The sequence below is a fragment of the Musca autumnalis genome, unplaced genomic scaffold (genome assembly GCF_047663935.1).
Source record: "Musca autumnalis isolate F117 unplaced genomic scaffold, ASM4766393v1 scaffold_1, whole genome shotgun sequence".
Taxonomy (NCBI): domain Eukaryota; kingdom Metazoa; phylum Arthropoda; class Insecta; order Diptera; family Muscidae; genus Musca; species Musca autumnalis.
In genome coordinates this window covers 270,742,424-270,814,512 of record NW_027411644.1, presented here as the reverse complement: position 1 = coordinate 270,814,512, position 72,089 = coordinate 270,742,424, and the positions used below count along the sequence as shown (strand labels likewise).

The following is a 72,089-nucleotide window of genomic DNA, read 5'->3' as shown; positions in this document are numbered from 1 at the left end:
ATATATTCCGATAATTTGTGAGCATGATAACTCTTGAAGGGAGTAACCGATTTCGTCCGTACTTTGCACATTGTGAAATTTTTACCAGACTTAAGTCCAATATGGACTTAATCGTTCCACTCTTTCGGGTATCTCCCACACAATATTTCGAAAAAGTTCAGTTTAGGACCTGCTCTCGAATCACTTTTATTTTTGTTGTAACAACTTGTATTCACTGTCCCCTTACGACGGTATAAGTTTCATCAAGGGCAAGTCCATACTTACAGAGAAAATAGCCTGGAAGTTGCAAGTAGTGGTTGGAACGCAAGATAACTCTCCAATGGATCTGCCGATTCGGTCCTAAATTTGGCCTTCGTAATATTTTGTCCGAACTTAGTTTAAGTTCGAAGAAAAGCCATATCGGTCCACTCCGTTCGTTGTGGTCCTGTTTAAAGCGATATTATGTTTTCCGTGGACATGTTCATGCTTCCTGGCATACTGGTCCAAAAGTTATACGATGACCCACTGAAATGAATAGTGGGCGCGATATCTATCGAAAAGATATGACTCCCAAAATAAGATCCACTGCCATATTGGACTATGTCGGTCCATTCCTTTAAGTACCTCCTCCGCAACACTTTTGAACCTAAATCCTAATCGACATTTTTGTCGGCAAGCTCAAATGTCCAAAAAGCGCCACACAATTCTGAAAAGACCCTAAATACATTCGATCTCTCCGTAGATGAAAGTTTAACTTCACATAGGCTGAGAGTATATCTCTGTCTGCAAAGCCGACAATTTTATTTTTGTGGTTCATCATTTCAGTAAAATCAAATATTTTTAAAAAAATCTATAGATGATGGACTAGATCTTTATGTTCTAATAGGCTTACTTACTACTTACTTAGCTGGCCCATTACAGAACATTTGTTCCATAGACCGAACTAAGAAAAGATCCTTGTCTAAAACCTCTTTTGGTACTGAACTTTTCGGAGAGGTTCTTTCCAATTTAGTATCAATTAAAGTTATCTTACAAAGCCGAATGAGTTTTGTGAGGATACCAAATTCAGACATTGCATGAAATACCTTTGATCGGAGGGGACTGTCGAATGCTGACAAAAAGGTGATATGTGTCGATCTGCATCTTGGTGGACTTGCCAGGTCGAAAGCCGCATTGGTATGGTTCATTTATTTCGTTGACCATGAGCTTTAGTCGTTCGCACAATATCCCTGACACTATCTTGTAGGCAATAGAGAGAAGACTTATGCCCCTATAGTTGGAGCATAGAGTCTTATCTCCTTTCTTATGGACGGGACACAGAATGCTCAGGTTCCAATCGTCGGGTATGCGTTCTTCCTGCCAGATGGAGCTAACTAGCTGATGCATACACCTTATCAGCGTGTCGACTCCGGGTTTAAACAGCTCGGCTGGTACGGCATCAGCTCCTGCTGCCTTATTATTCTTCAGCCGGTTTATTGCTGCCATTACCTCATCTTGGCCAGGTGGTATACATTCAATACCATTATCTGGGATTGAATCTGTGGTATCTTCGTCGACTTCGCTAATATTGGATACCAAAAGTTGGGAAAATGATCTTTACATATCCTTAGCACACTATCTGTATCAGTTACCAGATTACCTTGCTGGTCTCTGCAGGAGGATGTGCCAGTTCCAATGCCATCAGTTTGATGTTTCACTCTTTGGTAGAATTTTCGGACTTCATTCTGTCTCCTGTACATCTCGATTTGTTCACACTCCCGCTTTTCCATCTCTCTCTTTTTCCTGCGGAAAAGATGTTTCTCCTCTGTCCTTTTCTCCCGATACCTCTCTCGTGCGCTACGCGTTGCTACTGATTGTAAAAACGCCACTAATGCTTGTAGCAGATTACAAAAAAAATGTGTGATAAGCCTTTTTGCATATTTAGCATACCTTTCAAAACATTGCATAAAATTAACATTGGTATTAAATCTCCCTCTCTCTTGGAGGAATATACATATGTAATAAGTTCTCTTTGGTTTTGTTTATGTCTCTTTTGACATTACTTACACTCTTTTCTACCCTTGTGAATGTTAGCTACAGAGCCAACACAGATGTTATACAAATCTGTTATATTACATGATCAGGCTGTTATACTGTTGGTTCCTGTCTAAGGCTGCAGCACAACGAGTTTTTTTTTCTCCTGTATGCAAATGTATGCATAAATAATAATACTCAAATGCCAAAAACTAGTTTTAGCAGTAGGAAAAAAAACAAAGCGACAAAACCAAAGAAGAATAAAACAATTTTTGTCACTAAGGGGGTAATAGGAATAATTCATTTTTTCTACGCTCTCTTCTTTTCGAACCACCAAACAATCAACTTGTAACAAAATATTGCTTCAATAAAGTTTGACAGTGATTTTTGTAAATTGTGCTTTGTCAGAAATAAGACATACACTTTAAAAGTTGAAGACATTTTTATAGTCATGTAAAATATGGTGTAAAAGTTAAATTATTAAACCAAATTTCTGAAAATAATGAACAAGAACTAAAATACCAACAAAACTTAATTTATTTAACTATATGTCCGAAAGTAATGAACTTAAAAAAAAAATAAGCAAAAAAGTCGACTTGACCTTATCCAATATAATAGTTAACCATTGGCTAACTGGTGATACATGTGATTTTGTCCAGTATGGAGACATCCTATTATGGAGTTTGCTTCCATGGCTGACATCCAGCTTAAACCCCTGAATTTATCAATGAACGAATTAAGAATGTGGAGGAGCAATGTAACTAGCCATTATGACGTCAGAAAAAAATGGTTCCTATTGAATGATGCATTGCAGTCTGTTGAATCAAAACCTCATGTTGGAAGAATTGTCATAAGTATTAAATTTTGATATAAATATATTACAAGCAAATTTTTACCTTGCAAAAAAAAAAAAAAAAGAAAAATCTATTCAAAGTTCTAATTCAAAGTTAAATTAATTAATTATACTAAAAAAAATTCGAATCAAAAAAAAAAAAACAAAAAAAAATTAAAAAAACCTAACCTAGAATTGGTACTGAAACATAAAGAAAACTTAACCTATTGATTGTTGCAGAATTGAAATCAATGCAAATTGTTAAATCTATTTTTGAATAATTGAGCCTACAATTGTTATTTAAATTAAAAAAAATTCAACAATAATTTTTTGACGTACTTTTTATAATTTTTTTTATCAAATAAGTTGCATGTCTGAATTTATATCAGTAAATTCTTTACATTGCACGACTGAAGTCGTGAATATAATTTGAGATCTAATGTAAAGGATTTACGATCATGTAATTGCCCATTGAATATAATTTTTTGTTACCCCATAAAGTCAAGAAATTCTTCAGGTACCGCATAAATTGAGCTCAGTTCATCGGCCATCCAGAAGGTAAAGTAACCTAACCTAAAACTATAACCTTATGTAAGTAAAGCTACAGCATGCAATTTGCCTATATACAAATTACATTTTACATACAATAATTTTATGTTTGTTAAAACATTCGAAAAATTTCATTAAAATTATTTGTTAAGAACTTTTGTCTAGTTTAAGACTCTCAAAAGAGAATTCGTTTCCTCAATAATGATATTGTTAATAAAAGAATTGTGAAAATTAAAGGAAAAATGGAGTAGGTAATTTTTTTATTTGGAATTGTTGGTAAGATGACATAACGGATTAGTAAGCGATTTAAGGCAAGGGAAGTAATCAAATAAATATGTTTGGGCAATGATTACTTATGGTAGCATACGGGTGGGAAACAATTGAAAGTGCCCTTACGAATTCCATCTTTCGTATATTTACGTTTGTAATTCTTGATCTTAAAAGTCAATAGTTAATTTCGAATAGAGTCAAGTCTTGGAGTGGCTAAGAATCTCTTCTCTTTGTACAGTGCAATAGTTATGAGTTTGGTAAAAGAACCTCCCCCAATCCGGCGAGCTCAGCCTTTCAAAGCCTTCCAAGCATTCCAAATCATAACGACAAAATATCATTATAAGCCTATACTAAACACATTGTAACAAAAAGAGAATGGCGCCCAACGAGATTGGCAAGTTAAAATAATTTGTTAAGATCGTATTTTTTTTTTCTTCACCGAAACACGAGTCCTCGTAAAATTTGTTAAGAATTCGACGTAGCAAGTTCGTGTTTAACCTTCTATTGATACCTCTGTCATGGCATATGTTTCTTAAATTATAAGAACAGATAGTTGACATAGGTCTTTTCCAAATTTCAGCACAACATAATGTCGTTGGAAGAATGAGTCTAGGATATTAATTTTTCAAAAATTGTTTCTTTTTATAGCAATTCTTACTCGATGTTTTTTTTATACCAAGTAGTTTCAATAGTCTTATGTTCAGTTTATGTCAGTCAATTTTATACTGGATAAGGAATCTAGAAATAATAGCGACATAGATTGGACATAATTTAACAAGGAGGGAACTTTTAGGTCAAATGAATGCAAACCTAGTCTTACTATCCGTCTAAGTTATTTCAAAATCAACAATTCCAAATAAATGAACATAAATTTCGTCAGCGACATAACGAAAAATTAGTCCCATATAGTGACAAGCACATAATAGATTCTTCTTAAGACTCAAGTTGAGTAATGCCCAGAAAACGAAAAGTGGTTAGCTTATCTGACAGTGAAGATCCATCTAATAGAAATATTGCTTTGGATTATACGTTTGATGAAGATACGGAAGTTCAGCCACATACTAGACCACGTTTCAATATAAGTCCTATGCGGACTAGATCAAGAGCCTTATTAGTACGTCGAACTAACATTAATGATTTAGACATGGCAGAATCACATAATCAAGCAAGTACTTCTCAACAATCGCTAAATGCACCACCGACGAACGGGGTTACAGAGATAACATCCCGTTTAGAAAGTGTTTTTCTAAATGAATTTTCTTCTTTAAGGCAACTTTTAACAGAAAACTTAAGTGCTACTAGTAGTCGATCTGGAGTTAACGATAATCCAAATAGTCTTAGTAGGGAAACTACATCCAACAATGATCGTTCCTTCAACGATAACTTGAACAATACTCGTTCAGAAACACGTTCCTCCGATTTCTCTGTAAAAATTGATAAATGGAATATTTTATATGAGGGCACAGAAGATGTCTCTGATTTCCTATTTAAAGTAGACACTTTAGCTAAACGTAACAAGTGTTCAGATGAAACACTTATAGGCGGTTTTCATATTTTATTAAAAGGTAAAGCCGAAACATGGTTTTGGGCCTATTTGAGACAATCTCCAAATACATCATTAAGCGAACTGAAGAGAGCCATGAAAAAACAATTTGGAAGGACAGAAAATGAATGTGACAAAATAGTCAAAATAATAGAGAGGCGTCAATTGCCAAAAGAATCATTTGACGACTTTTTTACAGATATAGTGGCTATGAATTCTCGTCTGACTCAACCTATGAGTGAGATGAAAATGATTGATCTTATCAAAAACAATGTTAAAGAGTCAATAGGAGCTTTGCTCTTTATGGACGATTCTATCGATTTAGATAGTTTAAGAGACGCCGGTAGAAAGGCGGAGAGGTATGTTATAAGGCAGCACCAACATAGAAATCGTAGGTTTGTTTCAGAATTAGATGACGATATTGGACAAGACAATAAGATTGAAAATGATTATGAAGTGGAAGCATTCCATTTACATAAGACTTCCAATTCTGTCAAGAAAGATATAGATACATCCAGGTTTAAATGCTGGAATTGTGACCAGATTGGTCATTCCTACTATGAGTGTCCATCTAATGTAAGAACACTGTTCTGTTACCGGTGTGGAGAGAAAAATGTTAATACTCTACAATGCCCCAAACGACACCAGGGAAACAAAATTGCGAACGAGTAATTGAGGGTACCTCGTTCCCCATACAAAATCCCTCCAATTTAATAGATTTAAACAGAACAACATTTTCAGAAACAAACTCTTTTACAGACACAACAACAAGAACTTCACCTGTCGGCAACATTACTCCCAATCAAATAAATCCCAATCTATCATTACATGAAAGAAAGTTGAAGTATGAGGAAATCCGAAGTCAAATTTTTTCACAAAAACCCTTATCTAAAAAGATTGTTAAATGTCGTGAACGTTTTCGTAAGCGGAGAGCTTTTTCCAAATTAGTAGAAGCAACTTACATTGATGACAACAACGATTCAAGGCCATATGCAAAAATTTATCTAGGTGAGCTGGAAATGTTCGGGTTGCTTGATTCGGGGGCCTCCATAAGTGTGTTGGGAAAAGGTTGTCAAGATCTTTTAACAAAATTGAATCTTAAATTTACACCACTATTTAGCTCATTAAAGACGGCTGATGGGGTTTCACAACGGGTCATAGGGTTTGTCGAAATTCCTGTCACTTTCAAGAATGTGACCAGAAAAATCTTATTTTACTTATCTCCCACGTTACGTCAACAAGTTTACCTTGGCGTCAACTTCTGGAAACATTTTAAGATTGCTCCAGAAATATTTGTCTCTGAACTTTCTCTTGATAGCGAAGCGTTTATGACCTCCAGTGAAAATATGCATTGTTTGACTGATTTCCAATTGTACGATTTAAAACGAGTGGTAGACAAATTTCCATCATTTAAGAAGCTAGGTTTGGGTCGGACTTCTATAGAAGTACACAGTATTGATACTGGAGAGTCAGAGCCATTTAAAATTAAGCACTATCCACTTTCACCCCCAAGGCAAGAAGAAGCCTACAAAGAGCTTGACCGTATGTTGTCATTGGGAGTCATAGAGGAGAGCAACAGCCCCTACTGTAGTCCAATAGTTTTAGTCCGAAAACCTGGCAAAATACGACTTTGTCTCGATTCAAGAAAACTTAATTCATTAACAAAAAAAGATGCTTACCCCCTCCCACATATCAATGGACTTTTGAGTCGTCTGCAGGATACACATTATATATCAGGTATTGACCTTAAAGACGCTTACTGGCAAATACCTTTAGATGATGTATCCAAAGAGAAAACTGCCTTCGCAGTGCCTGGACGGCCATTGTATCAATATACAGTTATGCCGTTCGGACTCTGCAACGCGGCACAAAGAATGAGTCGATTAATGGATAAAGTTATCCCTAGTCGACTCAGAGAAAACGTATTCATCTATTTAGATGATTTACTAGTATGCACGTCGGACTTCAAAACTCATATTGATATGTTGGAGGAGGTAGCTAAATGTTTATCAAATGCCGGTTTGACAATTAACGTACAAAAAAGTCGATTTTGCCAGAAGGAAATTAAATATTTGGGCTATATTGTGGGACAAGGGTGTTTAAGGACCGATCCTGATAAGGTTGAGGCTGTTGCGAAGTTCCCCATTCCTAAGTCTCCACGACAGATTCGAAGATATGTTGGAATGACAGGCTGGTACAGGCAATTTATAGCCAATTATGCCGATTTAGCAGCCCCTTTGACAGATTGTCTGAAAAAGACAAAACAGTTTATTCTCACTGAGGAGGCTAAAGCCTCATTCGAACGTTTAAAACAGGCATTATCGTCGGCACCTGTCCTTGTGCAACCGAATTTCAGTAAAATGTTTACTATCCAATGTGATGCTTCGAGAGTAGCGGTAGGGGGTGTTTTGACCCAAATAGGTGAGGATGACAAAAAACATCCAATAGCTTATGTATCCCAAAAGTTAAATAAATCTCAAAAAAACTATACAGTTACCGAATTAGAATGTCTCGCTGCTATTGTCTGTTTGAAGAGATTTCGTCCATATGTAGAAGGACTACCGTTTAAAATTATTACGGATCACCATAGCCTACGCTGGCTGATGTCTCAAAAAGACTTGTCAGGTAGGTTAGGTAGATGGAGTTTATTGTTGCAAAGATTTGATTTTGAAATTGAATATCGTAAAGGTTCCGCAAATATCGTGCCTGATGCACTATCTAGATTGGACGTAGATGAAATTAATGCTACTGACGAATCCATACATACCGAAATCGATTTATCCTCACAACACTTTAAATCAAAAGAATATTTGAGTTTTATTTCTATGTTTGAATCGGATCCAGAAAAGTTTCCGGATACCACTATCTCCGACGGTTTCATTTATCAAAGAGTCAAGTTTAGAAAAGGGGTATTTGAGGATGAAGACTCACTATGGAGGTTATGGCTTCCATTCGGGTTGAGAGCTGGCTTGGTTGAGCATATACATAACACGGTGTCTTGTCACGGCGGTTTTAGCAAGACTTTGGAAAGAATTAGAGAAAAATATTTTTGGCCAAATATGGCAAAAGACATAAGGATTTTCATTTCAAAGTGTGAAATCTGCAAATCTGTCAAACCTTCAAATCAAATTTCAAGGCCACCTATGGGTAAACAACTGTTAACAGAACGCCCTTTCCAAAGAATATACATGGATTTATTAGGACCTTACCCAAGGACCAAAATGGGTAATTCCATGGTTTTCGTTGCAATTGATCATTTTACCAAATATATATTTTTAAAGCCATTGAAAAAAGCTAATAGCTCATCGATTATAAAATTCTTGGAAGAAAATATTTTCCATCAGTTCGGCGTACCACAATACATACACTCCGATAATGGTAGTCAATTTGTATCGGCCGAAATGTCAAATTTTCTGAAGGCATACGGGGTAAAACATATAAAGACAGCGTTGTATACCCCACAAGCAAATGCTTCTGAAAGAAGTAACCGTGAATTCATTATAAAATTAAGAATTTTGTTGAAAGATCATCAGGACAAGTGGGATATACACGTTTCAAAAATAGCTAGCATACTCCGTAGTGATTTTCATGAAGCAATAAAATGTTCACCCTACTTCGGAGTGTTTGGTTATAGTATGGTTTTGCATGGATCATCATATGCTATTATGGAAAAATTGAGTTGTGTTGCAGAAGGACAGTTCAACTGCAATACAAGTGATGCTAAACTGCAACTATTGCATGATAAAATCAAGGATAACCTTGTTGTGGCTCACGAAAAAGCAACACGAAGTTATAATACTCGTAGCAAAGATATTCAGTATATAGTTGGACAAGAAGTATATCGCAAGACGTTTCAACAGTCGGATTTTAAAAAGGGAATCAATTCCAAACTTTTACCGCCCTATTCTAAATGTCGTATTAGGAAAAAAGTTGGCTCGTCATGTTACGAACTAGAAACATTAAATGGGAAATATATAGGTCTTTACCATGCTAAAGACTTAAAGCCTTTTTAAAAGTTGCCCAGCTAACTGATCTCAGGGTGTGGCCGTGTCCCACGAAATCTAGTTTTTAATCTGTTTTCCTTATTTTCGTCCTCTGTATATAAGGACTACAAAGAAGGTTTGTAGCAGATTACAAAAAAAATGTGTGATAAGCCTTTTTGCATATTTAGCATACCTTTCAAAACATTGCATAAAATTAACATTGGTATTAAATCTCCCTCTCTCTTGGAGGAATATACATATGTAATAAGTTCTCTTTGGTTTTGTTTATGTCTCTTTTGACATTACTTACACTCTTTTCTACCCTTGTGAATGTTAGCTACAGAGCCAACACAGATGTTATACAAATCTGTTATATTACATGATCAGGCTGTTATACTGTTGGTTCCTGTCTAAGGCTGCAGCACAACGAGTTTTTTTTTCTCCTGTATGCAAATGTATGCATAAATAATAATACTCAAATGCCAAAAACTAGTTTTAGCAGTAGGAAAAAAAACAAAGCGACAAAACCAAAGAAGAATAAAACAATTTTTGTCACTAAGGGGGTAATAGGAATAATTCATTTTTTCTACGCTCTCTTCTTTTCGAACCACCAAACAATCAACTTGTAACAAAATATTGCTTCAATAAAGTTTGACAGTGATTTTTGTAAATTGTGCTTTGTCAGAAATAAGACATACACTTTAAAAGTTGAAGACATTTTTATAGTCATGTAAAATATGGTGTAAAAGTTAAATTATTAAACCAAATTTCTGAAAATAATGAACAAGAACTAAAATACCAACAAAACTTAATTTATTTAACTATATGTCCGAAAGTAATGAACTTAAAAAAAAAATAAGCAAAAAAGTCGACTTGACCTTATCCAATATAATAGTTAACCATTGGCTAACTGGTGATACATGTGATTTTGTCCAGTATGGAGACATCCTATTATGGAGTTTGCTTCCATGGCTGACATCCAGCTTAAACCCCTGAATTTATCAATGAACGAATTAAGAATGTGGAGGAGCAATGTAACTAGCCATTATGACGTCAGAAAAAAATGGTTCCTATTGAATGATGCATTGCAGTCTGTTGAATCAAAACCTCATGTTGGAAGAATTGTCATAAGTATTAAATTTTGATATAAATATATTACAAGCAAATTTTTACCTTGCAAAAAAAAAAAAAAAAGAAAAATCTATTCAAAGTTCTAATTCAAAGTTAAATTAATTAATTATACTAAAAAAATTCGAATCAAAAAAAAAAAAACAAAAAAAAATTAAAAAAACCTAACCTAGAATTGGTACTGAAACATAAAGAAAACTTAACCTATTGATTGTTGCAGAATTGAAATCAATGCAAATTGTTAAATCTATTTTTGAATAATTGAGCCTACAATTGTTATTTAAATTAAAAAAAATTCAACAATAATTTTTTGACGTACTTTTTATAATTTTTTTTATCAAATAAGTTGCATGTCTGAATTTATATCAGTAAATTCTTTACATTGCACGACTGAAGTCGTGAATATAATTTGAGATCTAATGTAAAGGATTTACGATCATGTAATTGCCCATTGAATATAATTTTTTGTTACCCCATAAAGTCAAGAAATTCTTCAGGTACCGCATAAATTGAGCTCAGTTCATCGGCCATCCAGAAGGTAAAGTAACCTAACCTAAAACTATAACCTTATGTAAGTAAAGCTACAGCATGCAATTTGCCTATATACAAATTACATTTTACATACAATAATTTTATGTTTGTTAAAACATTCGAAAAATTTCATTAAAATTATTTGTTAAGAACTTTTGTCTAGTTTAAGACTCTCAAAAGAGAATTCGTTTCCTCAATAATGATATTGTTAATAAAAGAATTGTGAAAATTAAAGGAAAAATGGAGTAGGTAATTTTTTTATTTGGAATTGTTGGTAAGATGACATAACGGATTAGTAAGCGATTTAAGGCAAGGGAAGTAATCAAATAAATATGTTTGGGCAATGATTACTTATGGTAGCATACGGGTGGGAAACAATTGAAAGTGCCCTTACGAATTCCATCTTTCGTATATTTACGTTTGTAATTCTTGATCTTAAAAGTCAATAGTTAATTTCGAATAGAGTCAAGTCTTGGAGTGGCTAAGAATCTCTTCTCTTTGTACAGTGCAATAGTTATGAGTTTGGTAAAAGAACCTCCCCCAATCCGGCGAGCTCAGCCTTTCAAAGCCTTCCAAGCATTCCAAATCATAACGACAAAATATCATTATAAGCCTATACTAAACACATTGTAACATGCTCTAAAAATAAAGTCGATAGATGAAGGACTAGATTTTGATGTCCTTGATAACCCCACAAAATTGTATGACAACCGGTTCATTAGTTTTCGAGCTAGAGTTGGCACCGATTTCAAAATGGCATTTCGAGAAAGTCACGTTTTTAGTTTCTGTGTTGCATGCAAAACCCAATAAAATGTTCCCTTCCAAAGCTCATATCTCAGGCAATGTTGTATCGATATTTTATGCCACTTCTATTTTTTCGATTTTGATATTTGCAATCAAAGGCAAAGGGCAATCTAGTTCGAATTTTGCTCGTCCGCTCCATGGTGTAAGAAAGAAGGTGATACAATAATAGCAACCTATGTCTTCATTTGCTGTCAAAACATATTTTCAATCAAAAATAAATAACAAATATTTCGCTTCTATAAAAAATATCTGTGTACAACATCTTTGTTTAGGCTTCGCGAATAATATTTTAACGTTTTCTTCTAACTTTTGTGGATATTTCGCACAAATAAATTTGACAGCAAATGAAGACTACAACCTAACGTCAACTATTGGATCACCTTGTTAAATTCGCCTTGGTCCGCTCCTTATATTCATCTTTTATAAGAAGTGACTTAAGCAAGAATGCCACGCTTCTTCTTATGTACCGAGGCCTTAATTCTTTATTACAACTTCTTTGTAAGAAATACCATTTCCATTTCTCCCTGCGATAGTGTTTGACATGTAAAGTCGTCCTATTTAAAGCTATTGAACAACAATGGATCATCACAAAACCGTTATTGGGTCAAACGTAAAGGAATGTCCACTATTTACATGCAAACCCAGTTATAAAGAAGTCTAATGCAGACTTTTTAACGCATCACAACACGGTACGTGAATGAGTCCACCATGGCAGATGTTTTTTTTGTGAGTGTTTTGTTCTTTACTAGGCTGTCAAAGTCACTGCATAATTATATGGTTGCACAAAAAGTCGGCTCTGCAACCAGTCAATAACAATTTAGAATATATAATTGTGCCTTCCAACCAGCTACATACATAGGCACTCGTATGTATATTTACATTTAGAAATGCAGAAAAAACCTGTAAATATTGTTGTATGCAGAGAGCATGGTTGGTTGGCTGGCTGTAGCCCCATTCATTCATTTACTCGTACCACCCTAGTTGTAGGAGCTACACTCCTCCCGCATATTTGTGTACCTCAACGAAAAACTTTCAGACTTCTGACAACCAGAACAAGACTGACAATGTTTCTGTTAAGTTTGCTACGGGACCACCACATAATGCAAACAATTCGATTTCAGTTAGCTTCTCACTGACCAGTGGTGCATAATTTATAGCACCATGGAACCCATCTATGAGCATTTCTTTGTCGTAGTACTTGTCGTCTCGTTGCTGCTGTTCTTGGCAGAATTGTATGTAAGTAAGTGTGTGTGTTTTTTATGGAAAGTTAAGAAGGAAAAGGCAAAAACAATGATCGTAAAATAAAGAAACAGTTTTGCCAATAGTTGCCACAACCATTGCCTTTGTGGCTGTCTCGGTCAAGTATACCGTTAGTTTTTAGTTTAACTGCACACAAAAAGTCGGTCAAGAGTGTCTCATTCCTGTTGCATATTGTTGCATCATATCCCGTTCTTCTTGAATAGTGGTACATTTTCAGTTAAATGTTGGTTATTGCAAACTGTTGATGTTGACGTTGTTCCTCTTCAGCAACAACTGTTCTTGGCAAAGGCAGCAAAGTTCAATCTGATGGGTAAAACGGCGTCAAACAAAGAGAATAGGTATAAATCAATAGATGCAGTAACCCAACAAAACAAAATGGTTCGAATTCCTTTTGTTGTTTCCGGGTTGGTATCCGAAAGCGAGCATTCTGAACGAATGTTATATGGAGATTTCAGAAGAAAACAAACTCCATAAAGAAATTATAATGTTTCGGGCGAAACTTTGTCCCGCATTATTATATTAAGAAAAGCCCACAGCAAAAAGGTGAAAAGAAAAATAAATACAGTCGAAATCGTTTATAACGTCGGTCAAGGGACCGACGAAAATCGGACGCTATAAGCGATAGTCGTTATAAACGATACTTACAAAAGAGGTGAAATTATATTATGTATAGTGACTTTTGGGTATAAATACGTTGTTTTATTTCTTTTTCATCTATATGCATACGAATAAATGACTTAAAAACAAAATAATAAAAAATAACTATATTAAATACATTCTTTAGCAGATATAATTACGCAAATATGGTATATTATCTTTAAAATAGTCTGTTACATATTTTAGTTTGGGCTTTTGAATTCCAACATAAGCTTTAAATTTAACTCAGATCGGAGTTTTGAAAGGGTCTTTTAAAACGCATTCTTTACTTGTAACTTCTTCTGAGTAAATACATATTCTGAAGTGTTTCTACAGCTATACATGCCTCTGGCACTGACGGCAATTGAAATTCTGGTTCTGTAGTATCCTCAATTTCTTCGTTAGAATTGCCTCCATCTTCCAATATTATGCCGTCATTGAAAACATTGTCATCAATGGGAACTTATTCATCAATATATTCTACGTGGTGGGAGAAATGAGAATTAAGAATCGTTTAATCGCGCATGATGAAAACAATTAGCAATGGCAGATGACGTTACAATTTTCCACCCTTCATCTAACAATAACTCGGCATCCAACACATTTGATTTTGTAATTTGATCCTTTTCTATTCTTGCAGGATAGTGGATATTTTCCGAGTCCGGCAATGTGATTTTAATACACCTTGGTCCACGGGTTGAAAACAAATGTGACATTGGGTGGCACCAATTTATGCTTTCTTGACTTGAGAGCGTCTCCATGTGGGTCGTAATTCAGTGGTGCAAACCCATCTTCGAACATGTTGCGCATATGTTTGGTATTTTGTTGTTGTTTGAGTTCGAAAAAATATACACACAACAAAATATTGAGAACAATTTTACTTCTTTGTATGGTTCGACGTTATTACCGATAGCAAAATTCAAATATTTCACAAAAAACCGACGTTACAACCGATATGACGTTATAAGCGACGACGTTATAAGCGATATTTATTTGTGTGGAATATAAAGGGCAGAAATTCGGGACTTTTGAATTTCGTCGTTATAAGCGATATGACGTTATAAACGACGACGTTATAAGCGATTTCGACTGTATTGTTAATAACAAGTAAAAAAGTATCAGTCGGCTTTGCCGACAGAGATATACCCTCAGCATGGGCAAATTGAAACACTTTTTTTCACAAAAAACTTATGTAGTTAGGGGGTTTAAAAATTTTGGTCGTATGAACCGACAAAAATGTCATTAGGATTAAAGTTCAAAATTTTTGCGGAAAAGGTACTTAAAGGAATGGACCGACATAGACCATGGGGGTGCCATAGGGTGTTTTTACACCCTTCGGGCTGTTTTCTCAAGAAGTATGGACTTGCGCCTGAAATAACTTTTACCATCGTAATTGAGGCAGTGAATGTAAGTTGCTTCAACAAAAATCAAAGTGATTCAATAGCAGGTCTTAAAGTGAACTTATCCAAAATTTTGTGTGGGAGGTACGGGATGGAGTGGACAAATATATAGTCCTGATCTATATCTGGTAGATATTGTAAAGTATGGACCAAATCGGTCACTCCCATCAAGAGTTATCGTGCGCACAATTTTTCCGAATATTTTTGAACTTTTGTGGGGTAGGTACCTGAAGGAGTGGACCGATATGGCTTATCTACCAACTTAAACTAAGTTTGGAAAGAATATTACGAAGGCCAAATTTTGGCCGGAATCGGCATTTCTGTTCGAGAATTATCTTGCGCTTCCACCCATAAACATGGTGTCATAGGGTTTGTTTTTCAACTTTCAGGCTATTTTTCAGGAAGTATGGACTTGCCCCTGAGGAAACTTGTACCTTCGTATAGGGGACAGTGAATACAAGATGTTACAACAAAAACCAAGGCGATTCGTGAGCAGGTCCTAAACTGAACTTTTCCGAAATTTTGTGTGGGAGGTACTCGAAGGAGTTTACCGATTGAGTCCATAATGGAACCTCATCTAAGGCTGGTAGAAATTTCATAACGTGCAAAGTAATGACCAAATCGGTAACTTCCTTCAAGAGTTATCGTACGCACAAATTTTCCGAACATTTTCGAACTTTTGTGGGGGAAGTACCGGAAGGAGTGGACCGATATAATCCATCTTTGAACTTGAACTAAGTTTGGACAAAATATTACGAAAGCCAAATTTTGGACCGAATCGGCAGATTCGTTCGAGGGTTATCTTGCGCTCCAACCATTACACACGGTGTCATAGGGCTTTTTGCAACTTTCAGGCTATTTCCTCAGGAAGTATGGACTTGCCCCTAATGAAACTTACAGCGTCGTATAGAGGACAGCGAATACAACTTGCGTAAACAAAAATCAAAGCGATTCGAGACCAGGCCCTAAACTGAACTTTTCCGAAATTTTGTGTGGGAGGTACCCGAAGAAGTGGACCGATTGAGCCCATATTGAAACCTCATCTAAGTTTGGTAGAAATTACACGATGTGCAAAGTATGGACCAAATCGGTTATTCCCTACAAGAGTTATCGTGCGCACAAGTTTTGCGACAATTTTTGAACATTTGTGGGGGAGGTACCTGAAGGAGTGGACCTATATGGCCCATCTTCGAACTTAAATCGAATCTGGACAAAATATTTCGATACCCAAAATTTGAACCGAATCGATTGATCCGTTCGAGAGTTATCGTGCGCACCAGCCACACACACAGACAGACGGACAGACAGACAGACGGACGGACATTGCTAGATCTACTCAAAATTGTCTGAAACGGATATCGTACAAACATACTTGGGGTCTAAAACCATTATTTCGATGAGGCACATTTTTGGTCGTATCAAAGTGTAAATACCCTCTTTAGCCTAAAGGCTGAGGGTATAAAAATGGACCCACCGAAAATGAAAATGCCCATTTTAATGAAGATAATTTAGATGAATAATACGAACAAAATTTAAACTTTGTAAAGTAAAGCGGTGTATACACTAGCCATCAATGTCATATGAGATGTCAAATTTCCTAACTGTGAATGTCGTACACATAGACTGACTTCCGTTTCGTCAGATGCTTGGCAAATGACTACAAATATCTGAAGTATTGTGTTTCATAACGCCGTAATACTTAACAAATGCTAAGCTATGTATTTCAAAACGTCACAAATGCGCAACAATGCATGAGTGTGCAACTGAAATATTTTGACGAAGTTTAAAAACTACAAAGAATTTAACGATACGGAAGTCAGCCATAGTGTGACCACTATGAAAAATTTCATCTATCAAAATTATGTGGCAACTCCTATGTACATTTTTCATTTAAGGAGCGCTTTATTTGATACGGCATTCTTGTATGTAAATATAAATTTATCAGCTGTACTTTTTCAATATATTTTCTTGTTTCCTCTTTTTTATTGCAGATATCATTAAAATAATAGTGGACATCATTAAAATAATATCAGCGGTTGTTAAAATATTTTTTCTCCAGCCAAAATGGTGATCTACTCAGATGTGTAATTCGGCAGGAAAGTCTCTGATCGTCACTCACTTGGAAGTGTCCGGAGATGATTCATTTGTCGAATTTTCCAAACAGCACACTACTTCCGATTCCTTGATAATATCAAACAGAAAATCGTTTGTTGATAGCTAGAGGGAGAAGACGTCAGCCCAGAGGGTTTGTTGGCAAACCCATCGCTAGGATCGGACGCTGTGGCCCAATTAGCCGCAAATCTTAAATTAAATCGATTACAGAAACTAATGCAAGAATGAACTACGATTCCCCCAAACCGTTTAGAACTTTTGGACCAGGAATAAGGATTAGAATTGGACAATGGGACGTTAGAACGCTTCGAGAAACATTAAGATTGGCTCAACTAGAAGACCAATTTCAAAAATTAAATCTAGTCATATTGGAAGTTAGTGATATACGATGGTGCGGAAAAGTTGAAACATGGAAATGTGATAGTGACAAAAAAGAGACGAGCAAACATGGTGTTGGCGCCTTAATATCGAAAGAAAGAAAGCAATCTCTAAAAGATTGGAAACCACAATTTGTTACAAAATGTTGTTACAAAAATAAGAAAGTGTCTACACATAATACAATGTTATGCCCCAACGGAAGATGCTGAACCCACTCTGAAAACGACTTTTACGACCAATTCACTGCAACAATACGAAATGTTCCAAACCGCGGTATCCCTCTTATGATGGGTTATTTTAACACCAAAATCGGCAGCGATAATATAGGAGATAGGTTGATACAACTCTGCCAAACTTTTGACATGGAGATTGGAGAATCCATATTTCCACATAAAGAAAACCATAAGTACACATGGACGTCTCCCAATGGTAGCACGAAGGTCACTAAAAAACCTTCTGGCCTGGACAACACGCAGTGTCAGTCGTCATTTGACTTTTTTTTGGAAAGTTTGACAGTTTTTGGCCTAAGCGTACTCAGAACAGTTTCACATACGACCATATGTTGAGTTGTTTACAGTGACTTGAAACCATCACTTTGCAAAAAAAAAATGGAATTTACTTGTGAACATTTTCGTCCGATAATTTTTCACAACTTTCGAGGTGGATAATCTCGGCAAGAGTGCATCGATCAAATTAAATCTTTGTATGTCGATAAAGGACCATCCTATAGCACTATGAAAAACTGGGGCCTAATTACGACGTTCGATTCGATCGAGTATTTGCCTGTGAATGAAAAAATCGAACTATGAAAACATGAGTTTTTCAATCAACATTAAGAAAGTAGATGGTGAAATATGTGTTTATTTTTAAACAAAGACTAAAAAACAAAATTAGTATTAATGAAAAACTGTAAGTATTTGTTGAAATCATTGAATAATACTTTTGATAATAATTTCGGAATAAAGTTGTGCTAGAAAAATGTACGAAATGATTTATTTTTGTAAAACTGTTTGATATTGTTGTAACAAATTGCTAACGCATCTAACTGTACGGTTGGTGGCGCGAGTAGGTTTTCACAGTTCGATTTTTTCATTCACGAGCAAATACTCGATCGAATCGAATGTCGTAATTAGGCTCCTGGTTTAATGAATTCAATCGTGGCCGACACAGTGCAATATACCGTGAGATAAAGGCATTTATTCCGCCAACTAACATTTGATATTGCTCGTGGATCCCCTGTCGATCGGTGCATGAAATTTCGAAAAAATATGATCGAGGCGCTTCAAAAGACGTTTATAAGATGGATCCAGGTGACGAATCATGGAACTATGCGTATAAATCCGAAATATAGCAGCAATCGCCAGAAGATGCTGTGAAAGCGTTCAAAAACCATGTTTTTGAGGTGTCTCAATTAAGCCACTGTAAACAATCCAACACATGGTCGTATGTCAAACTGTCCTGAGTACTCTTACTAGGCCTTTACACCAGACAGTTTGTCTTCAAATACAACTCTGATTTACTAACAAATACAGTCACAGACAGTCGGGTTAACAAATTTTTGACATTTTAGTGAAAAAGAAGTGAGTTGAGAACAAAAGAATATGTACAAAAACAAAATATGTGAACGGAGAACGAAAAGGAAACGATGATTTTCATTCATAATTTTACAACTATTTTTGCAGTTGTCTGGACGCCTACGTCACACAGGCAAGTTTTAGGTTTTTGAAAATCAATACATGAACTCAACTGTCCTGTCATGTGTAAACGCAGGGTTAGGCTAAAAACTATCAAACTTTCAAAAAAACACGCAGTGTCGTGTTGCCTAGGCCAGAAGGTTCTTTAGTGACCCTCGTACAAAAAAAAAAAAAAAACAAATCGAAGAAAATGGAGAGGATTCCTGAATGGCGTGCGCTCAAAAAGAAGCGCAGATATGGATACTGACCACGAGCTTGTGGTGACAAAAACTAATTAAAAGTAAAAACGAACTACCGAAAAGTCAATGGAAATAAAAACAAACGATTGCACATAGAACACCTAAAGGATATACATATGTATGTATATAAAAGAAATAGGGTAGCAGAACTGAACAGAAGAAAGCATCCCGTTCAACCCCAGCTAACAATATTTTCCGAGGGCTCTGATATCAGATTTTTTCTGAGATTTTCTGAATTTTTTTTAGAAATGTGGCCGATTTCTCTAATATTTTCCTAGAAATTGGACCGATTTTCTATAAGTTTATTTTAAGAATCTCTGCACATTTTCTAAAGAATCTTAAGAATCGTCATTCCGAATTCGTTCCGATTTCTAATGGATTTTCTAAGGGAATTTCTTTTCGGTTGATGTCGAAGAACAAAAGTACTGGTCATAAAATTCGCATATACAAATTTACAATTTTTTTAATATAAATGCAACATATAATAATTCAAGCTAGTGTTGATAGCTTCGACATACTTCTGCACATTGTTCTACTGTTAATCATAAAATGATAACAACAGGCAAAATCATTAGAAAGTTTGAAATTATAATATTCCATAAATAGTACATTAAAAGAAAATTGTCTCTGAGTGGGGGTTTTTCAGTACAGTACACGTGTTGTGTCAATATCAAAGGCGTCAGCGTCAGAATTGTTTCCGATTTTTTTCAGAAAATCTGAACTTTTCTCCGAATTTTTCCAGAATTTCCTTTCGAATTCGGACGGATTTTCTTAAGAAAATCTAAATTTTTCATCGAATTTTCCAGAATTTTCTTCCGAATTCGGACCGAATTCTGTCAGAAAATCTAAATTTTTATCCGAATTTTCCAAGAATTTACTTCCGAATACGGACCGAATTCGTCGCGAAACTCTAATATTTTTTAAGAATTTCCTTAGAAAATTCTTTCCGAATTCGGTGACCACGTCCATACAACTTTCGTACCGAATTCGGTACGAATTCGGCATCAGAATCGGATATTTTTTCAGAAATTCTGTACGAATTCGATACGAATTCGGAAAAAAATGTTAGCTGGGACCCCATATCATGGGAAGACACACACAAAACCCTAAAGAATATAGCCGATGAAGAAATCGAATTTAAGCAAAAAGAAAGATGTGTATAACAAACGAAACATGGCAACATATCAAGGAAAGAAAATCGCTCAAAGAAAAGAAAATACACAACCCGTCATTATCACCAACACAATATAAAAACGTTGTGAAGGCTGTCAAAATTTCAGCCAGGAGAGACAAAAGAAAATACTTCAAAAATCTTGCGGACGATGCAGAAATCGCAGCAGGCTCAAATAACATGAAGGGACCAAAGGTGCAATAATAAAATTGCCGAAAAATTATCTCATTAATTGCGACAATTGGAGGTATAACTCTCCTTAAAACTACCCAGCAAAATCTTAGATGCCAAGGATGCTATTGAATCATGGGTGCAAGTGATCTGGCATGTCATCTTTTTAGCATTTTCACTCATGAATTTTATATGAGCGTGACCACCATAAGATGACATTCATTTTCGGATCTTAAGATGACATTCATTGTCGGATCCTAAGCATATCATTTTGACCAATGCTTTGACATATCATTTTCACCTACCCTTTGGCACGACATTTTCATGTCGTGTTTGGAAAATGGAAAATTCTGTATTGAAATATGATTTTCATGACAAACCAAACTCTTTATTAATTCAAACTAATTCATGAAATAACTAGAACTAATTTATCAGCATAAAGTTTACACCCAAAATTTCAATTTTATCACCGCCGCTGCACCGCAACTTAGTTTACTTCGTCCACTCTCAGTCACTGATTTTGTTTCATCTTACAAAAGCTTTTCTATTATCTTCTCATCACCAGTTCAGATTTCGACAAGGACTCCAACGGCACTCCTTTAAGAATTTCTAGTTCGTGAACCTACATTTAATTTGTAATTTTTAATTTTATAACAAAAATTTTGGAAATGTATACTCTTTTGTTTTGATGTCGCTACTTGTAGGGATGTACAAATCGACTTGTTTGTTTGTAGTGATATGTACAAATGATTCAAATGCTGATGAAAATATCGGATCTTTCAGGACTTGCTTTGAACCAATGCAAAATATGCCATGAAATCACGTCTTCGCATAGAACCCCTTCCTTCAAATTTTGCTGGGATAATTATTAACGAGGACTTACTCAAGTTAACGAGTCGAGAACTTATGGCGCGAGGAGAGTATCGCAAGAATGACCCTACAGTGGAATCGCCAAGGAAGCAAGAAGCCAGGCCGACCGAAGATGACGTGGCGCAGAACAATCTTAAAAGAATTAGAAAACATGAATAAATCTTATGATGATATTAAAATGATATGTAATGACAGGATAATTGGAATAACCTTGTAGAAGCACTATGTTCCCAAGTAGTATAAATATTTATGTATATCATTTATTATTTATTTATTTATTTAGTGAATGCCTACACAACAAGAAATACATCTTATAATTACAGTGCAGGTTTATAAATACAAGAAAATCTATATATATATAAAATTCTTCGAGTCTGCCATGATGTTCGAAATTAAACTCCTCCGAAACGGCTGGACCGAATTCGATGAAATTTTGTATGTGGAGTTTTTAGGTCTGAGAATAGGTTTTTAGCTATTTTTTATGCTGGTCAGTGGAGTGACCAGGGTACCTCCCCCACAAATTTTTTTAAGAAAACGTGAAATCATAGATATTTTTGGATGTATTGTTTAAAAATTACTTTTGCAATACGGTGGTAATAACTGCCTTGATCCTGAATGGTCATCTCGGAAGTGGAATATTACAGATAATATTCTTAATGTTAGTAAGCGTGGCTTCGAATTCGCTATAAACACTGATAGATATCACAATTTGGAATACAGTAAAATCCCGATAATTTGAAATGACACTTAACCTAAATACCAAAACAATAGATTTTGAAATAAGCCAAAGTTCTGGAAAACGTCCAAGTACCACCTTTCAATGCAAAATCTCAAAGAATAACCGGAAGGTGTGGTCACAAGTGACCTCCCCCACAGAGGTTTTGACCAAAACGATACATTTCAGAGATTATTAGACGTATTGGTATACACAACATTGGCAATTGTTGTCTATATCTTTAGTTGGTGTTTTGGTAGTAGAAAACTTTATAATTTCAGAAAAGATTTATAAATTTAGTACGTGGACTAAAAAAACCCATGAACACTGACTTCAGTGCTCGGATTAACTCCATCAAAACCACGTCTTTAAGTACAGTAAAGTCTCGATAAATCCATCTTGCATTTAAAGGTAATGATTTATGAATCACTGAATATTTTATGTTTAGGAGAATAATATAAAAGCGTTTTTAATGAAACAACACTTTGTTAACATCTTAAACGTTCAAAATTCCCAAAATCGTTCTATGAGGGCTATATCAAATCGTAGGCCTATACCGACAATTCTCTGTCAAAATATTTTATACGTCGAAGGGACATTAAATACTAAACATAGTCATTTCGGTTAAATACTGTGGATATAACCTTGAAAATACTGAAAATTGGGAAGTACCGTTTTTTGGTAGCTATATGTAATACCTGGACCTGTACGAAGTATTCCATGCGGAAAGGTTTTGTACGCACAAAGAAGACGAAATACCAAAATGTAGCCATTTGGGTAGGATAATGAAACTAAAACCTCCAAAATATATATAATCGGGAGGTACTGTTCTAAGGTAGCTATATCAGAACGTGAAACTAAACCAATAATTCTAAGTAAAAATATGTTATGCCTCGAAGGGAGACTTAATACCGAATTATTATATCCATTTCGGTATACATTCACCAAATCGAAGTGCATCTGATATAACAAACACCGAAATAAATCATGAACTCCAGTACAACACTTCGGAATTGGCAGAGTTAGTTACTCGCAATGTTCCATTACTGAACGACGAACAAAAAATATTTTCGACCACATTATTGCAGCAGTTTCCGCAGGGAAACGCGAATTCTTTTTCTTGGATGCACCAGGCGGAACTGGCAAAACATTCCTTATTTCCCTTATACTCGCCGAAATACGCTCAAAAAATTCGATCGCATTGGTTGTTGCATCATCTGGAATTGCCGCAACATTACTAGATGGAGGAAGAACGGCTCATTCTATATTTAAAAATAATTAAATATATGCAACATTAAGAAACAGTCGACCATGGCCACAGTGTTAAGGCAGTGTCAAATTATCATCTGGGATGAATGTACCATGGCGCACAAACCCTCTCTGGAAGCGCTAAATAGAACATTGAAAGATATTAGGAACAATGACAAACAATTTGGTGGCGCTTTGTTACTCTCTCAGGCGACTTTAGGCAAACACTTCCTGTTATACCATGCTCAACTTATGCTGATGAGATCAACGCATGTTTAAAATCATCTTCACTGTGGCCTAACGTGGAAAAACTGTCATTAAAATGTAATATGCGCGTTAAAATGCTTCGAGATCCATCCGCTGAAATATTTTCCAAACAATTATTAGACATCGGCGATGGAAAAATATCTGTTAATGAAACTGGATGCATAAAACTATCTACCGGTTTCTGCACAATCGTAAATTCACAAGATGCTCTTATTCAGCACATTTTTTCCCGATTTACGTACGCAATTATTTAATTATGAATGGCTGGCTGAATGAGCGATTTTAGCGCCAAAAAATGTGGACGTGAACGAACTAAATCATAAGATACAAGAGTTGTTGCCAGGGAATATGGTGTCATACAATTCCATTGATACGATTTATGATACGACCGAAGCTGTGAACTACCCACCGGAGTTTTTGAATTCATTAGATTTACCAGGCATGTCACCGCATAATTTGAAACTGAAAATTGGATATCCGTTTATTTTACTCCGTAATTTGTATCCACCTCGACTGTGCAACGGCACGCGATTAGTAATTAAAAAACTTTTGCGAAATGTTGTAGAAGCGACAATTCTAAATGGAAAATTTCGAGGCAAACATATATTGTTACCACGCATCCCTATTATACCCACAGATGTCCAATTCAATTTAAACTACTTCAATTTCCAATACGATTGGCGTTTGCTATGACTATTAATAAGTCGCAAGGACAAACGATGTCTGTTTGTGGAATAGATTTGAGCACACCGTGTTTTTCACATGGACAATTATACGTGGCATGCCCCCGAGTAGGAAAACCATAAAGTTTGGCTAAAGATGGAGTAACAAAAAATGTCGTGCATGAATTGGCTTTAAAGGATTGATTGTTTTAGATAATTATCAAAATTAATATGTTTAATTTAATATATACATACATATCCAGGTAATTAGTCACAAAATGTTAAAAATGTTAACAAGACTTATGTTGGTTTGGTGTTTGTAAACTTAATTGTAGTTTAATAATGAAGATCACATAAAAATGCATTTTAAACAAGTTTAAATTTTTTTAAATCATTAAATTCTTTAAAATTAAAAGGACGAAAAATCCAAACTACGGGCCAGCAACGCGGACCGGGTCAGCTAGTATCCTATAAAACAATTAGTTCGTTAGAAAATAAAAAAAAAATAAAGAAACAAGATATGACGAAAAGTAAAAAAAATAACATTAATGAAGCCAAGGTTTGCACTGTTATAATTCGCGAAATATTGCAGTGTACCACGAAATATGACCATAGTTGGATCAAACGAAGTGTTTTCTCAAAAATGTTGCTGTAAAAGTTAATTTGCGCGGAAGCTGAGTAGTAGGAAGAAGGAAGCTGCGCGTAAATTAGTAAAAATAGGTAAAAACACGTTGAAGCAAACGAGTTTTTTACGTTGTTATTCGATTGGCGGTTAAACCGTTTAAACATGGTACAACAAGAAAGGTAATTTCATGCTAACGTATGATTTAAATTTTTTTTCAATTTTTGAATTTGAAGTACATTCATTGTCACTCTGAATTTGACACAGCATGTTTACATACATATGTATGTGTTTACATGTATACATAAGTATGTATGTGCAAATGTCAGTTTTTATACCCTACACCACTATGTGGGGAGGGTATTATAAGTTGGTTTTGGCCAAAAAGTTTGTAACGCATCGAAATAATGGTCGTAGACCCATACATATATATATCAAAATGAATGTCTCGACGAGCTGAGTCGATCTGGCTATGTGTGTCCGTCCGTCCGTCCGTCTGTCCGTCTGTCCATCTAAACCTTGTAATCACGCTACAGGTCGCAATTTTGATCGGATCGTCACGAAATTTTGCATGTTGATAGGGGTCCCGGAGGGGAAGAAGCCTATTGATTTTGGTGATGGTCGGATAATATTTAGGGGTCGGAAAGGGCAAAAAACTTAGGTGGATAAAATGACAACGTTTTTTTCCAAAGCGAATATCTCAGCTTCTATACGGGGTATACCAAAAGCAAAACCTGACAATGAAAGAAGAAAATATCACCTTTCTAATGATGTAAAGCAGGTGCTCGTAGGTAATCAAACAACGAAGATATAACAATAGTAGCAAATAAAACCCCAATTTTCATTTTTGCGATTTTAACTATATTGACGAATATCACAGCTTTGGTTGAAAACTTTCCAAAAGCAAAGTCTGACTATGAAAGTAGAAGATCCCGTCTTCACAGTGATGCAAACTAGGTCGGCGTAGGTAACCAAATAACGGAGATATCGCAATAGTCGGTAATACATCCCATTTTTCTATTTTTTTGGAAATCACGCTACAGGTCGCAATTTTAATCGGATCGTCACGAAAACTTAAGGGTTAATGGGGGCCTCACAGATGAAGAAGCCTATTGATTTTGGTGTTGGTCGGATAATAATTAGGGGTCGGAATGGGCAAACACTTATTTGGAGAAAAGTCAACATTTTATTTTAAAACCAATATCTCTGTTTCTTTAAGAGGTATATCAAAAGCAAAACCTGGCAAGGAAAGTAGAAAATATCACCTTTACAACGATGTAAAATAGGTTGTCGTAGGTGGTCAAATAGCAGAGATATGGCAATAGTCGATAATGCGTCATATTTTCCAATTTTTTTGTAATCACGGTTTTTTTGTAATCGGTCGCAATTTTCATCGGATCGTCACGAATTTTTTGGGAGTTGATGCGGGTCCCACAGAGGAAGAAGCCTATTTAGTTTGGTGATGGTCGGATAATATTCAGGAGTCGGAATAAGCGAAAAGCTTATGTGGAGAAATGTCAACGTTTTTTATGCGAATATCTCCGCTTCTGGTTGGAGTATTCCAAAAGGCAGAAGAAAAGATCTCGTTTATATTGATGCAAAGTATGTTGGCGTAAGTGAGCAAACCGAGATATTGCAAAATTCAGTAATATACCCAATATTTCCATTTTTTGTAATCACGCTACAAGTTGGAATTTTGATCGGATAGTGACAAAATTTTTGGGGGTAGATGGGGGCCCCACAGAGGAAGAAGCCTATTGATTTTGGTGATAGTCGGATAATATTTAGGGGTCGGAATGGGGAAAAACTCATTTGGAGACAAATTCAAAGTTTTTTTTTTTTTGTGAATATATCGGCTTCTAGTAGGGGTATACCAACGGCAAAGCCTGTCTATGGAAGAAGAAAATATTACCTTTACATTGGTGTAAAGCAGGTTGGCGAAGGTGGTCAAACAAGGGAGATACCACAATAGTCGGTAATTCATCCAATTCTTATTTATTCTTATTTTTGGTGGTAGTCGGATTATATTCCCTAAAAGAAATGCTTACCAGTGAAAAGCTTATGCACAGGGGTAGTGGTGTAGGGTATCACATGGTCGGCTCCGTCCCGACTATAGCCTTTGCTCACTTGTTTTAATTTTGATTTGATTTTTTAAATTGAAATGAAAAATTTTTGTTTACAAATTAGATTTTCCCGGTCGTAAAGTGGAAAAGATATTAAAATGGCTGATATTAATATACTCCCCACTGTTCCCTATGTTGGTGGAACTACATATCTATGTCCCAAATATTGAAGAAATAACTCATTGCTGATGGCCATGGTGTTTACCAACCAGCCTGGAATGATTTGGACAAACATCAATCTGTTCTGCGTATTTTGGCCGCGTTATTTGACGACCCAAACTACAAAAATCTGTCGTCCGCCAGGAATTAGAAATCACAAGACATTTGGTAAAATCAGTGAGGAATGCATGCCCTTTGCAGCTATTTCGTTCTTGTCAACGAGAATTTCGGAGTAGAAACCTAAGCTTTGGATGACGTCAAGGAACTCTTATACAAAGCGGTTAAGCTTTGTTTCAATAGTGTGTGACTAAACCGTATCTAACAGATTTATAAAAGTGAAACATCATTTGTTATTTTTAAGATATTTTTATTAATAAAAAGTAACTAAAAATACCAAGATCTAAATAACACAAAACTAATGATGTCGTAATCATAAAGAAACATCTAAATTATGTAACAGCAGATGCGATTGTTGCAATATTGATCACATGCAATTGTTGCTAGTGGAGGTGTTGGCGCAGGCCAATTGTCAATATGTCTTGATAATTTTGTTGTTGTAGCAAGCAATATTCTATTCAGTTATCTGATTCTGGTTCCTGCGTGTCCTGACTTAATTCTGCAACCTGAAATGCAACCACTCGTGTTTGCCATTGCAGCTGGCATTCTTCTGCGGAGATGAATGTGGTATCCGAATACGACATTCAAACTGTAACTTTGTGGTGTATGTACAACTGCATCAGCGTGTGTGCTATTCAAGCCTTTCTGATAGGCTCCCTGATCTAGAGGTTCTCGCTTATACCTTTGAACCTCTCTCTCCAGATCATGAAGACTTTTCCTGACATTCCTGGGTGGGGATCGTGGGTGGGGATCCCAAGTAGGTATTGCATAGACAACATCTTGTTGTGCTGACGGACCCTTAAATCTGTACCTCATCAAGAAGATGGTCCACCGGTGACGTGAGGAGTCACCCTTTTGCAGAAGCTGCATTCTGTCAGGTTTGAATATTCTTCCACTGCGCAGCACAAACATTTGGATAAAACGCTGGCGCCGCATAGCTTACCACGGACCGGTCTATGTATTGTAAGAGGTCAACAATTTGTTTGTCAATAATTTGCTGACGACCGGCAACTTGAGGACCTTGTTCCTGTTTACTATTGAACGTTACATTCAATATTTTGGGGTAGTTGGTGGTTGGAATCAGTACACCATCGACCAATATGTTCAGTTTCAGTGCGGCAGTGGATTTAGATTAGGATTCCGCTATCAATGGCTTCTAAAAAGAAACTCACTTTTGGTAAATGCCTGTAGGTTCTGTTTTTATTTCGGTGAAGGTTCCAAAAATCGTTGTTCCACAGCATCTATAAGAGAGTGATTGTTGAGACTAGGATGTTTAAAAGTGTTTTTTCATATGGGCGCCTTACCAGTCAGAGCATTAATTTATATATCCAATATTTCTTGTTTTACAAATACATACAATAAAATAGTAAACAACTTTATTTTGTTTTTATTATGAAATGTCATGCCGTATTTGACACGCTCCCGTACATGCATTCAGGGTTGTATATATCTAAATTTGACAGATGCGACTACCTTTTATCATTCTACCATGCGTTTAAATTACGGATATCTGTCTAAAGTAAAAGTAGAAGAATACAAAATGAAGATTACACTTCTAATGTATCACATTTCAAAATCTCCACTACATCCACCTTTTATGGATGCTGACATTTTGAACCCAGATTTTAGGTGTTTTTTGTATTTGTGATCTAACTGCGACGCGCTCTCGGATATTTCAGAGTAGTATCAAAGTACTCGCGATTACGCATAATTTGATATGTACATTGACTATGTAGCCCAGACAGCATCACAGTAATCCACTGCCAGAGGCCAAAATTTAGTGTGTTTTTTTTTTTTTTCGAAAAACCCTATTTTTTGTGTACAGTATTTACAATATCCTTTTGATTGTACTGGCACCCTAAGATATTTTAGTTTCACATGATCGGACCATGTCAATGACCTATTAAAAATGACGCCCAAATTTTTACATCATATATAACTTTATTCCATACATCATAACAATATTTAAATGGATTAAAAGTTATTTTAGTTATTAATAGGCAAAAGGTCATTCATTCGTGTAACATGAAATACATTTTTGAGAATTTTTTCATATCATAGTATATTTTCATTTTTTTAAAATGATTTGTGCGTGACCTTTTTTAATAATTAAATATTAATGGGCAAAAGTTCGTTAATTCTCGCTACAGGAAATCGTTTTTGAGAAAAAAGGTCAAAAAGTCATTACCCTAATGTGCATACATAGTACATATGTATATCCCCTCTAATTTCGAATTTTATGGTTTCTACTGTATTACTGCAGGATTTAGAAAAATTGACAAAATCAATGTTTTAATTAATTAAAAATAATGTGCTACAGATCCAATGATGAATGGATATATTTACAATGTTTCAGTCGGGATGAAATTGGAAGTTGTCCCTCGAAGAGTCAACAGTGCTATGTACTACCAATTCTCTAAGCTGCTGGTAGTCATGTAGCAAGCAACTACTGCTGCCCCTAACAATATTCAAACGTTTACAGAAGCGACTAACAAAAAAGTTGCCCTGGCAGTAGCTGCGCTTTACAGAAACGACAGAAATGATCTTAAATGAATGCGGAAGCTTTTTTCTGTAGGCTTTCGTAACCAGGTTTTTTTCTCATTATATTTTGTGTGAGCAGTTGTTTCTGGTTGCAGCAGCTTGCAGATCGACAACGGCATTAACTCAATAGTTTGGGTTCAATGGCTAAAAGCAAGCATGTAATGGAATGCATGGAATACAGTAGTTTGTAATGGAAGATATTATTATGTTTTCAATATTCAGAAAAAAAAATAATAATTAAGCAAATTGTACTTCGTTTTTTTAATAATTAGCCAAAAATGAATTTTAATGCCATATTACTTCTTCAATTACGCTATGCAACACTGAAAATGCAAACAACTTCTAGTATGTATTTTTTGAAAGTACATATTTAGACTACAAAAACCCTAGTAGGGTTTTGTCCTGTCAGATCCAGTTCGGATTTTATGGCCTCATCTAAACCGGGCTAAATCTACACTTTTTGCATTTATCAGGCCTTTATCTCAGAAACGAATAGGAATTTGGCCTTGCTGTCTTTAGCAATATTGTATCCCTAAACTAGTAGAACTTATCTTTTGAAAAAAAAACACACATAAGAAAAGAACATTTTACATAATTGCTGAAATTCTGGTCAGTATCGGCTAAACCACTGCACAGTGGTCCTACTTGTATGGGAAGGTGCGACAAAAATATTTATAATCGTCGGATCAATCTGATTTTTCAGTATATGCTAGGGTTTTGGGTAGGGAAATCCCGCACCGGGAATTCCCGGGAATACTCGGTTTTTTGGTTAAGGGATTTTCCCAGGAAACGAAATCATATTTCCCGGGAAATCGAGAAATATATTTTTACATTTATCACAACTAATATTGAATGAATAAACTATGCCCGTCACTTTTATACCATACAATCAGAATTCGATTAGATTACAAAAGATTTGGAAATAACTTTAATCTACAAAAGTGTTTTCAGGGAAAAAGTTATAAGAGCCGCACCAAAAACATAGTTCACGACGGATTTTTATCCTTGTTATTTAAGTGCGAAAGAATATTTTCTATGTTAAAGTCCTATTTTTATACCCTTAGTCATTGGGCTAAAGAGGGTCGGGCTGACTGACTGGTGGGCACGATAACTCTTGAACGAAGCCACCTTTCGAGCATTCGAAATTTTTTTTTCAAATTTAGTTTAAGTTCGATGATGGACCATATCGGTGGTCCACTACTTCCCCACAAGAATTCAACAATTATTGCTAAAATGGTGCGCACGACAACTCTCGAAGGGAATAATCGATTCTGTCATAATTTTGCATATGGTAATATTAGTTCCATGCATAGAACGGGTTCCATACAAAATTCGGAAAAAGTGAAGTTTTAGAGCTCGTTTCGGATCGATTTGAATTTTTTCTGCAGTTTGTCCTTACGGCCCCATTTACGACGGTTCAAATTTTGTCGGGGGCAAATCCGTACTTCCTGAGATGAAGCTCCAAGAAACCTTGACGGCAACAACTAAAATGGAAAATTGGCAAGATAATTCCCGCAGGAAGTTTCTGATTGGTCCAAACTTTGCATATCGTATTATTTCACCTAGTCATGTATCAGGTTGTAATATGGACTATATCGGTCCAGCCCTTCGGGTACTTCCAAGACGAAATTTAGGAAAAGTGCAGTTTAACAGCTCATCTCGAATCGTTTTGAAATCCTTTCCAAAAAGTTCTACTTACACGCAGAGAAAAAATATTTTTCGCTTTTGTTGGAACAAAAATATCTGTTTTTTTGTTTTGTTCAAACATTGTAATCCAAATCCAAAAATACCATCTTTTGTTCCAAACATAGAAAACAAAAATAACTTTCGAATTTCCGCAATATTGTAAAAATCGTTAACAATACCGATTGTAGGAACTATCATAATCTATTTTTGTTTACAAAAAGTATTGTCAACCCAGAAAACCATCCCAGAAATTTTTGATTTGAGTGTATATACTTCTCATATACACTTTCGCATAACTTGGATATAAATGTCGCATATAATATTGTAATCATTGATGAACACAATACATGGTTTGCTGCATTGGCTGACAACAAAGACAAACAAAAAGCCACAAGCACCCACCACAATATAAGGAATAATTAAACACCATAACAAACTCCGGTATAACACCAAACCTCAAAGCACAATTAAGATAGAAGAATGAAACAAAACAGAAACAAATAAAAACAAGAGTCTCCTTGTTGGTATACATACACACAAAAACAAAGATAAAGGCATCATGTCATACAAACAAAACTCACCATAATTGTTTTTTAAACACGGCATCGAATAGCGAGAGAAGAGAAAAAATTGTCGAAGAAAAGAGGGAACTATTGTCCAGTTGACAAAAACAATTTTTGTATTTAACAAAACCCAATTGTTGGAGTAACAATACTACATTTGGAATTTAACAATATCTTTACAATACATATTTTGCTCTTCGAATATTGTTGGATCAATCATATTTTTTTCTCTGCGTGTAAAGGTCCTGTTACAACGGCGAAACTTTTTTTGGGAGGGCAAGTCCACTCTTTCCGAGAGCGATTTCCTTAGCTTTGAGTAATGGAAATAATGGTCAGTGTGGGCAAAATCCGGGCAACATTTTGTATTTTTCCATATTTTTTCGTTTTTAATCGATAGAGCGAAAACGTGTCATCCATTTTTTGAGCTTTGAAAATATTCATCCACTCTCGTATTTAAAAATTTCCCGGGAAATCCCGGATTCCCGGGAATGGCGATTTTATGATTCCCGTTTCCCGGGAATGATAAAAATCGGGAAAACCCAAAACCCTAGTATATGCTAAAAATAAGTAAAAAATACGTTAGCCAAAAAATCATCAATATGGGACAAGTTTTTCCTATAGCCCCCATGTAGCGGTACCACCCGATTTTAGGTATTTTGAAGATTTTATCAACATTTTCGGCCCGAATTGGTTTTAATTCAAAGATCAAAAAACTTCTGTGCCAAAAATTGTGGTCTTAGGTTCAGGTTTCGGTATAGCCCTCATATTACGGTACCTCCCGATTTCAGGCATTTTGAAGATTTTATCAGCATTTTCGGCCCGAATTGGTTGTAATTTTCCATTTGAAGTTCTCAATAATAAAAAACCTTCTGCGCCAAATATTGTGGTCTTAGGTCCAGATTTCGGTATAGCCCTCATATTACGGTACCTCCCTATTTCAGTTATTTTGAGGTTTTTATCTACATTTTCGGTTCGTATTGGTTGTAAGTTGCTATTTGGAGTTCTTAGAGGTCTAAAAACGTCTACGACTGGTATCGTGGACAGGAAAGGAAACAAAATATTCCATTTGAGGGCAGAATATTTCATGGTAGGGGATATAATAAAGTTCGGTGCGACCGAACTTTACATTTTTACTTGTTTTTCATATTATATGTAGCATCATACATATATCAAAAATATACAAATGTAAAAAATACATTCATAAGTAGATCCCAAAACAAAAATGTCTAAATCTTTAAAGAAAAAAAACCAAAACAAACAATTAAACACACAAAACAAAGAAGAAACTGAGAATACAGTAATACGGCATATTCACTGAAACGACCAGAGGTATCATCAGTATTTTTAATGTCACACACGGAAATGCAAATATATGCAGCTGGAACCAAGTTTTTTGTAAACTGGACACTATTTCGAACATTTTCCAAAAAAATTGGAGAGTGGCGAAGGATGGCGAAGTTAGTAAAACTCAACTTCAATTTTTAGGGCTTGGAAAAAAATCCACAAAAAAGTATTATACAAAATGTATTTTCCAGCACATTTTATGCGAATAATGTGTACAAATTTTTATGTAAAAGTAATTAGTCCCAATTTACATTGGGCGAGTTTACTTCAAACCCGTTCGTGGGTATTGATTTGGTTACGAAGTTTTTCGGCAAATCACACACACGCGACCCGAACCCAAATTAAGAGAGCAAATGTTTTGATTTTTTTACTTCAGTCTTGTACTGAATTTCATGCAAGCAGGTTGATGCCGCTTTATTTGTTTATTTTTGGGTACACAGAAAAGATTTTGCAGTTGTACAGCAAATATGTGGAGGGAAGAATTTGAAAATGATTTTTGTTTTGTATTAATATTTTTAATGACGCAGAATGCCTCGTCTGCAATGCAACAATGAAAAATGTATGTATGCTTAGAAAGTCTTAAAAAACCATTTTTATATACAATTTTTTTTTCTCTCAAAAAAATTAACATATGAAGAAAAATACTTTTCAAATTATGAAGTTATTTATATTATTTTTAATTTAAGTCATACAAAGCGAACGCGCCAACAATATATTTTTCATTTCACACTCAATATGAAAATCATCACCCTGTTCTGTCAGTGTAATTTTACCCACACATAAACAATTTAAGCGCTCGCTCTTCTTGGTCGGCTATGGTTTACTTGCGGCAATTGTCAGTTTGTAGGTGAGAGAGGGTGCTGAGAGGCAAAGGGTTACCATATGCCTCACCTCTCTCTCCTACAAAATGACAATTGCCGCAAGTAAACTCGCCCAATGTAAATTGGGACTTAGAAAAACTTGTACTAAAACTTCCATTAAAAAAAAAAATAATTTTATTCTTTTAATTTTGTGTTACTTGCCTTGTAAGAAGTCACAACTTTACTGATGTTTTTAAAGTTTTTAAGAGATCATACGTAAATGTCAACATCTTCTGTTTTGTTAAATACCGTTATATATATTAAAATATGATATGTTTAGAGACAATTTGCTGAATCGTCGCAGAGATTTGCTGATATCGATTTTTCGATTATTGTCGCAGGTGTGCATTGGGAGTTCAACCAAGTAACATTTTGCAAAAATCTTCCAAATAAAGTTCTCAACAATTCTTTAGAACATTCTGAAACTCTAAAATGCTTACTTCATGTTGTTTCAGCAGTATTTTGCATCATACCTTTTACAACACGTATTTAAAACACAGTTCACACCAACAGTTTATTCTCGCATTTCGGATTTCACTACATTATTGACATTTTTATTAAATCGTCGTTGAAAAATGTACTGAAAACAATGGCATAGAGGCATTTAACAACAATGACATGTTCTGAAGAGTTGTGTATTTCATTCCAGGGAATATTTTTCCAAAAGAAAATATTTAGAAAAAATTAACGGTTTTGGAGATACGGTGCGAAATGTATAAAAATTGTGGAATTTTTGCATATATGTATTTTGAAATTTGAGGCAATAAATTTAGTTTTTCGAGTTCATTATTTCTTCAAATATTTTATTCCTGTCCTTATCCACAAATTTGCTTCAGAGGTCAGAAGAAGATTCGCATTGGTTTCAGAGATATAGCCCAGAACTGCTTTAAAAAGTCAAATATTTAACCATGTTTAGATGGGGCCACAAAACCCAAATAGTGTTTCTTGTCGTTTGGGTATGTACTTTCAAAAAATCCTCAGTTCAAATTGTTTGCACAAGATTACCTTAAAAATGTTGCACAGTGTTATTATTTTTTTCTGTTTTCTTATCACCAATAAAATTCTGGGGCACTGTGGAACAACGTACCTAACCACTGTTAACGACTAACAAATGGATTCAACAGTCCAATAGATTTAGTATCAGGAAAAAAAAATAACTAAGGCCAGCAGAGATGCACTGAAGCAATTGCCACTACCACCACCAAAATAAGAGAAAACAATTTTGTGAAGAAATCCAGAAATCCTCAAACACAAAAGACAACAACATCACACGAATGAGATATTGGCAAATTTGGAGGCTAATCATGGGTCATTAATTGATAAGCAAAGTGTCTGGGCAAATTATATACCTACCTACCAACCCACAATGCAGTGTAGAATTTAAACATAAGAAATCATGTTTATTTGCGAAATAAACTTTGATAATGATCGCAGCAATTGACACGTAAAGGCAACAATACTATACCCTGTAGGGACTGTGGCCGATTTAAAGCTCACATAAAGCTAGCTTTTTTTTAAACATAAGTGGCATTTTATCGATCATTTTGCCTTATGCCAACTGACTAATTTTACAAGGCGATGAGCGCCTGAGTAGTCAGTATTGTCCAACGCCAGATAACTTTTCGACTGATAATAAACTAACTTTGTTTTGCCTATTTTTAGTCAGTCTAAAACATAATGTGAAAAAAAAAACAATTTTTGTTTCTGTGTGTTTTTTATTTTTGACTTTTCATATTCTCTCTCTCCCTCTCTTTGTCTCTCTCTCTTTTTTGTTAGAGAGAAGAAGGGGCAAATTTGTATATTTCCTTTGTGTTCCTTTTTAATTCCAGAATAATATGAGTAATATGTACGAATATGTTCAGTCCATCAACACTGTATTCTATAACTGGATGCTGCATTTATACGAAGAATATTAAGAAAAAGCAAGTGCGAATTATTTATACATTTGTGCCTTATTTCCTCGACAAACACAAATACTTTGCAGACGGTACATGTTTCTGTTTTCAGAGTGGTTAATCTCTAGATAACTTTTCGACTAACTTTATATTGGTCGAAAAGTTATCTAGACATGGACAATTGCCGAAAACTTTTCTGTTCAAAGTGGTTCATCTCTAGATAACTTTTCAGCCAGTTTTTAGTCAGTTTAAAAATTATCGATCTATTACCAATCATTTTATCAACTGGTGAATAAAAGTCCGACAGGGTAGCTATGGGAATAAAACACACATACGAATTACAAAAATAATAATAATAAAAAATAAAAAACATCTTGGCAGCGGTGGGATTCGAACCCACGCCTCCGAAGAGACTGGTGCCTTAAACCAGCGCCTTAGACCGCTCGGCCACGCTACCCACAATTTCATGGTGGCACAAAACTGCACATACACACAGACACAAACAATGTGAATATATCGCTTAAAGAGAAATTCTTTTTATAGAACATACCTAATAAGTTGCGGAATATATCAACATACTGATATACGAGTACATATGTATGCATATAATGAATATAATGATGTGCTGTATGTTTGTCAATAAATGTATATTTGAACTTATATATAAGAACTTGTTTTCATATGATTTGCTTTAACTATACATATAATAAAATTTTAAGTTTTTTTTATTAAAATCTATAGCGCGTTATATAATTATACATTAACAATTTTGTAAAGTTTGAAAAATGGGAAATTGCGGTAGTCTTGATTTCAACAGACGGGCGGACGGACAGACGACTTAGAATTTTATGCTGATCAAGACCATATACATATATTTTATAAGGTATCCAACGAATATTTCGATGTTTTACAAATGGAATGATAAATTTAATTATACCCTCATATTATGGTGGAGGGTATAAAAATATAGCCGATAGAGATACTCCCTCAGCCTGTGTGAATTTAAACTTTCATCTATGGACAGACTGAATACAGGCTGCACAACCAAAATAATTTTTTTTTTTTTTGCAAAAAATATGTATGTATTTAGGGGGTTTTTAGAATTATAGATAAAAGGTGTTGCGGAGAAGGTACCCAAAGGAATTAAACGATTTGTCAACTTTTTAAAAGTTCATCCTACTTCCTTAAACGGCACTAAACAAAAATTTAGAACTTTTGTGGGGGAGATAGCTTTAGGTTCCCGGTTGACCGATATGGCAAATTTTGCGTTCTATGAGGGCTATATGAAAATGTGAACCTTAACGGACAATTCTTTGCAGGAATAAATAAGAAGGAGACTAAATACGAAATTGTTGACATTTCGTCTGGATAATGTGGTAAAATACCGAAAAGTTGTATACTAAGTACAAATTTCAGCCATTTTGGCGGTACAACCTTCAAAATACCGAAAAACGGGAGGTACCGTTCTATGGAGGCTATATGAAGACCTGGACCCATACCAGCACATTTCAGGTGGAAAGTTTTATACCCCCAACAAAGACTAAATACCCAATTTCAGCCATTTCGGTGGGATATTGAGGCCACAGCCTTCAAAATACCGGAAAAACGGGAGGTACCGTTCTAATGGGGGCTATACGAGTATGAAGACAAATTTCAGGTGGAAACTAGTATACCCCCTGTGGGATATTGAGGCCACAACCTTCAAAATACTGAAATCGGGAGGTACTGTTCTATGGGGGCTATATGAAGACGTGGGCCCATACCGACAAATTTCAGGTGAAAACAAAGACTAAATACCAAATTCCAGCCATTTCGGTGTGCGATTGAGGCCACAACCTTCAAAATGCCGAAAATCGGGAGGTACCGTTCTATGGGGGCTTATTCCAACAAATTTCAGGTGGAAAGTTTTTTACCCCCATCGAACACTAAATACCAAATTTCAGCCATTACGGAGGGATATTGAGGTTAAAACCTTCAAAATACCGAAAATCGAGAGGTACCGTTCCATGGGGGCTATATAAAGACATGGCCATTCCAAAAAATGTCAGGTGGAAAGTTTTATAACCCAACGAAGACTAAATATCAAATTTCAGCCATATCGGTGGGATATTGAGGCCACAACCTTCAAAATACCGAAAATCAGGAGGTACCGTTCTATGGGGGCTACATAAAGACGTGGACCCATTCCAACAAATTTCAGGTGGAAAGTTTTATACCCTTAATGAGAGCAATGTACCAAATTTCAGCCATTTCGTTGGGATATTGAGGCCACAACCTTCAAAATATCGAAAATCGAGAGGTACCGTTCTATGGGGGCTATATGAAAACGTGGACCTATAACGACAGGTGGAAAGTTGTATACCCCCAACGAAGACTAAATACCAAATTTCAGCCATGTCGGTGGGACATTGCGGACACAACCTTCAAAATACCGAAAATCGGGAGGTGCCGCTATAAGGGCCTATACCAAAACATTAGCCGATATTGTTCATATTCATCCAAAATGATCCTATAGTATTTTCTGATCAAATACAAAATCGTTTAGATTTAAACATTAGAAAAAGAACGAATCAAAGAAGAGCGGTAGAGCCCGGGGTATTCAGTCGACCAACAGCAAATAAAACAAAACATATTGTCAAAAAATGAAACAAGTAAAACAGTATAAGTCGGCTTTGCCGATATAGATATATCGAATGTATTTAGGGTATTTTCAGAATTTGTGGTCCTTTTTGGACATTTGAACTTGCCGACAAAAATGTGGATTGGGATTACATCTCATAAATGTTGAGGAGGAGAAAAAAAAGAAGGAAAGAAATGGGTAGACGTAGTCCATTATGGAAGTGGATCTTATTTTGGGAGTCATATCTTTCCGATAGATATCGCGCCCACTAGTCATTTCTGTGGACAAAATATTAGGAGATCCAAAGTTTGGACCAAATTGGTTGCCCCGTATCGTGTATACCATTTTATTGCCATTTTTTAAATATTGGGGTGAAGTACTTGAAGTTGTCGACCGGTATTGCCCATCTTCGAGCTGAAATTAAGTTTGAAATAAATATGACGAAGGCCAAATTTTGGGCTGACATTTTTTTTACCGTCTTAATTGAGGCAGCGAATGCAAGTTGCTTCAACAAAAACCAAAGTGAGCAGGTCTTAAAGTGAACTTATCCAAAATTTTGTGTGGGCGGTGCGGGATGGAGTGGACAAATATAGTTCATATTCGAACCTGATCTATATCTGGTAGATATTATGAGAATGTGTAAAGTATGGACCAAATCGGTCACTCCCATCAAAAGTTATCGTGCGCACAATTTTTCCGAACATTTTTGAACTTTTATGAGGGAAGTACCTGGGGGAGTGAACCGATATGACCTATTTTCGAACTTAAATTAAGTTTGAGCACCATATATTTTGGACCGAATCGGCAGATCCTTTCGAGAGTTATCATGCGCTCCAACCACTACACACGGTGTCATAGGGGGTTTTTGCACCTTTCAGGCTATTTTCTCAGGAAGTATGGACTTGCCCCTGGTGAAATTTGTACCGTATTATGGGAGGCAGTGAATACAAGTTGTTACAACAAAAATCAAAACTATTCGAGAGCAGGCCCTAAACTGAACTATTCCGAAATTTTGTGTGGGGGGTATCCGAAGGAGTGAACCGATTGAGTCCATATTAAAACCTCATCTAGGTCTGGTAGAAGTTTTACGATGTACAAAGTATGGAAGAAATCGGATAATTCCTTCAAGAGTTAGCGTGCGCACAAATTTTCCGAACATTTTCGAACTATTTTGGGGGAGGTACCGGAGAGTGGACCAATATAACCCATCTTCGAACTTAAACTAAGTTTGGACAAAATATTACGAAAGCCAAATTTTGGACCGAATCCGTTGATCCGTTGGAGAGTTATCGAGCGCTCCAGCCAGCCAGACGGACGGACATGGCTAAATCGACTCCAAATTGTCTGCAACGGATTTCGTCTAAACATTCTTGGGGTCTAAAACGATTATTTCGATGAGGCACATTTTGCCCGTATGAAAGTGTATATACCCTCGTTAGCATAAATGCTGAGGATATAAAAACCGGACTCAAATTTGCCAAGACCCATCTGAACTGTAGTTTCCAAAAATGGAGGACTATTCTGATTTCTGATGAATCTAGGTTTGATTTAAAGGATTCAGATGGCATAAGGCCAAAATGGGCAACGGTTAAAACCATTTTGTCCACTTATATTTGCGACTTCAATGTTTTTAATTTTTTTTTTCAATTTTAGCCTTTTTATTAAATTCAAAATTCCTTTAGTTTGTGTTTTTTTCAATAATAAAGATATAAATAAAAAAATTACAACCATGTTTTCCTAAAAAAATATGATTAAAGTCAGGCGGAGCAGACTATATGATACCCTACACAACCACAATTCCGATATAATTTGGCGAAATTTTTTTCTGCGTTTCATTTTCCAAATTTCTTCAAAATATCTGTATAATTTTGAGTTTGGTGCGTCAAATACAAAATATAAGTGAAAAAGAACAGAATTTGTTTTTGGGGCACCAAGTACCTCAAATCGGACGAACATATATACATATATGGAATCCAAATCTGAAACGAATGTTTTATGTTTAACTAGCGGACCCGGCGAACTTCGTCTCGCTATTGAGGAATAAAATTTCATACAAAAACTCAATTTTCGATTTTTCCAATTTTCCGACTTTTCCAGAGAGATTTTCCAAAATTTTCTTCCGTAAAGACCTTCTCCTCGAAAATACGAATAACTGACAAAAAATTTTACAGAAATCGGCCTAGCCTTTCTCATTTTATGAATTACTATACATTTTTTACACCATTTTTATATATATAGATGTTTTATGGTATGTTTCTCTAAGACGATTCGAATTCAAATGCGTTCAAATTACTACCAAACACCTGTTACAGTAGAAAATTTTCATTTGATTGAAAACATAAATGAATCAAATATTTTTCAAAAACATAAGTTTGGTAGTATTTCGAACGAATTTGTGTTCGAATCGTCTTTATTACACCGAAGTGCCTGAATTTTCAAATTTATTCTTCGTTGATAATTTGACTGCCCCCCGAAAATTTGTTGCTACAGGGTAAAGTTTTGATACAGTCCACATTGTTACACCAAAATGGCTGAAATTTCGTATTTAGTCTTTGTTAAGGGTATAAAACATTCCTACAGAAAATTTTCGGTATAGAGTCAACAGTGATATGTATTACCAAATCTTTAAACTGTTGCTGTTTACAGGAGCAACTAATAAAAATTTGCTCTGGCACTAGCTGCTTTGAAATTATAACAAAGCTTCTTGCAAAGTCTGCTGGTTTATGCTTCCAGTTGCTTAAGCGTGGACACAGTTGCTTCCTTTGTCCTGGAATGGATCTCAACTCGCAGCTTGTTGCGGTTATTTTCCAGATCCATTTGCCTTTTACCTTGGTGATGTCAAGCAGTTAGTCTTTTCAATGAATTAACGTTTTGTTTTTTTCTTGTGCCGCTCATAGTCTTCCAGAAGTTTTGTTAGTTTTCAGCCAATTGTTTAATCAGATATATGCGCAAGTTCAAAGTTTTGCTTCATAGGGCTTTAAGCTTTAAATTGGGCTTTAAATAATGACTGCTCCTAACTATGGTTTCTGTAAAAAATCATCCCAAACAGGTAGCCAACGGTTTTTTGATGTTTACACATAAAAAATGCACTGCATTTATTTAGATTCATAGGGCCTCTTTGCAATTCCTCAGTCATTTAATTTGGCCGAACAAATAAAAGAGCTGATTGAGTATTGGCCTTTAAAGCTTTTCTCGAATATTCATACCAATTGTTTCATTTCAGTGCAACATTGTTGTCCTTCTTTCAACAGATTTCCTGCTCTTGTTGGTGGATTGCTTTGATTTAATAAATCTCTGGTGTTGGTGGCGATACCCAAGTGTTGAGTTGTTGGATTTTCGAGAAGCGTGTGAACATTTTATTGGGCCTTGTTTAATATTTCAATCTATTCAAATGTGTTTCTTTTTTTAATTTCATGTATATTTTTGTTGTATTCACCTACAACACCTGCCTTGATGTCTGGTTGGTTGGTTATCTTATAGGTGGTATAGAATGTTGTTGGCCACATACAAACATACTCCAATATGGGGAATATGTCGATGCATGTGCAGGGTATACTAAAGTTTATGTGAGTTACTTGATACGTCGTCGTGATGATGATCGTCGACCAACAACAGCGACAACGTTGTTAACAAATATTTTTTGGCAATTTTCTCATCATTAATACTTAAAAAAAATCTCAAAGGATGCTGTTGATGCATGATTGGAAGTGGCCCAAAAAAAGAAAAAACGATGTCAACGCAATTTGAATACGTTCGGTGTTTTGGTTTTTCTGGTGGGACAAGGATATAAGCGAAGATATTAGTACATAATTAATTGTTGCCACCAATTTATGCCATATGGTCATATTTGATCCAAAACGTTTGTACAAGAAAAAGAGAGTAATGTTGAGACAATAGGATGCTGTGACACTTGTGGATGAATGGCATCATTGTGGGAAATGAGAATATAAAAAATCCTCTAAAAAATTACAGGAAGCGAGTTTTAAACTCAACATAATAATAACCAGCGTTATATTAGTTTCCAACATTCTTAAGATGTTATAAGTTTAGTTAATCATGAACTCCATAAAATTATCTGTATGTTAAGATGTCAATCCTTGGGTCCCATAACAAGAAAGCGTTGTACATCAGGTTAGGTTATTATACCCTGCACCAAAATATGGATGGTATAATTATATTTGTCATTCCCTTTGTAACACATCGAAATATTCGTCGGAGACCCTATAAAGTATATATATTCTTGATCAGGGTACAATTCTAAGTCGATATAGCCATGTCCGTCTGTCCGTCCGCCCGTCTGTTGAAATCAAGATACAGCTCACAATCTACAAGATAGAGCTTTATAATTTGGTATAGAAGTTTATATTATTCCTAGGATGTTTGGTATTAAAAATGGGGTATTCGGTCTGCGTCTACGAACGGTACCTCCCGATTTTCTTTATTTCGCAGGTTGTGGCCTCAATATCCCACCGAAAAGGCTGAAATTTTGTACTTTGTTTTTGTTGGAGGTATAAAACTTTCACGTGAAATTTGTTGGAATAGGTCCACTTCTTTATATAACCCAAATAGAACGGTACCTCCCGATTTTCGGTATTTTGAAGGTTGTGGCTTCAATATCCCACCGAAATGGCTGAAATTTGGTACTTAGTCTTCGTTGGGGGTAGACAATTTTCCACCTCAAATTTGTTGGAATAGGTCCACGTCTTTATATAGCCTCCATAGAACGGTACCTCCCCAAAATGGCTGTAATTTGTTATTTAGTCTTCGTTGGGGGTATAAAACTTTCCACCTGAAATTGGTTGGAATAGGTCCACGGTTTATATAGTCCCCATAGAACGGTATCTCCCGATTTTCGGTATTTTGAAGGCTGGGGCCTCAATATCCCACCGAAAAGGCTTAAATTTTGTACTTTGTTTTTGTTGGAGGTATAAAACTTTCAAGTGAAATTTGTTGGAATAGGTCCACGTCTTTATATAACCCCCATAGAACGGTACCTCCCGATTTTCGGTATTTTGAAGGTTGTGGCTTCAATATCCCACCGAAATGGCTGAAATTTGGTACTTAGTCTTCGTTGGGGGTAGACAATTTTCCACCTCAAATTTGTTGGAATAGGTCCACGTCTTTATATAGCCCCCATAGAACGGTATCTCCCGATTTTCGGTATTTTGAAGTCTGGGGCCTCAATATCCCTCCGAAATGATTGAAATTTGGTATTTAGTCTTCGTTGAGGGTATAAAACTTTCCACCTGAAAATTTTCGGAATAGGTCCACGTCTTTATATAAGACCCCATAGAACGGTACCTCCCGATTTCGAAGGTTGTGGCCTCAATATCCCATCGAAATGTCTGAAATTTGGTACTTAGTTTTCGTTGGGGGTATAAAACTTTTCACCAGAAATTTGTCGGTATGGGTCCGTGTCTTCATATAGCAACCATAGAATAGTACCTCCCGATTTTCCGTATTTTGAAGGTTGTAGCCTAAATATCCCACCGGAATGGCGGAAATTTGGTATTATGCCATCGTTCAGGGTATACAACTTTTCACCTGAAATTTGTTGGAATAGGTCCACGTCTTTTTATAGCCCACATAGAACGGTACCTCCCAATTACCGGTACGTTAAAGATTTTAGTCTCATTATTACACCGAAATGGCTGAAATTTGGTATTTTGTCTTCGTTCCACCTGCATTTTATTGGAATAGGGCCATGTCTTCATGTAGCCCCCATAGAATGGTACCTCCCGATGTTCGGTATTTTGAAAGTTGTGGCCTTAATATCCCACCGAAATGGCTGAAATTTGGTTGTTGTTGTTGTTTTAAGAGTGTTTTATTATTATGTTCGTATGTTCGTTCTCCTGTTCAATCTGGCTCTGGGTCTATCTCCAGTTCCAGGAAGTTGGCTACTTCGATTTGATGTAACCACAGATCCACTGGAGTCAGATGAGTAGGCTTGACGGGGCAGTTGAATAGGTGCTTAGTATCGTGCGGGCCCATGCCGCATACTGGGCAAATGTCTTGCACGGTGCGATCGATTCCCGCCCAATAGGAATTTAGGCGACTGCAATATCCTGAGCGTAATTGAGCCAAAACTACTCTGGTTTGTCGTGGCTTATGGTCTTAGCAACTGTGTCCGTGTGAATGCTGTTCAGACCTGCCTAATATGCCCGTTGATCTAGAGGTTCTCTCCTATATTGTTGGACCGTCGTTTCTAGAGCATGAATATTCTTTCTTGATATGCCTGGGTGTATCGGTGGCCAGCAGATGGTGATTGGGATGCCTCTCACGGTAACACCCGAGCAAGTACTGCAACGATAGCATCTCATTATGTTGTCGTACTGAAGAATCTTTCCCTCCTCATGTAGATGGTCCACTGTAGATTTGAGGAGGCACCCTGCTGCTGTTCTCAGGGCGGCGTTCTGACAAATTTCAATCTTATCCCACTGCGTGTCACATAAATTCGGGGACCTAACTGGCTTACCACAGACCGACCTATCGCTTTATACGTGGTCAACAAGGTTTCTTTATCTGCACCCCATGTGATGCCGGCTAGGGACTTGAGGACCTTGTTCCTACATTTCAGTTTATCGCAGATAGCTGTGGCATGCGCGGACGACGTGAAAGTGGTGTCGAATGTGACCCCTAGAATTTTGGGGCAGTTTGTGGTCGGAATTCTGTTACCATCGACCCTGATATTCAACTCTCTTCTATACTGTGCCGTCCATGTGGTGAACAGAGTGGCCGTCGATTTAGTGGCGGATATCTGCATATTCCTCGCGTGGAAAAAGGTGGTAAGATCGGTTAAATAGGAGTTCAGTCTCTCACAGATGTCATCAGAGTAGGTACCTGACGCCAGGATCGTACAATCATCCGCATACGTTACGATCTCAATGCCGTCTGGAGGGGGCGGAATACAGGAAATGTAGAGGTTAAACAGTTCCAGAGATATCACCCCTCCTTGGGGAACTCCCTGTTTCACTCTACGGGGCTTGGATTTCTTGTTCCTGAATTCCACATACGACTGGCGTCCACACATATTGTTGATTATCCAACGTTTCAGACTTGGCCGGAGGGTTGTCTGCTCGATGTCCTCGAACAGCGTGGAGTGCTTGATAAGTCAAGCACCACCATCACTGTTCTATCACACGGCCGTTCCTGGTTGAGTCCTCGACAAATATGTGTGGAGATGGCGTGCAGCGCTGTTTTCGGGCTGTGCTGCTTACGGAATCCATGCTGATGATCGGCAACTTGATAGCTACATATTTCTAATGCTTGGGAGAACTAAGGCCTCAAGAGTCTTCGCTACAGGTGACAAAAGCGAAATCGGCCTGGGCGGGACCACCCTGCCCATTTTCCCGACTTCGGGAACAATAAGGGTGGCTAGCGACAGGTTGAGAACTTTCGTGAGATACTCCACTCCCGGCTCATCCAGCTGTTTCAACATTACCATGGAAATTCCGTCAGGGCCCAACGCTTTGGATGATTTAGCGTTCCTGATGGCATTCGCAACATCATCCATTGTAAACTGTGGTGTTTCATCTTCGGCAGGAAGAGATCTAATGCGACGTAACACTCTTATCTTCGCCCTGTCACTCTCGGGGTGCTCGACAAACAGTCGATTGAAGTAACTTGCACACCTCTTCGGGTCAGTCAACGTAACGTCGCCAAACGTGACTGAGGTCCTGTCATCCCTCCTTCCGGGGTTCGAGAGTGACTTATACCGCATTAAAGTCCTCCAGGACCAGACGATTATGACCTTCCAAAAACGGGCTAATATCAGGCTTATAATCTGAGATACAGGTATTTCTCGGCGGGATGTATACGTTCAGCAATTCTATCTCGGCAGTTCCACACCTGACTGCTACCCCCATACATGTACGGGTCATTAGAGGCAGGCTCAAGCGAGATAGGTCTGTATTGAACAGACTGGTGCAAAAGGAAAGCTAATCCCCCACCTCCACATCTGGTGCGATCCTTCCTTATTACGTTGTAACCATCGCAACGTACTGAGCTGTGGTCGTTCAGCATGGTTTCCTGCACCACCGCGACCTTGATATTCTTCCGATTCATAAAGTCCACTATTTCATCGAGCTTACCTCGGAGCCCATTGCAATTTAATTGCAAACAGGATGCATTTTCTGGGATTGGAACAACAACGGCTGGTGTTAAATGATGCGCGTGCGGCTGCTGTTGGGGGGACTGCGGGGGAGTTTCGTAATCCGACGACGAATGAGTTTCGTAATTTGACGAAGACTCACTGGGTGCTGTGTTCGCGCAGCATGCAGCAACAAATTCCCTATCGTAGTCCCTCGCGTGGGCAAGTCCAGAGCAACCCCTTAAATGCACCCACTCCTGACATCTATTGCATCTCACCGAAGATGGGATATGGGTGAAGATGCGAATGTGACAAACCGGGCACAAATATATTGGTCCTGGGTTTTCCTCCGTCCCGGCACGGACCAAAAGAATCCGGAGCAGACATTCCGGGATATGCCTCTTCCAGCACAGAAAAACGAAACAAATACAAACACATGTACACTGAGGTGACAGCCGCTGGCCGGAACGCTGATGTTGTTTGGTCCCGGGTCAATCCGGTACAGAGAACCCACTGCCGTGGGATTGCTGAAATTTGGTATTTTGCCCTGGTTCAGGGTATAAAACTTTCCACCTGATTTTTTTTTGGATTAGGTCCACGTCTTCATATAGCCCGAACAAATAATATTAATACTCGAATTTCTTAAGATAAGATCATATTAGACAATTATATCCTCCAGCGACCGGCAGTGTGCGCTTACAGATAGCAAGTGAGCGCATAAATGCATTATTTACGCTCTCAGTAAGCGCACAATGCCGGTCGCTGGAGCAAATATTTGCCCAATGTGACCTTACCTTTAAGCGAAAATAATTTTTTACTTTTCGAAGCGATATGTCTGACAAACTGTACATGATATTTCCACATTTTTTCTTATCATAACCTTCAATCCACCTTGGCTATTTCTTAAAATAAAAGACCACCCACTTAATTAAGACATTATGACGTTTAAATACATCCTTCTCCTCATCATCACTTCATTTCAGAAAATTATAAAATGTCAATATTAACACCCCATCGAGTGTAGCTCCGGAGATCAGGGATAATATTTCAATTCATTCATTCACACAATGATCAAAAACCAAATTTGAAACACCAACGAAAAAACGCACAAAAGGTGCCCATACAAAAACATGGGAAAGTTTCAAAAAAATTAAGTTGTTCCTTAGCACATAATAAAAATGCCAAACTGACCAACCCTCTGTATGTGTGCGTGCTACACTATGGATGTTGGACAAAAACACAAGGACAACGGTGAGCAACGGTATAACTAACCAAGTTGCACAGAACATCCCATACATAAAACAATTTCTGCATAAACTCGTAAATAATAAAATATGAGAAGACAAAGGGAAGTTGAAGTTAGGCGCCAATTGGCCCACTTGAAAACCAACAACTACAACAATCACGAACAACATCAACAGCAGCAGTTCAACAACAATGAACACGTACCGCTATTTATGCTATCTCTTAGGTTCAGGGCCAGATTGTTGTTTTCACTTTCACCTTTCATTATTAGGCCCATAACAAAGCCACAAAAGCAAATAAAAACAACAAATAATAATGACATTCAACTGAACAACTAACTATTGGCTTATTTGTCCTTGCATCATGAACTTCAATATTGAATATTGAAAAGACAAAATAGCAAAACAAAAAATAACCGGCCAAACGTCATTCAAACGACGATCACAACAATGATCCTTGCCTTTCAAAACAATTGCCTGGGCATAACAAATTGTCTCATTATTCGGATCACGTTCATCGCATTTTCCTTTTCACTTCATTATTGCGGGGAATATTTTGTGTAAATACGATTCAAATATGACAAGTCATAAATTAAATAAAAATTAATTCTACCCAGGAATGTTGGGAAAATACTTGGGAAAAAAAGATAAATTATTGTGTTTTTCCTTTTAAATGGGTGACTAATTTTATTAAAAATGATATTTTTAGCACTTAAATATTATTTTATAGTTTCCCACACATTTTTCAAATTTTTAATATAAATGTCAAAATACATTAAATGGTCAGTTTTTTCTATACACTGAGAAAAATTGTTTGGCGTTTTTAATGTCACAAAAAATTGTTCTTTTTTCTATTCTCCTCAGACATATTAGATATTTCACCAATAAAAATGAAATGAAATTGTGAAATATCTAAGAAGTCTGAGGAGAATAGAAAAAAAACCAATATAATATGTGTGTTCGGGTGACCAAGGAACGGTCCTGACCGGCTTTAACATGGCAAAGTCCAGGATTTATCTTGGTCCCTCTTTAATCCCAAGTGAACTTTGACCTCCCCGTGGTGTCACCTGGGGTAGCTGCCTTTAACACCCGTTAAAGGCAGTGAGCTAAAATGTGCCGCGCGTTCACCCATAAGAAGGTTAAAAACTTGGGTTTGGGCGTCGGGTTAGTAACCCTCCCCTAGAAAAAGCAGCCTACTATGAAAAAAGAAAAGAAAAATAAATCCCTCTAAAGTTGACGACCCCCGCAAACATTTTAAGGACCATGATCTGCGAATCTGCACCTGGAATGTTCGCACTCTTTATAGAGAAGGTGCAGTTTACGCATTGGCAGATGTACTTGAAAAGTACAAGGCCGACATTACTGTCATACAGAAAATACGATGGAATGGGAAAGGCGTCCCAACAACACCAAAAGGTGACGCACTGTATTATAGCTGCCATGACATAAAGCATGAGTTTGGTTGCGGATTTGTAGTTGCTCGGAGGTTAAAACACCTGGTCTCCAGCTTCACACCCGTGAATGAAAGACTTGCTACAATTCGAATAAAAGCAAAAGTCTTCAACATCAGCTTTATTTGCGCTCATGCTCCCACTGAAGACAAGGACGAACAGACCAAAGATATATTTTATGAGCGCTTAGAAGAAACATATGACCGTTGTCCTGCCCATGACATTAGAATTATTATAGGCGATTTTAATGCAAAAATTGCAAAGGAGAATATCTTTGGCCGAACATTCGGGAAATTCCGTCTCCACAGTGAAACATGGTAATGAGGCTGAGGCTGATAGACTCTGCAGCTGCAAGAAACATTGTAGTTAGCAGTACCAGATTTAAGCATCTCGATATTCATAAGGGCACCTGGCTGTCGCCAGATCAAAGAACAAGAAATCAAATTGATCACGTTGTGATAGATGGAAGACATTCATCGAGCGTGTTGGATGTACGATCGTTCCGAGGTGCAAACATAGACTCGGACCACTACCTAGTTGCAGCAAAGGTACGCACTCGGTTAAACGTAGCAAACAAAGTACGAACAGACACAACACGAAAGTTAAACATAGGTAAGCTGCAATCGCAACAGATAGCCACAGCATATTCCACTCAACTAGCCCAACTGCTTAATCAAAGCACTCCTCGTCCCGATAACATATCAGCGCAATGGCAAAGTATTGCCCACTCTATGCAAACAGCCGCAAAATCCATACTTGGATACCAGAGACCTCCACCAAGGAATCCATGGTATGATCAGGAGTGTCGTGCTGCTACCGGAGAGAAAAATGCGGGATATATATGTAGCTACTTTACAATCCGTAGCAACGCGTAGCTCAGGAGAGGGATATTGGGAGAAAAGGAGAGAGGAGAAACGTCTTTTCCGCAGGAAAAATAGAGAGATGGAAAAGCGGGAGTGTGAAAAAATCGAGATGTTCAGGAGCCAGAATGAAGTCCGAAAATTCTACCGAAGAGTGAAGCATCCAACTGATGGCTTTGGTACAGGCACCTCCTCCTGTAGAGACCAGCAAGGTAATTTGGTACCTGATACAGATAGTGTGCTAAGGATATGGAAAGAACATTTTGCAAACCTGTTGGTATCCAGCGAAGACGACGTAGATACTACAGACCCAATCCTAGAAGATGGTATTGAATGTATACCGCCCAGCTAAGATGAGGTAAAGACAGCAATAAATCGGCTGAAGAATAATAAGGCAGCAGGAGCCGATATCTTACCAGCCGAGCTGTTCAAAACCGGAAGCGACACGCTGATAAGGTGTATTCATCAGCTAGTTAGCACCATCTGGCAGGAAGAACGAGTACCCGACGGTTGGAACCTGAGTATCCCGTGCCCCGTCCACAAGAAGGGAGATAAGACTGTATGCTCTAACTATAGGGGCATAAGTCTACTCCCTATTGCCTACAAGATCGTGTCGGGGATATTGTGCGAACGACTAAAGCCTATGGTCAACGAGATAATTGGACCAATACCAATGCGGCTTTAGACCTGACAAGTCCACCATTGACCAGATATTTACTCTGCGGTAAATCCTGGAGAAGACCCAAGAGATGCAGATCGATACCTACCACCTTTTTGTCGAATATAAAGCAGCCTTCGACAGCCCGCTGCGTTCAAAGGTATTCCAAGCCATGTCTGAATTTGGTATCCCCGCAAAGCTCATCCGGCTTTGTAAAATGACTTTAACTGACACGAGATCCTCAGTTAAAATAGGAAAGAACCTCTCCGAAGAGTTTTGTACCAAAAAGAGGTTTCAGGCAAGGAAACAGCCTTTTGTGTGATATTTTCAACATCCTGCTAGAAAAGGTTATACGAGAGGCAAACGTCAAAAGAAGTGGCACAATGTACACCAATGCCACATGTTACTTGCTTATGCTGATGATATAGACATCATGGGATGATCAGTAAACGAAGTAACTGATACCTTTATGAAGGTCGAATGAGAATCTGCTAAAGTGGGTCTGGCGGTAAACGATGAGAAGACCAAGTTAATGGTGTCGACGCGCAATGCGTCCATTGAGCTCGGACCAACTGTGGAAGTTGGTTCCTATAATTTTGAGGTAGTAAACGACTTCGTCTACCTCGGCACCTCCGTATACACAACAAACGACATCAGTTGTGAAATAAAAAGAAGAATTGTATTGGCCAACAGATGCTACTTTGGTTTAAGTAAGCACTTTAAAAACAAAGCCACATCTCGTCAAACAAAAATAACGCTCTACAAAACACTGATGCTACCCGTGCTGATGTATGGCTCCGAAGCCTGGGTATTTGCGCAAGCAGACATGGCAGTATTTGGCGTGTTTGAGAGAAAAATTCTTCGAAAGATCTACGGACCAATCTGCGTTGTTAAACGTATCGAGATGCAGCGTTTGCGTTGGCTAAAGGCTAAAAAGGCGTATAAAACGGACCGCTTGGCGGTGCACGCAGAATTGGCAGTCCAAGGAATAGATGGCGTAAACAAGTGGATGAAGAGATGAAAAGGCGCGGTATTCCAGAAAGCGAAGCAACAAATAGAGAGGAAGGGAGATCTTTTCTTAGTTCGGCCTATGGAACAAATGTTCTGTAATGGGCCAGCTAAGTAAGTAATATGTGTGTTCATATATACATATGATTCAACCAATCACAATGCTGTCTTTAATCATATTCAAATATTTATTGTTTTCAAACCGACCGAAGGCATTATTCATTTAGGAAATAATTATTTTTGCCAATACATTGTAGAATAAATGACATCCCATTCAGTTGATAAATCGATAATATTTAACCTCACACTTTGTAATAATCAATTTTGTCATTTTCAATTAAAATGGAATAGCATACCTTTTAAATGGATTCAATGAGAGATATTTAAAACACATGATTACAAGTGAAACTAAGAGGCTTTGAGTTAAAATCTTGACAGTGTTAAAGAAAAATTGTTGAAAAACAAAAACATATCGAGTTTTTAAGATCGATCATTTTAGTTTTAGTATTATGTATATTACAATCTGTAGTTATAATAATATGGAGGGTATAATTAAATTTGTCATTTGTAATTTAAATTTGTCTTACAAACGACATCGAAATCAGAGTTCCGAATATTCGCTCGAATTCCACCCACGAGTGAAACTCTTCTCGAATTCGAGCAAACAAAAACTTATACCACCCAAAACAAACTTGCCCACTTTCAAAAAAAAAAAATAAAAAATAACGCCTTGGTATCGGTATTTTGAACATTATAGCTAATATTTTTAACCGAACTAGCAGTAATTTGGCATTTGAGGTTCTCAGTGGTAAAGAAACTTCTTCACCAAAAATCGTCAACATACATAGATCCATGTTTTGGTATGGCCCCCGCATAAAGGTACCTCCCTATATTCTGTATTTTGAGGAGTTTAGCTACAAATTTTAACCGAACTAGCTGTAATTTAACATTTAACGTTTTTAGTGGCATTGAAACTTCTTCACTAAAAATCATCTACATAGGTCCATTTCTTGGTATATCGCTCATATAACGGTATTCCCCGATTTTCGGTATTTTGAGGGTCTTAGCTACATTCTTTATCGAACTGCATGTAATTTAACATTTGCATTTCTCTTACATACTTACTTAGCTGATCCATTACAGAACATTTGTTCCATAGACCGAACTAAGAAAAGATCTGCAATTCTCTCTGTTTAATGCTTCCCTTTCTGGAATACCTCATCTTGTCATCTCTTCATCCACTTGTTTGCGCCATATATTCTTTGCCTGTCAATTCTGCGTGCATCGCCATGTGCCTTGAATTTATATGCCTTTTTAGCGGGTTCATCTTCGCTGATTCTTATGATATGGCCTAGCCAACGCAATCGCTGCATCTCGATACGTTTAACCATATTGATGTCGTTGTATAGCAGATAAACACGCCAAGCACTGCCTTATCTGCATTCGCAAGTACCCAGGCATCGGAGCCATACATCAGCACGGGTAGTATCAGTGTTTTGTAAAGCGTTATTTTTGTTTGACGAGTTGTGGCTTTGTTTTTGCAGTGCTTACTTAAGCCAAAGTATCATCTGTTGGCCAATACAATTCTTCTTTTTATTCCACAACTGATGTCGTTTGTTGTGTTTACGGCGGTGCCGAGGTATACGAAGTATTTTACTACCTCAAAATTATAGGAACCAACTTCAACAGTTGGTCCGATCTCAATGGATGCATTGCGCGTCGATACCATCAGCTTGGTCTTCTCACCGTTTACCGCTAGACCCACTTTAGCAGATTCTCCCTTGACTTTCATAAAGGTATCGGTTACTTCGTTTATCGCCCCATGATGTCTATATCATCAGCATAAGCAAGTAACATGTGACTATTGGTGTAGATTGTGCCACTTTTTCTGACGTTTGCCTCTCGTATAACCTGTTCTAGCAGGATGTTGAAAATATCACACGAAAGGCTGTCTCCTTGCCGGAAACCTCTTTTTGTACAAAACTCTTCGGAGAGGTTCTTTCCTATTTTAACTGAAGATCTTTTGTCAGTTAGCGGACTGTCGAAGACTGCTTTATAATCGACAAAAAGGTGGTAGGTGTCGATCTGCATCTCTTGGGCCTTCTCCAGGATTTGCGCAGGGTAAATATCTGGTCAATGGTGGACTTGCCATGTCTAAAGCCGCATTGGAATAGTCCAATTATTTCGTTGACCAGGGGCTTTAGTCGTGCTACTATCTTGCAGGCGATAGGGAGAAGATTTATGCCCCTATATTTGGAGCATAAAGTCTTATCTCCTTTCTTATGAACGGGACACAGGATGCTGAGATTCCAATCGTCGGGTACGCGTTATTCCTGTCACATGGAGCTAACTAGCTGATGCATACACCTTATGAGCGTGTCGCCTCCGGTTTTAAACAGCTCGGCTGGTAGGCCATCAGCTCCTGCTGCCTTATTATTCTTCAGCCGGTTTATTGCTGTCTTTACCTCATATTGGCCGGATGGTATACATTCAATACCATCTTCTGGGATGGGATCTGTGGTATCTTCGTCGACTTCGCTACTATTGGATACCAACAGTTTCCATCTCCTTAGCACACTATCTGTATCAGTTACCAGATTACCTTGCTGGTCTCTACAGGAGGATGTGCCAGTTCCAAAGCCATCAGTTTGATGTTTCACTCTTCGGTAGAATTTTCGGACTTCATTCTGTCTCCTGTACATCTCGATTTGTTCACACTCCCGCTTTTCCATCTCACTCTTTTTCCTGCGGAAAAGACGTTTCTCCTCTCTCCTTTTCTCCCGATATCTCTCTCGTGCGCTACGCGTTGCTACGGATTGTAAAGTAGCCCTATATGCCGCATTTTTCTTTTCGGTAGCAGCACGACACTCCTGGTCATACCATGGATTCCTTGGTGGAGGTCTCTGGTATCCAAGTACTGATTTTGCGGCTGTTTGTCCTGATATGTTATCGGGACGAGGAGTCCTTTGATTAAGCAGTTAGGCCAGTTGAGTGGAATATGCTGTGGCTATCTGTTGTGATTGCAGCTTACCGATGTCCAACTTCCGTGTTGTGTCTGTTCGCACTTTGTTTTCTACGTTTAATCTGGTACGTACCTTTGCTGCAACAAGGTAGTGGTCCGAGTCTATGTTTGCACCTCGGAACGATCGTACATCCAACACGCTTGATGCATGTCTTCCATTTATCACAACGTGTTCAATTTGATTTGTTGTTGTTTGATCTGGCGAGAGCCAGGTGCCCTTATGAATATCGAAATGCTTAAATCTGATACTGCTAACTACCATGTTTCTTGCAGCTGCAAAGTCTATCAGCCTCATACCATTGTCAGATGTTTCACTGTGGAGACTAAATTTCCCGACTGTTGGCCCAAAGATATTCTCCTTTCCAATTTTGGCATTAAAATTGCCTAGAACACATTTAATGTCATGGGCAGGGCAACGGTCATAAGTTTCTTCTAAGCCCTCGTAAAATATATCTTTGGTCTGTTCGTCCTTGTCTTAGGTTGGAGCATGAGCGCAAATAAAGATGATGTTGAAGAATTTAGCTTTTATTCGAATTGCAGCAAGTCTTTCATTCACTGGGGTGAAGCTGGATACCAGATGTTTTAGTCTCCGACTAACTACGAATCCGCAACCAAACTCATGCTTTACGTCATGGCAGCTATAATACAGTGCGTCACCTTTAGGTGTTGTTGTGACGCCTTTCCCAATCCATCGTATTTCCCGTATGGCAGTAATTTCGACCTTGTACTTTTCAAGTACATCTGCCATTGCGTAAACTGCACCTTCTATATAAAGAGTGCGAACATTCCAGGTGCAGATTCGCAGATCATGGTCCTTAAAACGTTTGCGGTGTTCGTCAACTTTAGATGTTTTTTTCTTTTCTTTCGTTTTTTCATAGTTGGCTGTACAAATAAATTACTATGGAAACTAAGACCGCTCGGTTGGCACGGGTTAACGTTAACCGATAACCACAAAATTTCATATATAAGGTTTTTGGATCAAATGGAAAAACTTGGTTCGCCCTAATGTACATATTGGTTAACGTAAAACCAATTTTAAATGGATTGCATGTAACTCCTTATTTTTGTGCATACCGCCATCGTTTAAAAGATTACAAACTTGTTTCACCACATGTTTTTTTAAGTATAAGATTGGTTTTACAGTTCCATTAGGCCATCATGCATTGTGTGTGTATGATGAAATGTTTTCCACTCATCAATGTTGTTGTTGGTGCGAAATTTTCTCTTCGAAATTTCGCGAAAACTATGCAGAAAAGAAAAGCCCACTCAAGTTGTCACTGTATGAGACCTAAGATCACGATCATTATTATTGTTTTTTTTCTTCTTTTGACATTAACCTCTCTAAGACCAAGTTAAAGAAAAAAATATGCACACGGTCACAGACAGACAATCATTGCACTCCTACTCAGTACTACAAAGCGGGGAGCTAGAGTAACAAATTTAATATTTGCAACAAGGTGCAGCATTTATTCAGTTACCACAGCTGACAATGGCAATATGCACAATGGTGGTAGCTTTAAATTTATTTTTATTTGTATTTTTTGTTGGGGGATAAGTTTGGCGTACGTAAGCTGTTTTTGGCATTTTTATCTTTAAATGCATGGAAGAAAATTATGGAGTTTTTTACTTTCACCAATAGTTACCAACACCAGGCATACTAATAAAAAAAGTATTTTTTTGACTATGACTTTGAATTTATGCACTTAAAATGAATTAAAGACAAGATTGGGATATAAGATGTAGAGGGTAGGTCAACAAATTTGTTTTGATGATTCTTTAAAGATTAAACTGACGAGGTGAACATATTTTGCATACTTTGTGAAGAGAGCTAGTTTTTAAACCAATGTAGCTTTACTAATAAAAACGTTAAAATGCCTCAGCCTGTGACATAATGAAAATAAGCAAACCCAAAATGGATGGATTGTTTCTCCCAATCACTGTTGTAATAAGTATTTATTGCTACAACTCTCCGAAATAAAGTTTAAAATGTATCTGCGAAGTCCTAAGTTAGGACTACTAACCGTATTCTTAAGCCTACATGTTGGAACTTTTGTGAGGGATTTATCGGAAGAAGTGAAAATTCGATTTTGGATCTTACTTTTACTTTCAACTGAAAAGTCCACATTTCGATCCTTCGATGTTTACCTTTAACTATAAAGTCGACTATAAAAAAAATTATACGGTCATAGTATGGACCACGAAGACTACCTGCTTTAAAAATGTCAGAACGATCATAGACACTTTCCTAAACTACACATTTGCGAACAATTTTGAAATTCTGAGTTGAAGATACCCGAAGGAATGGGCCGATATAGTTCATATTAGAACATGACTTAGGTATGAAAAAAATATTACGATGTGTAAAGTTTCGACCAATGTCACTCATTCTTTTGGATGGCTATGGTCGCCATCTTTAGCTGGTCAGGGGGTACTCAAAGATTCTAATACCCTACACTAATCTAGGGCGTATATCGGGAATAGGAGTCCCAACTAATTTCTGGAAGTTCCTAATCGCATTATTTTTTAAAGTTTCCCCAACATTTTTAGCCCAAATTTGCTGATGGCCTCAAGGGGTTTACACCAGGATGTATTGTGTTTACCAATATTCGGTTTTTTAACTCTTTTATTATACGGCAAACATAAGAACGGTTGATACTAATCCACTTTCCGAATGAATATTTTAAAATTTAATTTGTTATACAAGTGAGCCAAGGCTATAGTCGGGTCGGGGCCGACTATGTGATACCCTACAGCACTACCCCTGTGCATAAGCTTTTGACTGGAAAAATTCAAAATATTAAAATTGGGATAGCTTAGCGCTTTTACTCAATGTCTTCATTAATACAGGTCAATTTTGTTGAAACGCATTTAAGTGCATCGTCAGTGCAACTCAAATAAAAACAAGTGAGCCAAGACTATAGTCGGGTCGGGGCCGACTATGTGATACCCTACACCACTACCCCTGTGCATAAGCTTTTGACTGGTAAAATTCAAAATATTAGCTTAGCTTAGCGCCTTTGCTCTGAATGTCTTTATTAATACAGGTCAATTTTGTTGAAACGCATTTAAGTGCATCGTCAGTACAACTCAAATAAAAAAATGGAAAAGTGGGATGTGCGCCAACCATCAATAGGCTTCTTTCTCTGTGAGACCCCCATCAACCCCCAAAATTTCGTGAGGATCCGATCAAAATTCCGACCTGTATTGTGATTGCACAAAAATGGAAAAAGGGATGCATTATCGACTTTTGCGATATCTCTGTTGTTTAACCGCCTATGACAACCTACTTCACATCGTTGTAAAGGTGATATTTTTTACTTTCCTTGTCAGATTTTGCTTTCGATATACCTCTTACAGAAGAGAGATATTCGCTTTGAAATAAAACGTTGGCCTTTTCTCCAAATAAGTTGTGTTCACATTCCGACCCCTGAATAATATCCAACCATTAACAAAATCAATAGGTTTTTTCCTCTGTGGGACCCCTCATTAACACCCAAAATTTCGTGACGATCCAATCAAAATTGCGACGTGTAGCGTGATTAAAAAAAAAAGGAAAAATGGGATGCATCACCGACTATTGCGATATCTCCGTTATTTGGCCACCTACGCCAACCTGCTTTACATCATTGTAAAGACGGGATTCTTATTTTCATAGTCAGATTTTGCTTTTGGAAGGTCCCTAACCAAAGCTGTGATATTCGTCATTATTATTAAAATCGCAAAAATGAAAAGGTGTGTTCTATTAGCGGCTACTTTCATTAGCAGGTTTTGCTTTTGATATACCCATATAGAAGCGGAGATATTCGCTTTGAAATAAAATGTTGACATTTTCCCCAAATAAGATTTTTGCCCATTCCGATCCCTAAATATTATCCGACCATCACAACAATCAATAGGACAGACGGACGGACGCACATAACCAGATCGACTCAGCTCGTCGAGACATTTAATTTGATATATATGTATGGGTCTACGACCATTATTTCGATGCGTTACAAACTTTTTGACCAAAACCAACTTATAATACCCTCCCCACATAGTGGTTTAGGGTATAATAAGGGAAAACATTTTGATTGGAGGGTATTAATATATTTTCCCAGACCATGGGAAAAGTGGTAGGAGATGGCAACCCTGTTAGGATAACAAATGCAAATTCTTCCGAAAATGACTCTAACATGTAAAAAAAAAAACAAATTTAAGTCAAAAGTACAGATAATTAAAACTCATAACACTACAATCTTTAATGGTATTTCGTTGTTGATTCAAATGTTCGACTCACGGCGGATCTGTCCTTCGAGTTTCTAAATATACTCAAGATTATCTCTGAACCTCAAAAGGAATTTTTCACCCCCCCTGACCTAGATCATAATTTTTTCGCGTAGTGAAAAGTATCCTCCTATGCGTTTCAACAATACGGGTTTCTTGTTCCAGCACCATAACCGCGTAATACGTATGACGCATGTTAATCGTATCTTATTGACAATTTTAATAGATTTCTATTGATATACATATACGGTTAATTGGTTCATAAAAACCGAATAAAAATTCGGTTTTAGTATCAAAATAACCAGTTCCAATATTCGGATTCCAAAAAAAACGAAATCGATATTAAGGTGCTCGGCAAAGCGAGATCCAATTGCGCTCAATATTTGTAATGACTCCGATATTGAAATAAATAGATATTGGGTGGCCTGAGCAAGATTCGGGTAAAAGTGAGAAATGACAGCTAAAACGAGATCATATCGATTTCGTGTCTTTAGAAACCGTACCTAAACTCTTCCGAGTGACATTTTTGCAGAATATTCCGAAGCTGAAAAATATCATCTGGTGGTACTTTTACTGCCGTTCTTGAAATAAAGGACAAAAAGGACATTGAAGGAAGCGAGTTAGAAGGTCGAAATGCTCTACGAAAAAAAAAATCATTTGATTTGACTGAAGACATGTCATCTTTAAAATAAGTTTAAGCAGCTGCGAACAAAGATATAACGCTGGGTCCAGGCTCATAGGGTCTCCAGCAAAATATTCATCACGCCATAACTCAGAAGTTCGACTCACAGCGGATATGTCCCTTGGGGTTCTGTATGTACTCACCAAGGGCTTTCATTCCCAAAAGGAATTTCCCACACCCAAACTTTGAGCTCCATTTTGTTGCACAGTGAAATTCGGAAAATTACATTAAGAAAAAAAAGAAAACATTTTTATCAGAAGTCGGGCGATTCAAACTACAACTCATAGACTCCGGATCCAACTCCCGGTACCGTTTGAGACTACGCAAAAACAGGGTCGAAAAAATATTTCTAACAAAGCTCGGCAAAATTTTAGCTAAGTTAAGTCGAAAAAGCTCTATCTGATACCTCAATGGTTGTTGTTCCCGCTTATTTATATCTTAATTGTACGAGTAGATGTTTATGGACTCGATGACATTAAAAACTTTCCATAGACTATGCCCAAAGACTAATCATTTCTGTCTGCACAGCGGAGGCAAACTTATGAAAATTCATAACTTTTGTTTTCTGGAAAACAAGCAAAAAAGTATCAGTCGAGTTTGCCGACAGAGATATACCCTCAGCCTGTGTGAGTTGAGACTTTTATCTGTAGACAGATCGAATACGGGCTACATAACCAACATCTTCTTCCTAAAAATTGTGTAGTCAGGGAGTTTCAGAATTTTCTGGTCTTTTTTGGACAACAAAAATATCGAAACATTTAGTGTATGTAAATAACTCCACGAGTATGGGTGTTGCGAATAAATGCCCTGTAGGAAGCATGGGGACGTGTGTCGACATGTCACCACTTTGTCTACTATTATGGTGACAAAGTCAACACTTTGTCAACAGGTTGTCAACAATTGCTACTTTTACCTTAACAAGAAGAAGCATTGTTCATATTGAAAACTGATAGCCCAACAAAGCATCTTATTTTTTTCATTTTCTTAATTGTTTGGCGTAAAATAATTTTGGCGGCTCGTTAAAAAAAGTGTTTTTGTAAAAAATCAGTAAAGTCAGTAGAATAGAACACCTACATTTTTGTTAATGTTAGCTTATTTATCCCAAAACGAATGAATCTGCGTTTTTAATTTTGTGGGGATTTAAAGTCTATGATGTTCAGTATCAAACACAGAAAAAAATATGTTTCTAGCTTTCGCGAAATGATTTTCTGATCAATTTTCAGATAGTATATGAAGCAAGCCATTCTAATCATTTTTCACCAAAGAAAACCTATACATTATTTCGCGGACACCGAAATAGCAGCGTTAAAGGAATATCAATAGGAGCCAATAGGAGTCTGCCGTTTGAAGGTTTGGAAATATGCTCTAGATTTGGAGGAAGATAATCTGATACGAAAACAACCGTTATTTTAATACACTGAGGGAAACTTTGGTACTTTTTAAAACAATATACGAAACCTAAAACCTCAATTTCTATGACTGTGTTTTCCGCCGAAAACGGGGCTTTTACATTTGCGAGTTCAGTTAAAAAAACTACTAGTTCGTAAAATCCGGTATGGAGAGAATAACCTGGTCCATTTATATTGCAGCATAACACAGTTGAGAACAGTCGCGGACAACGAAATAAGAACAAATATAAAATTCAAAGTCCAAAGGGTGTGTTCAATTTGAAAAATGTGCTAAAATTTCCCTCAGTGTATTAAAATAACGGTTATTTTTATATCAGATTATTTTCCTCTCATTCTGGAGCATATTTCCAAACCTTTAAACGGCAGACTTGTTCGCGGAAAAACCATTTTATTGGACAAAACATCATAGATTTTATAAGAAATTTTGAAGTTTTTCATAAGTATTTTGAAAATTGTCCATGTTATCAGCATCCGCAGCACTCGATTGTATCCGTCGAGGTTGTCTGTGTCATATTCTATATTATTGTGAAGAAATATGACATAACTGCGCGACCCCTATTGATATTCCGAGATGTTTCAAATATCTGTCAATTTAAACTCTTTAACGCTGTTATTTCGGTGTCCGTGGAATAACACTATGCAACACTGAAAATGCAAACAACTTCTAGTATTCATTTTTTGAAAGTACATATTTAGACTACAAAAACCCTAGTAGGGATTTGTCCTGTCAGATCCAGTTCGGATTTTATGGTCTCATCTAAACCGGGCTAAATATACACTTTTTTGCATTAATCAGGCCTTTATCTCAGAAACGAATAGGAATTTGGCCTTGCTGTCTTCTGCAATATTGTAGCCCTAAACTAGTAGAACTTATCTTTTGAACAGACCATATAAGAAAAACTCCACCTAGGTCATCAAAATCTATAAAATATAGACAATTTTACATAATTGCTGAAAATCTGGTCAGTATCGGCTAAACTATTGGGAGTTGAACAAAGTAACCTTTTGCAAAAATCTTCTAAATAAAGTTCTCAACAATTCTTTAGAACAATCTGAAACTCTAAAATGCTTAATTCATGTTGTGTCAGCGGTATTTTGCATCATATCTTTTACAACACGTATTTCAAACACAGTTCACACCAACAGTTTATTCTCGCATTTCGGATTTCACTACATTATTGACATTTTTATTAAATCGTCGTTGAAAAATGTGCGGAAAACAACGGCACAGAGGCATTTTACAGCAATGACATGTTTTGAAGAGTTGTGTATCATATTCAAGGGAATATTTTTCCAAAAGAAAATATTCAGTAAAAATTAACGGTTTTGGAGATACGGTGCGATATGTATAAAAATTGTAGAATTTTTGCATATATTTTGAAATTTGAGGCAATAAATGTAGTTTTTTGAGTTCATTATTTCTCCAAATATTTTATTCTTGGTCTTATCTACAAATTTGCTTCAGAGGTCAGAAGAAGATTCGCATTGGTTTCAGAGATATAGCCCCGAATTTCTTTAAAAACTCAATATTTAACCATGTTTAGATGGGGCCATAAAATCCGAGCTGGATCTGACACAACAAAACCCAACTAGGGTTTCTTGTCGTTTGGGCCAGTACTTTCAAAAAATCTTCAGTTCGAATTGTTTGCACAAGATCACCTTAAACATGTTGCACAGTGTAATTTATAGAGTTTCTTTGGTTAAAAATGGTTAGAAAGCCTTGCTTTATAGACTGAAAGTAAATTCGGCGTTAATATCTCAAAAATTCGCGAAAATAAAGTGACTGTTCTATCCTGATGACCAAAAATAAATGCCTATTTGTCATAGTACTATCGGAAAATTGATCAGAAAATCATTTCGCGAAGAGCTAGAAACATAATTTTTTCTGTGTTTGATACGGAACATCATAGACTTTAAATCCCCTCGAGATAAAAAATGCAGATTCATTCGTTTTGGGATAAATAAGCTAACATTAACAAAAATTTAGGTGTTTTATTCTACTGACGTGGAGTGTATATAATTTTAATAACAACAAGTATGAGCAAAGGAAATTAGGAAAGGAAAATAACAGACAAGTAAAAAAAGACAATTCTATATCAAAATACAAAGTCTGTGGCGGCTGACAACATTTGTGGTGAAACTTCGACAACTAGACATTTTATGGAATCTTTAAAGAATATTGTGGACGAATATATTGTTCCGTATCGCTGGAAATGATGAACGCAACTTACATCTGATATTAGGACATGGCATAATAATGAGTTAAAATGTTGAAGATTTTTCCAATGTTTATACAAACGTAATGTGTAAGCAAATTTAAAGACTTTTTTTCTTATTTATACATGTTTATTCTTGTCAATCCCTATATGTTATATCAAAAGCGAATCGCCTGATAAAACGTTAAGTGCAGCAGAAGAAGAAATATTTTAAGCAGATCAATCACAACAATCCATATGGCCAAGAAAATAAAAAAGGCGATGATATTTCTGACAATGAAAACGATTTTTTTTTATTATTGGGTATACAGCCGTGAAAACATTGGCTTTATTTAATAATTTTGTGCTTATGTGGAATCTTGGGCTTAGCCCTTTATAAAGATAAAAAATACTGTAATACGCAATTTGTACTTTTTTATTATTTTCATAATTATATGTTTTTCTTAAATAAAATATACTATTTAAACAAAAGCATAAGTTCATCGTCTTATTAAGCACACTATATACATAGCTTTTTAATCTATAAAAAGTTCCAAATAGGCCAAAAACTTAATAGTGATGAATTTGGTACCAATGTCTCCATATGACCCTTTACGTACTATTGCCTCAATACCTCCAATGTCTCTATTGACTTACTACCTACAATGTCTCTACTGACTTACTACCTGCAATGTCTATACTGACTCACTACCTCCTATGTCAACACATGGTTCCTCAGCAACTACTGACTTACTACTGACATACTAATTCCAATGTCAGTACTGACTTTCGAATGACACGTTCATACAAAAAAGGAAATTACATGAGTTGTCTACAGTTTGTCAGTAGTTGACAATGTCAGCAGTAAGTCAGTAGTTCACTATTGACATTTCCTACAGGGTGATTATGCTGTGCTCATAAATTTGACTTCGATAAAAGCGCAAAAGTTTTGCACTTTCGTACAGATGATACTTATATATAATCCATTTTGGAAGTGGACCTAATTTTGGAAGTCATTCTTTTTGATGTTATGGTGTCAATCCGTCACTTTAGTAGGTCTCCGTAAGGTTAGGAGTTTTTGGACAATTCCTTGCATAACCATGGACTTATCCACGAAAAATAGAATACCGCAAGGAGCAACATTTGTCAAAATGTGCAATGGCTCCTCGAACAGCCCTTAAACTACACTTATGTTGGTACTTGATATATGCACGTCTGAAAGTAATTTTTGGATGTTCAAATTTTCAGTCAAATCGGATAATTGAAATTTTTGAAACCAAATATATGTTTCGAAAAAATCGATTTGCACTTTCGAGAGTTATTGTGCTCTCAATTTTAGGTCTTGGGGGAAGTGCCTGGAGGAGTGGACCGATATGACTTAAAGTTTGCACAAAATATTGCGAGATCCAAAATTTGGACGAAATCTGTTGATCTGTTCGAGAGTTATAATGCGCTCGAGCCAAACAGACGGACGAACTTAGCTAAATTGACTCCAAATTGTTTGAAACTGGTTTCTCCAAAATATATGATTAGTCTAAGACCATTATCTCGATGAGATACATTTTTATCGTTAGCCTAAAAGATAAGCCGTACAATATACAATACAAATTACAGCATTGTCGAACCAAACCATTTCGTAGCCCCATAGCATTTAGTAGCCCCTCACCATTTAGTTCAGGCATGGGCGTAGCCAGGAATAACAAGGGGGGGGGGGGGGGTTGTAACTGGCCCTCTAGATCCTACAAAAATGTTCATTTGTAGGTAAAAAATTATAAATATTACGGAAAAACAAGCAAGCCCTAACAAAAGTCCTAGAACAAAAAACAAGCATTCCTGCTACGCCCATGAGTTCAGAAGCACCGTGGTATTCGATATTCATTTATGAAAATGCATTAATTTTGAGAGTGCTGTAATTATTTTGGTTCAGTTCGACTTAAGTCATGTGATATAAAACCCAGTTAGGTGAAAACTTTAGTATTTCCTAAAAGAAATGATTACGACTGAAAAACTTATGTACAGGATTGTGATGTAGGGTATTACATATTCGGCCCCATCTCTACTATAGCCTTTGCTCGCTTGTAATACCCTCAGCCTTTAGGCTAGAAAGGGTTCGAATATGGACTATATCGGTCCACTCCTTCGGGTACCTCCCACACAAAATTCGGTTAAAGTGAAGTTTAAGAGCTCCTCTCGGATCGTTTTGAAATTTGTTTCAGTAAGTTGTCCTTGAGGCTACCTTTACGACGGTACAATTTTTTTCTTGCGCAAGTCCATACTTCCTGAGATATTGGCTTAAAAGTTCCAAGACACCCTGTCTGCACCAACCAAAATGGCAAATCCGCAAGTAATTCTCGCAGGGAGTTTCTGATTGGTGCAGACTTTGCACATCATATTATTTCATCCTGTCATGTATCAGGTTGGAATATGGACTATATCGGTCCACTTTTTGGGTAACTCCCACACAAAATTCGGATAAAGTAAAGTTTAAGAGCTCCTCTCGGATCGTTTTGATTATTTTTTCAGTAGGTTGCTCTGGCGGCCTCATTTTCAACGGTACAATCTTTTTCCGGAGTAAATGAATACTTCTTGAGATAATGGTCCCAGCAACAAAACCCTCCCGGCACATACTAAAATGGCGATTGTGCGAGATAACTCTAAAACAGTAACCCAGCAAAATTTCAAGGAAGGGGTTCTATGCGATGACGTGATTTCATGGCATATTTTGCATTGGTTCAAAGCATGTCGTGAAAGATCCGATCTTTTCATTAGCTTTTAAACCCATGCAAAGGAAGTCGTGAAAGATCCGATCTTTTCATCAGCATTTGATGATCACTACAAACAAACAAGTCGATTGGTACATCCCTACAAGTAGCGACATCAAAACAAAAATTACAAAATTACAAATTAAATCTAGGTTCACGAACTTGAAATTCTTAAAGGAGTGCTGTTGGAGTTCATGTCGAAATCTGAACTGGTGATGAGATAATAATAGAAAAGCTTTTGTAAGATGAAACAAAATCAGTGGCTGAGAGTGGACGAAGTAAACTCTGTTGCGGTGCAGCGGCGGTGATTAAATTGAAATTTTGGGTGTAAACTTTATGCTGATAAATTAGTTCTAGTTATTTCATGAATTAGTTTGAATTAATAAAGAGTTTGGTTTGTCTGAAAATCATATTTCAATACAGAATTTTCCATTTTCCAAACAAGACATGAAAATGTCATGCCAAAGGGTTGCACACTGCAAAATATGAGCACTTTAGCGGAACTTTACTAATAACTTTGAAAGGAAAAGGTGCAGATTCCTAAAATTTTGCACAAATGTTTCTTATATTAGTGGACAATGTGGGGCCCAAATTGGGCCACATAGACCCGCGGTTTCCTGTAGCGCTCATGTAACGGTGGCTGACATTTTTACGTTTTACATTCATTTTTCAATCGATTTTGATGCAAATTGGTATATTGAGTTTTCAGCGGATAGAAAACGTATGTACAAAATATTTTCGATATAGGTTCGCGTTTTGGAATAGCCCCCACATGCCGGGTTCCCTCATATTGGGTATTTTAAAGGTTAAAGACAAAAATTGCAGCCAATTTTGATGCAAATGTAAATTTTAAGATGTTAGCGAATAAAAAAAAACCTCCTCACACAAAAGCTGTCAACATAGGTCCACTTCTGGGTGAAGCCCCACAACCCTACACATCTATTAAGGAGTAAAATGTCAATATTTTTTGTTTTCATTTGTATCTATAATGTTTATTGGCCCATTCAGCAGGTCTGTACCATTAATTTTGTTAATAATGCCTTTCAGATCAAGTTCAGGTCTGCACTGCATTACAATTTTTAACGTATTTTGGTATTTGCACCGCAGCATCTAAAAATGTTGCACTATATGTAAATCACCAACATTTAGAGGTCAAAACTATGAAAAATTGCGAGAGGTTTCCTAATTTTACAGAATTTATCATTGTTATAATTAGTGAGTCCATTTCTTCAAAACACAGTCAACAATGGCGTTCATTGTCGCATTTACCTTCCACTTTTGAAAAATGCAACTGAATGAAATTCCCGAAGTCTTTTTAGAAAATCTTGAATATCTTGAAAGACCGCGCGATACCGCAGCAGTTTTATAGCTTTGCGAACAGAGGAGAATCCAATCTTTCAGATTATATATATCTTAACACGTGAATGTACGTAACTCACTTTTGAAATGTCCACGGAAAATAAAAAAAATTAAATTTTGAAAACTTCAAAAAATAACTTCTTTCCGACTAAAATTGCCGAAAACAATAAGGGTTTTTTGCATTTTTTAAAGTGTAAAATATCATAATTGTTTTGTAAAATATTAAGAAAAATAAATCATGGCATACTGACTTACCATTTGTCCGCGCCACTCCATTTTTTTAATGAATCAAAAATACATTTCTTACAAAAAAAAAAATATTAAACAAAAGTGCAACTTTAAGTGCATTTTTAAGTCGTTTCGTGGAATAAATCGGCAAACTGAGTATGGACCATTTGCAGTGGAGTACTTAGCTAACGAATTCAATAAAAGTTTAATTAATTTCATGTACTTTGAAAATTCCTTAAAGTTCCACTAAACTTCCCAAATTTCGCACTGTGGGTTAGTGAAAATGACATGTCAAAGCATTGGTCAAAATGACATGCTTAGGATCCGACAATGAATGTCATCTTATGGTGGTCACGCTCATATAAAATTCATGAGTGAAAATGCTAAAAAGATGACATGCCAGATCACTTGCACCCATGATTCAATAGCATCCTTGGCATCGAACATTTTGCTGGGAAGCGTCAAAATAAAGTTTCCACCTCTCAAAATTTTTTTGATTGCAATATTACACCGACTTAGAGATATTATATGTATGTATAACATATAAATGTAATTTTATTAGGTATTTTATGGTGAATTAAAATCCAGAAAATATTGGGCCCTTCCAGCGTTACATTAGGGAATAAATGAAGATTACCAAAGTAAAGTTTACACTTTTGACAATCGTAAGAATTTTTTAATTTCTTTAATATAATTAAGGGATATTTTTGAATTTGGATATAATTTTATTACATTCGAACCTCCAAACTATAAATCAACGAGTGTTTTAGTGTAATTCGGTGATATTTCCCCCCACTGGACCCGTGGTACCGCTTTCGTGTAATTTTGGCATAAAATATACCTCTTTTTAAGTTTCTGTCGATTTTTTTTACACAGCTGACTGATACGTTCTTACTTATTTTTCATAATGTTTGTTGTATACCATGTCAAAACTTTTCATTTTCTTAATTTGAAACAATTAAGTATAAACAATTGCAAAAAATACTTTGGATACTGATCATATAATATTTAGCGGATGAAATGGGCAACAAATTTTATATGAAGAATTTCAAAATGTGTATTGTATGGACGAGTAGTTCAGGGGAATTTATTTGTATATGGAAGAGGAACTTTTGACATTTCTATTTACATATATTACCACATGGAAAACTGAATCTATATTGAATGACCGATCGTACTGGTCGATAAGATGAAAGTTGAAATCTTTGTTTTTCTGAGAAATCAAATAACGAAGAAATTTAACTCTTCCTTATTGGAAGTGGGCGCATGAAAAGACAGTGTGAAACAAAAGCGAAATTTGTTTTATGATCATCAGATGAGATATTGAAGTACATACATTCCAGTAAAACTTTATCTCAATGATACTCGACAATGGAATATGCGACATTCTAATAATTCCATACTATCACTCTTTTTAAAATGTTTCATTGTACACAACATAGATTAACAATGTATTCAAGTGTGTTATGCTTATCTTTATGGGCAATGTAATGTTGTTGTTATTATTGATAAGTTTATGACTGTCAAAGGCAGCCACACGGTCGGTGACATTTGCTATTTGTGCGGCGTTGGCGGTATTTTGTTTGTATTTAAGTTTTTCTGCTACCTAAAGGGTGGTCCATATTTTCATTGTCATTTTCCTTTCGGTTATCTTTTTGCATGGTGTGGGCGAAAGAGCGTGGTGTTGTTGCTGTTGTTGGTATTTGTTTTAAGATTATGAATAATTTTTTCCAAAATGTCATAAATGTTATGACACCTTTGGATCGTCAAACCCCTAACAACAACAACTACAAAAGCCTGCGTTATTACCACACAAAGGTCACTGTATGCATCATCGTCCATAGGGTTCCTTGTTACCTCACATTCATTTCTCACTTCAAAGATTGTCCTTCAGATAAGAGGCTCTCAAGGCATTAAGAGTCAAGGGTCCCCGAGGTGTGAGTTTATTCGTGTTTTTGCCAATAGAAAAAATATTTTATGTTGCATAAAATTATAATTTTATGTTTTATGGCTTTGTTCGGAGAAAATCAAGTAAAAGGATATCTGAGTATCTCCTTGACGACTGTTCGTTCGTTCATGTTGTGAGTAGGTGATTGGTCGCACGGTGGTAAGTAATAAAAATATTGAAATTATTTATGTGAAAGTGTCAAAACGGGGTGCCATTCTTCACAGGAAATCTACGAAAATTTAATATGAAAGTCAGGGTCTAACAGTTAGCCAGTCAAATGCCCTTCATGGGAAAGAAATATGAGTAATGTGGGTATTTATTCAAGAGAGAAAATCTATGTATGTTCTCCAAGAGTTTTGCAATCTTTGGAATTGAATGATTATTTATGAATGCAGAAATAAATTACAAATGTTTATTTTATGAATATTTGTATATGATTTTCTTTGTTTTAGTTTTAATATTTCTTACCTTGTTTCTAGCTGTAATGCTTCCTTTTGCAATTCTGAAACAAAATAAAAAAAATCTTGAAATAAACCATAGAAAACATTGATTTCCCAAAAGAAGAAAACGTTTTTATACCCTACACCACACTGTGGTAAAGGGTATTATGTCTTTGTGCATTAGTTTGTAACATGCTAAAGGAGAGATAGATCCATAGTTCCTTTTAGGGATATACATACCCCCATTATTACAACTTTCCTTTTGTTATTCTTTGGATTTAACGATCAGATTTATAGCTTTCTGGTTAACTTGAAGTAAAATGTGATCATTAAATTTGATGGAGGACATTTGTGCCATTAATGTTTAATGTAAAATTTATATTTTAAAGCCACCACATTTCTATATTTTGCTTTTTAAAAACTAACCTTTAGCAAAAGGAAAGATATAATATTGGCCCATAGAATAACTTTCTGAGTCGATTTACGCATGTCCGTCTGTCTGTCCGTCTGCCCATGTATTTTTGTAAACAAAGTACTGCTCGCATTAATTGTCAGATTCGTATGAAAATTTGAAAGATAGCATTTTTGGCCCAAGGACGAACGCTATTTATTTTGGTAAAAATCGGTTCAGATTTGGATATAGCTTCCATATCCATTTTCGCCCGATTTCACGTATTTGCTGCACGAAACACCCTATATCTGTCCAATTTTGATGAAATTTGGAATGTGCGACGGAAGTTGTTCCAGTAATAAGTGTAACATATTATATGGAAATCAGTTCAGATTTATATATATCCCCATATATATATTTTGCATGTTCTATACTTTTTATTAACTAAATATAAATATAATTATGATTTTTATACCCTCCACCATATAAGTTTGTTTTTCCGTTTGTAACGCATTGAAATAATCATTTGCGACCCCATAAAAAATATATATATATATATATATATTCTTGATCAGGATAGAATTCTGAGTCGATCTACACAATGTCCGTCTGTTGTAATCATTCTCGCGTCCGCCAAAAAGGAGCGATTATCTTTTTGCCGTAGGCAGGTTAAGTTCGAAGATGGGCTATATCGGTCCATGTTTAGGTATAGATTTTCGGTATTTTTGAGGGCTTTATATAAAATGTTTATCCAAACTAGCTGTAATTGGACATTTTAGGGTCTTGAGTGTCACAACACTACTCCACTAAGAACCGTCAACAAGTACCTCCCGATTTTCGGTATTTTGAGGGTTTTAGCTACACTGTTTAGCGGAACTTCGCTTAACGTTCTCACTAAAAATTTTCAATATAGTTCCACTTTTTGGTACATTTATCATTTTCTGGTACATTTAGCTTTATTTCTTGACTGAACTTGCTGTAATTTGACATTTGAAGCTTCTATTGCGCACAACACTTCTCCACCAAAAGTTGTCAATATAGGTACATGTTTTGTATAGGCCTTACATAACAGTACCTCCCGATTTTCGAAAT

At 36.5% G+C, this 72,089-nt stretch overlaps 1 non-coding gene across 1 annotated transcript; it reads right to left on the bottom strand.

Moving 5' to 3' along the window:
- Window positions 1-36,740: 36,740 nt before the first annotated feature.
- On the bottom strand, window positions 36,741-36,822 carry TRNAL-AAG (transfer RNA leucine (anticodon AAG)). Its single transcript has one exon. It is a non-coding gene; the product is annotated as a tRNA-Leu (tRNA).
- Window positions 36,823-72,089: the final 35,267 nt, after the last annotated feature.